This window comes from Pipistrellus kuhlii, unplaced genomic scaffold (genome assembly GCF_014108245.1).
Source record: "Pipistrellus kuhlii isolate mPipKuh1 unplaced genomic scaffold, mPipKuh1.p scaffold_m20_p_15, whole genome shotgun sequence".
NCBI classification, from domain to species: Eukaryota; Metazoa; Chordata; class Mammalia; order Chiroptera; family Vespertilionidae; genus Pipistrellus; species Pipistrellus kuhlii.
The window spans coordinates 15999524-16060471 of NW_023425460.1; the positions used below are offsets into that span (position 1 = coordinate 15999524).

A 60948-nucleotide genomic window follows, 5' to 3' on the forward strand; every position below is an offset into this window, starting at 1 on the left:
CAGAAAATATCAGTGATCTATTTTTCTGTGCTAGATTTGTGGGTACCAAAGCACACATTTCAGTGAAATATTTTCTTGAAATCAGACCAAGATGGAAAAGACTGAAGTTACTTAAACCATAGGGCAATACTGACAAACTATCATCCCTAAGATTGCTTCTCACCTATGCAAGATTCTTAGGGTTGAGGCCAATAGAGTATTTGCTCAAATTATTTGTGGAGCTGATGAGCATGTGTGGGGCCAAATGACATGAAAAATTTTCTCCTAAAACATCTCCTATTTGTTCCTCAGCACCCATCAGCTAATCTCAGCGAAGACTGAACTCCTCTCCATCACAGCCCATTTTCAGAGAGCCATGATATCTAGTTTTGACTAACATCCACTCATGAACAATAGTACTGGAAGCTTTGTTTTTCTGTGACAAACAAATCACAGAAAGCCATTAAAAAAGATAGTGTAAAGATTTTATAACACTTTTTTTTTTTCCAGATAGTAAAGCTGATATCTGAAGGATTGGACAAAGATCACAATGTATGTTGTGACCAAACATAACATTCTTTCCTCTGTATCAAATCTTCTTTTTTTAAAGTGCTATCTTTGTATCTCAAGACCATATTGGAGTCTCTCTGCACTGAGTATTTTTTTTAAACAAAAACAACAAAAAGAACAAGTACTACTTAAGCCTCTCATTAAAATGGCAGAATGGAGAATTTACCATGTAGTTATTTTTAGAAAATCCTCCTTAAGCTGAGACCGGTTTGGCTCAATGGATAGTGTCGGCTTGGGGACTGAAGGGTCCCGGGTTCGAGTCCAGTCAAAGGCATGTATCTTGGTTGCGGGCATATCCCCAGTATGGGGTGTGCAAGAGGCAGCTGATCGATGACTCTCTCTCATCGATGTTTCTAACTATCTCTCTCCCTTCCTCTCTGTACAAAATCAATAAAATATATTTTTAAAAAATAAAACAAAAGAAAATCCTCCTTAAAATATTATCCATTTTCACCTCATTCTTAAATCCAGAAGTTCATTTTCTGTTTGTTTGTTTTTTATCACTGAAATATTATTTTGTTGCACATACCCTTTGACCCAGAATTTTATCGTAGATATACACTCCCCAAAATACACTGGGATCTACATTGTGGTAATGATTAGAGCCATTAAAAAACAAAATATATTCATTAGTTAACTGGTTAAAAAAATATTTAGAGACATACATAGACTATGTTGCTATTTTAAAAAAATGTAAAGTTAAGGGTTTATATACATAATTGTTTCAACATAGAATATTCTGGAAGGATATCCAAGAGCAGTATCATTTTGACTATTCACACTATTACTTGGTAATGATTTCATAAGTAATAACAAAGAGCAAGTAAGGGGAAGGCCATTGTGTGTTTCTAAATCTGGGCCTGTTGGCCAAAATCAATAGATCTGACCTACTTGTGAAAAGGAATTAGTCCTCCCAGGCAGGGCTGCTGGAACTGAAACTAGGGAAACGTGACAGAGACAGATGGTAAAACACTTGACTTTTACCAATTGTTTTGGTTTTCCCCTTTGGCCAAATACATTAGGAGCCATTTAAAAGGGAAACACTATAATTACACCTACATGATAAATTAAAACAGCAGCAATAGGATAGGATTAGACTCTTAATCCTCATTACCACCTCCTGAGAAGAAGGGTGTGACAGCCACTCATTCAGGAATACACCTGAGCCCACACCTTGTTTGTCATATTACATCTTGTTTTTCAGATACCTTGTGCTTGGTGTTACAGCAGAAAGAAAAGTAACCAAAGACATTCCACCCAACAAGCTACCCAGGTTAGCTAAGCCTTTGCATAAGGCTATTTTGACAACTTGAATTCTGGTGATGACCAATGAATGATTCTTTATAAGTTGCCACCAAACTAGCATTTCCTGTTTTCTCTAATTTTGTGGCAAATAAAGCTTAAGGTAAAAACATCACAAGGGTTCATTCCATTCTATTTATATTATATTATTAATCTTAAAATAAAGAGGGCATTCACCCTTCTCTTTTTAGGAATATAGGAATCCAGGGAAATGTAATCTTTTAAAACTTTTCTTGAAAGCAATTTTAGGTCTATAAAACAAGAATCTTAAATTTGTCTTTACTTTTTGATTTAATAATCTTATAATTCTATTCTAACTACATAATTCAAAAGGCAGGCAAGATTTAGGTACAAGGATGTTCTTTAAGTTATTATTATCATAGAGTGATCATGCTTACTTTAAAAAGTAAGAGTTAAATCAGCAACATTACATTCAGATGATAGGTAGTAAGGGTCATTGAGAACATTGATAATAAGATTCATATAAACTATGCATATATAATCCCATCTAATCTTATTATTTGTAATCTTAACTCTCACTCTTTCTGAGATTTGGGATGATCTTATGCTTTTCTATACTTTCTGAGTTTCCTACAATGACCATTTCTTCAATTATCAGAAAAACATAAATGTAAAATGTCACTGATCTTCATGTGTTTGCTTAGTAGCCACCACTTTCCCATTGAGAATTGGTGATTGGCTCCAATCGGCCCTCACCTAAAAGGCAGCCCACACACCATGATAGCAGCATCACCACCATCATTCTAAGCATGCCACCAGCATTGGGATTGAAACTGAATAAGCTTCTATGGTAAGCAATGTTAGAAACGCAGAACTTGAACCTTTCTCCAGTTCCAATCATGACTCCTAATGACAGGCAAATGTATATCTTCAATCCAACTTAGTTTTCGAAAGGCAACAGAGAGATGCCAAGCCCAGCAGTAAGAAAGAAGCTCATTTTTCTCCTGACATTATAAGCCAAGTATTAAAACTTCCTGAGAAGTTAGAAAAATAGCACATTTCATGTTACTATGTCCCAAATAAGTTGAACTGTGGAAAACTGAGACATGGACATCCAGAATTTACCCTGACAAACACACAGAGTTTAAGAGTAATAGTACCAACAATTAGATAAATGTGTTCATCTTCTAGTTTATTTGAAGGATCACGATCTAGTTTTACTTGGAGCTCAGACTATGGCACCAATTAAGCCTTGTGTGAAGGGAGCACCAAAAAGACTCAGCAATTGTTAAGAAAATTTATGGTAAGCAATCTCTTCAAATGGTAAATATTCTTATAACAATTCCGATTTCAATATAACAAAAACTGCTTTGAGTGCCTCAAGACTGGATGCTAAACAGCAATCAGTACTTATTTTGTCAACACTAGCTATATGTGTAACAGGAATTCTCAAATGGGCCAAGGCTGAGATTGGGACTGAACCTGCATTTTAGGTGACAATGACTACTCCTCTTCTCACTCTGTGCATCCACTGGTTTACATGGAGGCTGGAAGCTGTCCTCCAGAAAGACCAAGCAGGAAATTAATCGCCTAGGATCAATCACAGAGCAAGCTAGGTGAGGGATGATCTAAAAATCAGTTCTCTGACTTACCCTGTGGTTGAAGCGATTGAGTTCCAATACCACTCTTGCTTTTCCATCACATTGGCCACTGTGATGTTCCATTAGAGTGAATATGGAATGTCCTGTGTGTTTAACTCTGTCATAGTTATTTCTCAGCAACAGTGAAGACTTTTGTGAGAGGCAGGCAGCTCTGATCTATAACATTGGTGCCTATTGCAGCAACAAAACCAAAGAACCCCAACACAGAGATGCTTCCTGGCATCTGGAAGAGTGTTAGGGAGAGGGACAGGAGCCATCACTCTGCATTTCTTGGATGAGGCATTAGCAAATGCAGGGTGATTAGCAGGGCCAGCATTCCTCTGGGTTAACCCTGTGAAGTATACAAGGACACAAATTACCAAGACGGGATATAAAAGGAAAATTGCAAAGTGTAATGGGAGCACACAAGGAAATAGCATTTCTTGCTGGGAGAAATTGGAAAATTTCCCAGGGGGAACTGATATTTGAACTGAGACTTCAAGGCTAAGTAGGCTTTCAATGATAGATATGGAGGAAGGGGGGTATTTAGCAAAATGTATTGTAGTCATAAAAACACTACAGGCAGCAGCACTGTTTTATTTATATTGTTTTTTCCTTGTGTATTGTGTATGACATTTTGACATCTTAAAAACCTTTCTGGCTGAAGAGAGATACTGGTCCTGGAACTAACCAATTCTTAGAGGTAGCAAAGGGCACAGCAGTGAGCATCCTTTGATATGCAAACGAACCAACCCATGGCTCTTCCTCCTCTACCTTGCTCCCCAGGAGATAATAGTCTCTGCCTTAATCATCTCAGGTGCAGGTGCCAGGCAACTAGGAATCACCCCAAAGACTTAGTGCCCTCTGAAATGATTCACCCTGGCCTATCCCAAACTGTTTACCCTGCCCTACCTTACTTTTCCCAAAGAAACCCCAATGAAGTCTCTAGTCTTGGCTTTCCCTTAGCTCCTGTCATCTGAACCAAAACCTGGCATTCCTTGCATCTAACTAGCATCTCATAAGAGAACACAGAACAACTACAAAGCAAGAAAGTTCTGGATATGTTCGAGAGATTAGGACATGAGATGTGCATGTTTAGGAGAGGAGGCTGAGGGGCAGTTGACCAGTTCATGGAGGATCTGGACTGCAATGATGAGGAATAGACCGCAGAGACTTCTGAATAGGGCAGGAGCAGGTGCAGTTTGTGTGGTGCTGGGTAAAGCTGGAGGTGGGGAACCAAAAGAATTTGTTCAAGTCATCCAGATGAGCTGGCACCAAGACACTGAGAGGGAGAAGGAGGAATTAAGGACTAGAGGATGGTGATATTAATAGAAAAAGCAAACCACATAGTCAGGTTCAAGGACAGAGGTGAGGGGTTTGACTTGGAGTTATAAGAATAACACCTCTGGGATAGGCTTTATTATCAAAGAAGAAATTCATATATTTCAACTGATTATTAACAAGTTACCATTACAGAGCCAAAATGAAGACCTGTTATAACATGGTTGTTTTGACTTGCATTTTTTTAATTATAGCAGATTTGAACATCTTTTCATTCATTTGTTCATTCATTCATTCATTCATTCATTCAACAATTATGTAACAAATTCCTATTATATGCCAAAAAGTATGAGGGATATATCAATAAGCACAAGAGACAAAATTCCCAAACTCATGAATCTTGACTTCTAAGAGAGAGAAATCAACTATAACCAAATAAATAAGAAAATATATATTTGTGGTGATAAAGGCTAAGAAAAAAAGTAAGGGGGAGAAGGGGAATAAGGAATACTGACAGTTGGGGATGCAATTTTAAAAAGAAAAGGCCTATTAAAAAAGTGACGTTTCAGGAAAAGTCATAACAGGTGAAGGTGAGTCAAAAAGAAATCTGGGGAAAGGGCAGTTTAGGCAGAGGGACCATAAGCATCAAAGCACTTCGCTAGACTATATCTGGCTCCCTTTTTAAAAGTATTTATTGAGAATTTGTAGTTAGTACTCTCTGAACTGCCTGTTTATATGCACATTTTTCTCTTACGTTGCCTATTTTTTACTTACCTATATATATAAAAGCCCAGTTAGAATGGTGGAACAACCAGAATGACTGGCTGACCAGTTACTATGACACGTAATGACCACCAGGGGCAGACACTAAATGCACGAGCTGCCCCCTGGTGGTCAGTATGCTCCCACAGTGGGAGTGCCACTTGGCTGACTGGGATGAAGGGAGCTCCAACTGCAGGCGCAGCCTCTCAGAGGGCAGGTCCACAGCCACCCGGCTGACTAGATGAGTGACTGCTCCCACAGTGGGCCGATCTCCACAGGCCATGCCCACCACTAGTGCACAAATCCTATGCACCAGGCCTTTAGTTGAATTATAAAGAGTTCTTTGCATCTTAAAGAAATTAACCTTTGCCTATTATTTCCTCATTTATATTGTGAGTATATATTCACATGTGTCATACCAGGTGTTCCGGTTAATAATGCAGATTTTATAATAAAAGAAAACATAATTTCAAGAGAAATATCAAAAGTGTTTTATTCAGTGTAATGTCCATCTCTAGCTACACATTTCCCTAATCTTTCAGGTAATTTGTGAATACTGTCCCAAAAGAACTTTTCTTGTTTTGAGGCAAACCATTCAGAGACCTAATTTTCCACTTCTTCATATGTTTTGAAGTGCTGCTCAGAAAGTGGTTGTGCCATCAATCAGAACAAGTGGTGATCTGAAGTAGCAAGGTCTGGTGAATACTTCCCAGACAAGATCTTTTAACATGTCTTTAACTGGTTTTAAAGTGTGTGATGGTGCATCATCATGAAGCAAAATTACTTTGCCATGTCTTCCAGCCCATTCTGGTGGTTTTACAATCAAAACGTGGTTCAAATTGATTATTTGTTGTCAGTAGTGATCAGTATTAATGGTTCCACCTGGTTTTAGAAGCTCATAAATATCACACCTTCCTGATCCCACCAAACCTACAGCATTTTCTTCTTTCTGAAGTGATTTGGCTTTGCAGTTGATGTTGATGGTTGACCTAGATCAACCCATGATTTTGTATATATGTGATTCTCAAAATAAATCCACTTTTAATCGCCAGTCACAATTAGATGCAAAAAAGATTTTCTTTCGTGCCAGTGAAGCAACATTGTACTGATGACTTTTCCGTTTTCCATTTGTCTTTTGTTCAGTTGATGTGGCACCCATTTTTCTTCCTTTAGAATATTTCCCATTGCTTGTAAACGATTGGAAATTGCTGAGCAACATTTAATCTTTCTGCAAGTTGTTTTTGAGTTTGACACACATTTTCATCCAATAATACTTATAATTGTTGGTCTTCAAACTTTTTCGGTTAATCTGGACATTCTTTGACTTTCACATAGAAATCATCACTTTTATGCATTTAAACCAGCATTCACAAGTATCTTGAGGTGGAGCAGGTTCACCATAAGCTTCCAGAAGTATATGATAACTTTCAGTAACACTTTTCTTCAAAATAAAGTAATGAATTAAAACTTCTCACAAATACTCTTTTTTGAGGGGGCATGAAATTCAACATTTTTAAGCGTAAAAATATCTATGATGTTAACACCTTCAGAAAACCTGACAAATGAAATTTTGAACCTTGCTGTCAATGCAATAAAATAGCATACATATCAAATTGCCTATATATCAACATAAGTGTAACTCCATCTATTGAAAAAAAAATTAGCATTATTAAACAGTATACTTTGTGTTTAGATATGATAGCTATGTAAAAGTATTAAATATTATGTAACCTAGGTTTTGCACCTTATTTAGGAAGATTATTACAATCCCAAGAATAAAGAACAATGCAATCTTTTATTTTATGGATTAAAAAAAATAGCATTTAGAACTTTGATCCACCTGGAAGCTATTTTGTAGTAAATAAGTTAGGGTTTACTGTTTAAAAAACAAGGCACTCTTGACATTGAAAAGCATCCAAGATCCAAAGGATGGATTTCTAGATGTGATATAGCAGGCAGTTGGGTTTAAATTAGTTGGAAAAATCTTACAAAAATCAACATTCACAGATGCCAACAGCCATTCTCTGGAGTCTCCAGTTCCACAGAGTGACTACAGGTATTCAGCCAAAAAGTTTTCCACATTAAAGTGAGTTTGAAAAACTTGGGATAATTATTTTTAACTACAGGACAATTTAAATTCTTTAATATCATTAAGAGTCTCTAATAAGAGCACTTTTGGCCAATGGTCCATAAGGTATCTCGGGAACCAATGTTTATATCTGGAGCAGTGGTTCCTAGAATTGGTGAAGTCAGAAACACCTGGAGAGATTTTTTTTTTAACACACTGTGGAATCTCATTCCTGTTTAATTGATCCCAAAATCAGTGAGGGTGATTTGCAGGGATTTCTTTAAGCTCTCATTGGCTGGTGTTTTGAGCACCTCTATCAAACAAGTTTCTACTAGAGAATTAGCCCTGCAAATAATTATTTGAATGGCTATTTTCTCAGTTCTCCCAAGAATGAAATATAGTTAGACTGGCATTGCAATTAATGCATAAGAGGGAAGTTAATGCATTGCATACAATGGATTTCTAAAGGCATTATGGCTTATTTCTCTCCCAATACCCAGGTTGAGAAAAGCTAGTCTATAATATTATACAATAGCTGCAATAGAACTGGATATGAAGCTTGCAAAAAAAAAAAAAATCCCCTTATACCTTCCTACCTCTTCATCTCATATCCCTTACAAACAGAACAATAAATGTTGAACTTGGTAACAAGGATATGTAATGGGATCAAAATTAAATTAAGCTCCATTGAACAGGCAAACTCATCACTGGGTGACTGAAATTAATAGAGTCCTTAGAAACTTGGTCTGATGAATTATTATTTTGTTCTTTCTACATATAATATTGTTTGAATGAGCTGTTATAAAAACTCATTAATAACATCAAGTCATTTGTAATTAGATCTGATTTTTTTTTCTTATCCTAACCTCATGCTCTTATCTTGTATACAGTTCTTTCCTCTCACCAGTGTCTCAAAAGAAAGTATAATATATTTCAGAGTCCATAAATTTCAAAGCATTGTGCAAAAGTAGGTGCATTCAATTTTAAAATTGAGAATTTTTAAAAATAATTTGGATAAGCTGATGTGTAATCGTAAGGCCAAGTATTATGCTTATTATTATAATTAATTCTCTTTCAAAATCAATTGGTTTGTAAGCTCAGAGAGGGCATTTCATTATATACTAATTGGATTCACAGAGCTGTGATCTTCTTGTAACCCTAATCCCTATTACAAACTCAAAAATCATCATTAAATTTGATTTACACATTCCTTTTGGGCAGCATTACCTACATTTCCCTAACGGCAAAGATTTTCTATTAAAATCTCTTTCTGAACTAAGAATTCTAGTCATTTAGAATAACCAAGATGAGCACTTCTTACATTCTAGTTAGTTAGTATAAATGTTAACATTTTATTTCTAGCTAACAAAGCTAACACTCTGTCAAAACCTAAGTCATTAAAAACCACAATTCCTAAGGCAGATTCTGAAAAGCACTACTCCTGTGAAATGCTCTGTGAAGAAGGGGCCTTAGGGTCAGATACATTTAGGGAATGCTGAAATTCAAAATATATCTTAGTATCATAGCTTCTTTAGAACTCCTGCAGTTTTTTCTAGGTTTCTAGTCAAAATGTTTCAAACTCATTAGACGAGAAATTATTTTTGATTATCTTATTTAGTGACAACCTGCAGAACACAATTTAAAAATTGCTGAGCCAGCGTAATACTTACAGAACATCTACTATATATGTTAGTCTCACAATCAATTCATTTAAAATGATAGTCTCTTCCTAGCTGGTGCTAACATACTGAGGGAAGAAACCATTCATGAATTAGGTCCAGATATTTCCTCATCAGACACCTAGTCATAGGAACTTCTTAAGAGACCAGAGGTGTGAGTTGAGAGAGAAACAGCAGCATCAGGTATATATAGGTGCCATGGCAGTCTGAGCCAGCTGTTTATGCAATTTAGTTTAGTCTTCAACATTTGCTAAACTTCAATTACAAGACAGTTTTGTTTTGTTTTGTTTTGTTTTGTTTTGTTTTGTTTTGTTTTTTTTTTTTTTGTGTGTGTGTGTGTGTGTGTGTGTGTGTGTGTATGTGTTTTCATGGATTCTTCTATGAATACCCAAGTTTATGGTTTCATGGATGGAGTAGTACTTACCTCAGGATGGACCACTTAGGTTTCATGTTTATTCATGTGGTGATCTCTCTCAGTATTTAATCTGTAATCAGTCCCAGTAGAAAGCTAAGAATTATTTCATAAATGAAGAGTGATTATTTTCAGGAGGGCATGGCTTTGCTTTAAAATCATAGGGATCTGCATTTTGATTCTCCTATTAGGGTGTCTCAAAGCTCTGTACAGCATCACTAGCTACCAAGTCTGCTGCGTTATAAGGCTCAAATAGCAGTAGTCTCAAAGTTCACAGTAGTCTGGACCAGCTGCAGGGCCTCTTTTTCTCGAGGCCCACTTAAAACTGGCAAATTGACACATCGTTGCCTGATAGTGGATCGGAGCAGCACACTCAAATGTGTGTATGTTGTCTTTAAAATTCAAAGAAAGACAAATGTATCTTCCTAGTGATAAGAGTGTAAGGTATAGCCAATTATCATCAATTTCTTAGGGGATATAACATTTACCAGGTCACTGAACAGGAGAAATTTCCCCAAGATGGCATGCCTTGGATGTTTATGCAATGTTTCTCCCACCTCAAGCATGCAAATATTTTACCAAGGCATCTAAAGTACTTGTTAAGTCCTATTCACCTAGTTCAATTAGCATGAGTTGTGTAGAGTGGTAAGACAAGCTTGGTCTCTGTGAACTAGATTATTGCTTAAAAACTAGAATGTTGACATACCACTGAATGAAGATAATTAAGATATGGCTGTTCTAATAGATAAAAGCAATTGCTACTAATGTTTTTTGACTACTCAGAACAGAGGAGAAAATGAATCCTCACCTGTAACATCTGCAGTTGTAATTGCAATAATCCATTGTCATTATTTTAGATTCATCTGTATTCTGCAAGGACAAAACTGATGAGTTAATGTTGATGTGAAATAAATCAATAGCCCTGCAACTTTCAGGGCTATTTTCAAGAGTTGATGGTGGCACTGATTTTTGCAGTCACTAGAGGGATATAGTATTAATTATTATTTACTATTTGGGAGAAGCAGTTTTAAGGATTTCTATTTGGCCTTTCCTTTCATTAAAGCCTTTATTCCAAAGGCATAGATGTTAATTAGGGGATGTTTCCAATAGCTGATTAAATCTTATTTCAATCATGCTTTCACAAATTAGCACAGTATGGTTTTGCAGATCTATTATACCAACTATAATGTGAAATTTAGGTGGGAACTGGTTAAAATTCCATTTTCAACCTACATTCCAAAGCCACTACTCTAACTGATAGAGGCCTTTTGGAGGCATCAGGGATTTATATCAGCTCAGAACAAGAGAGAAGTAACTCCTGAAAATTATGGGATTTTATTTTACCTATTATGGATTAACCCTGGCAGATGGTCACATATTCCTCATTGAAAGACTGAGTAACAGATTTACAGCACATAAGTATGCTAGTGTTGTAGGATCTTCATCAAATTGATATCCCTGCATTCATAAGGCCCTCTGAGCTGACCCAGGTTGGAAATTAGGGATGAGACCAGGATTGTTATGACTCTGTTACCAAACAAACAGCTGCCTAATTATTTCAGTGCAAGGGACCTCATAATCATTAGGTGCTACCAATGACATTAGTAGATATAACCATTCTGATTATTGCTCTGGTCCTACCACTCATTATAGTAACTAAATTTACTTTGTCTCAGAAGTTAAGTCCTACCACTTGACTACCACTTCAGGATCCTATTATCCTCACTAGAATTAAAGGTCCCTTTTCCACGATAATTATTAAAAAATAATGTATTCTTTTAGCACCATCATAATTATGATTTTCAATCATGTCTTAACCCAATAATTTAAAGCTTTAAGCTTATAAATTCAGAATTTTCCAGTCTCTTTATTATTATTCCTACCAGTACAATCAATTGTAGTAGCCACTTGGTTTCCCAAAGACTACCCTCAATAAATATCCTATGCCAGGCAAAAAATAAATGAAAAAAAGTAAGTACATATTTTGCCAGTGTATGTCCTGAACTACCACTATCAGTTATCAATTCCTTTAAAGTAAGTAGGCCAGATTCCCATCTTGGAGAGTTTGTTTCCCAGAACTGCTTCTGGTATAAAATGCTTTATCAGTCAGGGTTGAGTGAGAAAAACAGAAACCCACTCTAGAAAAGATTATTAGGTGCCTACGAAACCTAATTATAGAGCTAGGTTTTCATAAAGCCACTGGAAGGGCTGGAAGAGAGAAAGTCAAGGAAGTTCATAATTTGTTTACAAATTAATGGCCAATTTGTGGAAAATAGGACATTACTTCTGCAGTCCAGGCCAAGAACTAAAAAACCTACCAGTGACAGAAAAGATGATCAGATATTCTCTTTGCTTGCCTTTATTTCTCATCTTCCTTGTAGTTATGTGAGGCCATGGAAATGTGTGAAACTTGTGCATCATTTCTGGATAATGAAGGAGAAACCCCACATGCAATTCTCTAGTCTCTTAATTTTTATACCATGGTTTTCTAGAGAATACAAGTTTTAGTTTGTGCAGTTAGCAAGAGATAGGAGCTCCACCAGCCTAGATCCTTAAATAACTTTGGGAAGCAGAATATTTGATTAACCTGTGGTGGACATCAAATATTTAAAAGAAAAAAAAATCTCTATTGTGTTAAGCCACTTAGATTTCAGGGTTAATTTGTTGCTGAAGACTAACCTAGGTATGCCAACTAATATGGATGCTATGGTCACAGCTACCTATAGCACTAAAGTAACAGATTTCAGGAGATCTGAAGGTTGCTGCAAACCATATCTGCCAAAACTACTGTATCTGCCTGTTGTTAAAAAAAAAAAAAAAGAGGAAGCCACTTGGTTTCCCAAAGCCTTTGTTTCCCTCTGTCTTCCAAATCACACAAGTGCCTCTCTTTGGCAGATCTAAACTGGGACTCAATTTGTAGGAGATTCTGAGAAATATAGTTTTAAGACTTCTAGACCTTGCATATATGAAGATAACAAAGAAGATGGCAAATCTATGTCATGTTGTGGATAAAAAGAAACCCTTGGTGGGACTGTAAACTCATGTAGCCACTGTGGATAAAGTATGGTATGGATATAACTCAAAAAAATTAAAAACACAACTGCCATATGACCCAGCAATTCCACTTCTGGGTATTTATAAAGAGAAATGAAAACATTAATTTTAAGAGATATATGCACTTCTGTTCAATGCAGCACTATTTACAATAGCCAAACTATGGAACAAATTTTTTAAAATTTTTATGTTAAAGCTATCCTTCCTGTACCAGGTAAGTAGAAGGCATCTATTTATTATCAGAGAAAGGAAATTTAGGGCAGCCAAGGCTGTATAAACAAGCCTTGTTACTCTTTATCACTTTACTACTCTAACCCAAATGCCTTTATATTGTCAATTCTTCATAACTTTATTGTCTCTCTGTCTAAAAGGTGTAAAGCTTCCTGTTTTGGTCAGTTCCTTGAGTCTTATGTCTTTATGCGGGCTCCCATATGTACATATTTATCGTACATACCTAAATAAAACTGTTTTAAATCTTGTTAACCTCTCTTTATTTTTTTTTAAATATATTTTATTGATTTTGTACAGAGAGGAAGGGAGAGAGAAAGAGAGTCAGAAACACGGATGAGAGAGAGTCATCGATCAGCTGCCTCCTGCACACCCCCCACTGGGGATATGCCCGCAACCAAGGTACATGCCCTCGACCAGAATCGAACCCTTCAGTCCATTGAGCCAAACCAGTCTAGGCTGTTAACCTCTCTTTAATTGGAGGCAGTCCCTCAGCCAAGAATCTAGAAGGATAGAAGGAAGATTATTTTTTCTCCCTATAATAAGTCTGAGAAATATGAGCAAATGTCCCAAGGTTTTTATTAAGATAAGCACTTTCCCCCCTCACTTTCCATGCCAATCCTTTGGAGGTAAAGTCTGCAAGAAAAAAAAAAAAACTTTAGTTGAATCAAACATAGCATTAGCAAAGAAATGAGAATTGACATTTTTGTTCATGTTTAGAGCAGCTTCTATTTATGAAAGGCTATTGACTGTTTTATCAACCGGAATCATTGCTGGCATTTAAAAAAAATGACAATTGGAGCAACAGAGTACAAAAATCATCTACTCCAGGCACTTCAGACAGGATGCACAGTAACAATCAGCATTAGGCTGATGTAGTAATACACATTGTAATGATGCAAAATAAGGGGGAAAATAGTATATTTACCTAAAGTAGGTTCAAGGAATTGATGACTAATGTTGAAATTTTAAGGAATAATATAAATAGCCATTTGGTAAACAAAGTAAGTACATTTATTAAGGTTGAGTCTCTTGAATAAAAGTACACATTTTAATATTATTTCCAATAATTCTTTTGCTCACAAAATACATCCATTAGAGTTTCAATCTTCTAAAATTCTCTGGGTTACTAAGCTATAGAAGGACACTGCCTTGAAGAGTTCTTATTGATTTCAAGAAGCACATGAAATATAGTAATTACCTCATGCTGTATGATCATATCTCTCTCTCTCTCTCTCTCTCATAATATTCAGTGTGTGAATAGAAAAAGTTTGTTTTGAGCTGCAAGTTGACATCTAATGTTTTAGGATTTACTACCTCTCAAAAATCTTTAATCTTTAATCTATTTTCTATAATCAAGAGATTGAAAATAATAGTTTTGCTCACGAAGATACCAGATTAGTGTTGTTTTAGGTTCAGTATTAGAAAAAATATGGGAATATTTCATATGAAAGTATTCTTTAGAGAATGAATTCTTTAGAGAAAATTCTTACCTTTCTCTTATTAGAAAAAAAACATTACTTGAGTAGAAAATAATCATTATTCCACCAAAAGTAATTTCTTACATTTGGCTTGTTCTATGTTGAGCTTATACTGTTTTAGTTTCATAGTCAGGTCTTTTCTTTCCTGGTAGTCTTTAATCTGATCAGGGGAAGCCTAAAACACTTGACCTGTATTGGGGAACCTGTCCTGGGGGAGGGATTGTGAAATTTCCAGGACTCTGAGCCTAGGATGAGCCAAGAAATAGCACCCAGAGTGAAACCAAAATGAGAAATTGGGTAATCAAAGAACTAGTCCAAAAGGCAAGATAAGAGAATCCAATTTGGAGTGGAATGGAGTAATTTGAGGCTGACCAATTATTCCTTCAAGGACTACAAACACCGGATATGATATAGAATCACCTGTCTAAAGACATCAGACAGCTGTTAAGTCAAAGAGGACAAGAATGCTAAATTTTTCAAGAGGAGAGAACTCAGCTCTCAGACAATCACATCACTTTTACCTTTGAGGCATATGCAGATTCTAGAAGATTGGAAATCTGATATTTTCTCAGACTGCTATGGGAAAGAAAAACCAGCAGAAATGTTAATGGTCTGGTGTGGCTTTAGAGATGTAATTAAAGGCTTGAGAGACGTCTCAACGTATGTGCCAATTTTCTGAAGCTGTGAGGGCAGGTAAGCAGAAACCCTCTGAAACACAAAGTCACATTTTTTTTCATAGATAGATGTTACTAGGGAAACAAAGACTTGCAAGCTATGTCAGAAGCCTCTGAAAATTAGAGAGAAGTTTTCCCCTGTTTTATAATGCTGAAGAGACAAAGATTAGATCCTGCCCGTAGAGGGAGACCAATAAACATACAAGGCATTTAGTTGAAAACCCTGAAGGACAACACTGTAGTCACAGAAAGAAATCAGAGGTAGCCTTCACCTTACCAAAGTAAAAGTCAGCCTCAACTCAGGTCACTCTTTGATTGGTTTAAGATGATCAATCAGTTCCAATTCAATCTGCCTAGTAAAGGAAATGATAAATCCACTATGAAGGGGGGGGAAAGTCATTTGGAGTTGCATGATTTTTATACACCATGACCTGCATTCAATAAAAAAAAAAATTATAGACATACTGTGAGTCACCTCAATGAAAACCTCAAAAAACAAACAAACAAACAAACAAAAACATTCAATAGAAATAGAACCATAGGTGACAGGGATATTGGAGTTAGCAGACAAGGACTTTAAAATAACTGGTAAATATTTTTAAGAGCAGATAAAATAAACTTTTATATGGAGAAATATTTAGAGAATTATGATGAATGTTCCCTAAACATTTCTATTATCATTCTTCCAGTCCAGGATTAATGGACTGGAAGAATGGTCAATAGAAAATATCCAAACTGAAGCACAGAGAAAATAATAATGAAAAATATAAATAAAAGTGCAAGAGAGATACAGGACACAGTGAAAGGTAGAACACATATAATATGAGCCCTAGAAGGACAAGGAGAATGAGACAGAAGTAATATTTGAAGATATAATGGTCAAGGATTTTACAAATTTGAAGAATGGTATCAATGCACAAATTCATGAAACTCTGCCACAGATTTAAGAAATAACCATAAGCAACACAAATAAAAAGAAAGCCAAACGTAGGCACATCATGATGAAACTGCTGAAAGCCAAATGGCAAGTCAAGGGAGAAAGTCAAGATACATACCAAAGGACCAGAAACCAGGGAATGGCTCTGTAAATAGAGAAAAATAGGATGGCTTACCTGGTTGATCCACTGGGTGGTACACTTGGCAGCGTATTTCTGAGTTGGAGGTGAAAGCCCTTAGGAATACAGAAACAGTATAACCTTGAACTTCATTTTTAGTTCACTTGTGTTAAGAAGCCTAAAAAATGATAAAATCCCAAGCATTTTTTTCACTAATTAATTTGAGCCCCAACCAGCTTTTTCTCTATATAGGATAGCCAATAAATTAAATTTTATAATTTGTTATTTACAGTGGTAAGTTTCAGGAAGGGTTTGCTTGTTGCTGGGTATCCTGAATCTGTAAGGACTACTATCCCTGACTTTCTCAGCCAGGAGCTCAGCCTTGGAAAAACTGAATTAAAGAAGAGAAGATCCAGAGAGTATATCAATATTACATAAGGGCACTTTTTCTCCTCACTTTTTATAAGAGTTCATCAGAAATTCAGTTAAGGGATGATGAAAAGAGCACCAGTAATTGTACGTTGAGTGACTTTCCATGTATATTTGTGCTTCTGAATAACAGTCATTCTCTATGTTGGTGCAAATGAATTATGCAGAAATACAAGTAAAATGTAGGCTCCAATTCAATAGCTCTGGGATGGGACCTTGTGTTCTGCATTTCTAACAAACTCCTGAGGGATGCTGGAAACTGCTGGTCCACCGATTCTTTTGAGAAGCAAAAGTTTAGGTTCACCCCAAATCACCTAAAATATTAGCCACTCTGGCTATTACCTGTGAGCTGCTTTACAACAAAGGGTCTTCAATTAACCTAAGAAGAGAGAGAGAGGTGTGCCAAGTGGTAGCACTTTTGAAGTGTTTGCTAAAGTATCTGTTGAGCTCTAAGGACTGTAGCTGCAGAAAATGTTGATGAATGTTCCCTAAAAGAAACAGTTCCATGGCCAAATAAGTTTAAGAAGCATTTGTCTACATTCTTCCTCCCCTGGGAAATTCACAGCTCACATTTGCATTTTAACGATTCTGAAACACCTGCAGTAGGGAAACGTGTTTAACCTGATAATTCATTTATTTAACTATTAACATTCCTAGGAACTGGTGTCCCATGGAGCAAGTTTTGGGAAACGCAACCATACAGAGCAGTAGTTTTCCAGCTTCGGTGTATATTGAATTAGCTGGAGAGCTTCTAGAGAACACAGATGACAGAACTTGTGGGAGTAGGATAGGCCCTAGCCCTTAGTATTTTCACCCAGTTTCCCAAATGATTATGATGGCCATAAAGGTTTGAGAATCACTGCTATTAGGTAATCTCAGATGAGTTTCTGTTACTATCTGGGGAGGCAAGGTTGTCTCTTAGCTCAGCTTCCTTCTTGCAGAAACCTATGTTGTCCTTGAGAGGACCAGCATCAGCTACAGACTGCCTTCATTTAAGAAATAACTTTCAAGCCAAATAAGGCTCCCTAAAATTCCTCTGTATATTCTACATACTGCAGGGATTCCTCCATGTCTTTTCATTGTAACTTCCCTGTCAACAGTGACTATCCCTTAGCTCTGCTCCAAATCAGAATCCACATGAAGGATTTTCTTTCTAGAATCAATTCATTGATTCACTGAACAAATCTTCATCAATCAGGATTTTGGAAGTATTCAGGGATAAGAGGGACAAGACACTCCTGTGAGACAAGAGGAGGGGACAGACAATAAACAAGTCAATGAATAAATAAGATAACTTCAGATAGTAACCAGTGCTGTGAAGAAAATAAACAGTGTCATGGAAAAGAGAATAACTGAGTTAGGGATTCCATTTAGACTCTTTGGTCCTGGAAGACTGCAAAAGCCCTGGTACCATTCAGGGTAGTGTGGACACCATTCCAAAGAGGAAAATACTGATTGGGATTGGCCTGCATGGTTCAGAAAACCTTGCCAGATACCCCAAATATATCTAGTTAGGAGGCAGTCAAAATCCCTTGTGGCTACTACAGTGACTTGCTCATACACGCCCTTGTGAATATTGGTGAATAGTGTTGGATGACTGGATGATGATCGATGGATGGGTGGGTGGAAGGTTGGATGTGTAGTTAATCCTAGTAATTTTGACAAGATCCATTTGGTGAGATCTTAAACGGAACTTGTCTAAGCTATTGTGCTAGACGGAACATCCACTGTGATGAACATTTCTCTCCTTAACTAGAAGGCAAATGGTGAGATACCCTATACCCAATCCGGAAGCACTGAAGGGATAGGCTAAGTAAAAATACACAAAGCCTCTTTATGCTACAGAGTCAATAGCCACTTATTGTTTAGTTCCAAACTTTGGGAAGGGAATTTTATTTACTGGCCCACATATCCCCAACAGATGCTGTTGCTATTTATTTCTGACATTTCCTTTTCTAAACTATCATATTCAACTAACTCTCTCTTAAGTAAAGACATTTATTAGGTACTGACACCATCAGGCATTGTGCTAAAAACTAAATAGATTATTTCATAATCCTAATTACAGAGAGAGACTATGGATATCCAATTGAGAAAATAAATTGCCCAAGATCACAAGATGAGCAAGTGGCAAAGCCCATGTCTGTCTTCAAGTATGTTAATATCTAGCTGTTTTAACGTAACTATTAGCTGTCCTATAATCCAGCCCCTGCTTTGTTTTCATCTACCTGTATGCACCCTTCCTTACTTTCCCTCCTTAATCTCATATCCATACAAAAAATTGTCATTCTCTAGAGCATTTGAGATCTTGCTTCCCAGCATTTGTCATGGGTTTTGAGTTAAATAAACTCATTAAAATCCTCAAAAAGAATTCTTAAAATTCTATAGTTTCAAAATTCAAAGTGGTTTTTCCCTGACTAACATCAAGGTGTCAGCAGGACTGCGTTTCTTTCTGGAAGTTCTAGGGGAATTGTTTTCTTGCCTTTCCCAGCTCCTAGAGGTTGCCTACTCCCCTCAGCTTGTGTTCCCTCCTCCAAAGGCAACAGTGATAGGTCGAGCCTTTCTCATATTGTGCTACTCTGACCCAGATATTCCTGCCTCTCTCTTCCACATTTAAGGACTCTTATGATTACACTGGGCCCACCCCCCCCCAAAAAAAATCCCAGGATAGTTTCTTCTTTTTTTAGATTGTCTGATTAGAAACCTTAACTCCATCTGGAACCTTAATTACCTTCTTGTTATGTAACCTAACATACTCCCAGGTTTGGGAAATTAGGACATAGACATTCTGTTGGGGATATTATTCTGTCAACCATCACTGGTAATGACTATGCTGAAAAGAATTCTGAGGCCATGTTTATATTCATCAGGAAAGAGAATCATGGCCAATTAGCAATATTTCCCATGGATTCAAAGAAGGGAAGGCCATATATATTCCAACCTACTGTAGATGCAGGCTAAAAGAAGGAGAAATTTCAAAATATCTAGTGAGAGGGGTGACTTGCCAGTCTATATGCTCTAGCACTAGCTGCAAGGGCCCATATAGGGGATTGCTCCAATGATCTGTCTTCTCTTCATTGGCTGGAGCTCCTTGTCTCTTCTTGGCAAGCTGAGCTCCTCCCAGGCTCCAGGTATAACCCTGTCCTTCATGATCTGTCCCCAGGGGCAGGATAGCAACAGGTCTGGTGCTAGGTGCTGGATATATAGTTAGGAGAGGACACAATACTATAGGCAGGGTACAGAGTGGAAACGCTTACCCTCAAAATGGGGAGACAGATGCAAACACATGGCCTCACAAGGTGAAATATTCTTACTTTCCCAGCATCACTGGTCCTGTGCTTTCTACCTCTGTGGCTGTGCTGAGACTGCCCAAAATGTTTTTCTCTCTTCTGTTACCCTCAACATTACTCATTCCTCAAACCCCATTCCCTCATTGGTCTGCCCCTGCTGGAAGAAAATCGACTTCTCATTGTTCTTTCCTTTTTTAATGTACCTGAGGCTACTGATGTTTGCATGTTCCACCAATACTTAAGTGAAGACCCACTCTGTGCAAGGCACTGCACCTGACACTGGGGACATCCTGGGGATAAAAGATACCGATATGGCCCCTTTTCATGGAAATGACAGGCTAGTGGGGAGATATGAGTCGAGGAACCACACCACTGTTAGATCTAAAGGGGCACCTGGGATCATTGTGACAGTGAAAAGGTACATGTATTCTAAGAGTTATGAGGCTGCCTTGGGGAAGTGACAGCTGACCTGAAATCTGAAGACTGAGTAGAAATTAACCAGGTGAGGAAGAAAGAGAAGGGCATTCCAGGCAGAATATCTAGCTGTGTTGGGGGAGAGCACGGGCTGTTAGCGATCCTCAGAAAGGAAGCCAGCGGCTGGAGAGGAGGGGGTCAGTGTGAAGTGGGAGGAGGTGGATGAGGTAGGCAAGCTCTGGGCTCTGTTCTGCCTTCCAGTAACTAACTAACTGTGTGCCCACACATTTGCCCTTAACTCCACTGGGAGCACCTTCATTTAGTCTATACCAGCCCTTTGTGTTTAGGATTATATAAGAAATTTTGGCTATGATGTCAAGTTACAGGCCGACTTAAATAGGGATTAACAAAAAGAGTCCTGTACTCCTGAGAATGCGGGAAATGGCCCCTCTGTCTTGAACAAAGTGGAGCTGAGACATAGAATCGGCTTTCTGTTTCTTTATGATAGATCCGACCAAAGTGAATGCAGTGTTTCTCTACCAACTGAAGTGTCCAAAATGTGTGCATTAAACTCTAACACACTTAGATCTAAAATTTGAGAATTCCTTGGCATACTGGGGTGGCACCACTATAAGCTGGGGTGTATGTGTGTATCTAGAGATGATAGACTGGTGACATTTGTAGTCCCAATTGTAGCTTGCATTAAATAGGTACAATAATGGATAATAAATATTAAACTGAATTTTAGGATGAGAGCCATTGTATCATCAATAAATTCATACATTTAGGACTATTTTCTAGGAATCTGGTTAAGAAAGTGGCTCAATGTTGTACAAAAAGCACTGGCTCAGATGCAGGAAGACAATATTCTGGTTCTCGCCCTTGGTCTGCCTGATGAAGAATCTCCTGGGTCCTGGGCAACTCTTCACACCACTGTCAGCCCCACCTTCCTTATAAAGCATGGTGAAGTCACAAAAAAAGGCAAAAGTTTAGCATACTTAGATCTACCTGAAAAAATGCCTGAGAAAGGCTTGTGTTTGCCTCCCATACCGCACACCATCTCTTACTGAGCCCAGTGTTGCCAAGTTCTCCCCCATTGCTGGACAGAATTGCTATTGACTCAACTGAACACCAGATGAAATGGTTGGCTTGCACTTAGGAGCTATGTTGTAACAAAACAACAACAACAACAACAAAAATGGCACTTTCTCTTTAAATATTGAAACCACATTCAGTGAGGTGAGATGCTTCCTGAGAAGCACATGATCCTGTCTGAGGTAAGAGTCAGATATGCATCACCCATTTTCCCAGCTGCTGTTTCTGTACCTGCTAGGAGAAGGAAATGTTACCTCCTCGCCCTGCCTACCTCAGCAGCACCTCTGAAGATAACTGTGGGCGCCTGGTTAAAACACTCCCGATAGCTCAAGTTGGTGAAATAAAATCTCCTAAATCAATTTGTCATGTCAACCCTAAGTTTTATGCAGCCAATATTTACAATAAAGTAGCATCAGTTCCTATGACAGAATCTCAGAGTTATGTGTACTTTGAAGAATCAGTCCAATTCCCCACCCAGACAAGGGTCCCATCTACCACAAAGAAAAGGGCAGTGCAGTGCAGACGCAGGTGCCCTTTTCAAAAAGGTGATCGATTCCTTGTTGAACTTGAGACATTTTTCATTCAATGCCTTGATCTCTGCTTCTTTAGAACTTCCACTCACTGATTTTAGTAATGTCTTCTGCAGCCACCACAAAATAAGTATTCTTGCATGTGACAGCCCCTTAGGTATTTGATGACAGTAATCATGACTCCTCTCAGGGCATGAGTACCAAAGCCCTCTATCACCATCCCAGACACCTGCCTCTACATATACAACATTTACCAGTGTCCCCATTATAGTGTGGGCATGACTATGTGTGTTTACTCTAATGGAAAAAACTCCATTTGTCTTATAACAATGACTGCAAATCCAGAGTAATTGTATCTTAGGGCTATAGGTTGAAGAGTCCTTTCAGATATATCCATTTTATTGATACAGACGATGGACACACACACAAAATAATCACCACATTAATTCCACAAAAAGGAATTCAATTTTTAAAGTTCCCCATCATTTAAATATTTGAAATGATTCCTGGGCTTATGGTTAAGTTCTTGCATGCCTGCTATCTCTAAAGTTTATTTTTCAAGGATCCCAAGCAGAATCAAGATACTGAGATGTTTTATGTTTTCTAATGTTCAGAGATAATCAAGAATGTCTCAAGAATATTATGATCTGGTGAAGCCATTAACTTTGATATGAGTAAGTACTTATTGAGAACAGACTGAGGCCATCTCCCTAATAGTTTTAATAGCTTCTGAACAAATGGAGTCTCCTAAATTTTCCCAATTCCATGGTTCTTAAAAGACCTATGGTTGAGTAATTCTACCAATGACATACTTCTTTCTGTTATCTGTCCTGGTTACTTCCTGGGCCTTGCAATGACTAGGATGTATAACATATATAGGCCAGGATGTATACTGTGAAATCTGTTTGTGATTTTTCGCTAAGAGTTGACAAGTTTAAAAATACAGTGTAGGAAAAGTACTTGTAGTTATGAAGAAAGATGGGAGAAAAGTGCCAAATGAGCTTGTAATGAGGATTTCTCAGTGTAAGCATATGTAAAAAGAATTTTGAGATATAGACACTATAATAAACAAAAAACGACCAAGCTAAGTTCTTAAGAAAGCTTAAAGATACAAGATCCTGCTGATTATATGTACAAATAGCTTATTCCACTTTGTTCCCTGTTAATGGATCAGCATATTTGGCTCCCCAGAAACATTTCAGACAAAAACATAGTAACACATTAGTCAGAAATATAGCTTTTTATTATAATATTTCATAATCTAAAAACTTCCTTTTTAATTCTTGGAAGAGAATATTCCAACTTCCAGACAACTATCCGACCCTGTAAAATTGTGTCTAAGAAATCTGGATTTTGTAGTTAAGAATCTGTAACGTAGTTTGGGGGTAGGGGTGGGGGTGGGGAGGAAGAATGAAAGAACAGTTCAAATACAGATTTTTTTTTTCATTACAAAATAAATTAGATCCATTTTTTCAGTTTAACCTTGAACATGTTTTCCCAGAAACTTTGATTTTTCTTCCAAAGAGAAACTCTAAGATTGGCTTCCCATGTGGACAAGAAAAAAAAATTTTTTTTTTTTTAAATAAGACATGGCACACGGCTCAGGCCATGGCATGAAGTGGGATACCCTTCTGAGTGAGCCAGCTTCCACGTCCAATGGCAAAGTTATGTGTCTAATGCATTTCTTGTGTGAGGGTCAGACTTCAATTGAATTTTTTTTTTAAATTGTAATATAATCTTAAAATCATTTGTCTGTGTAATTACATAGAGTAGATATGACATTATGGCGCTTTCTGGAGATCACTGGGTATCACTGTTAAAAAGAGCTTTTTGTCTTCTAGCATGTTAAATGGACTTTGAAAATGTTGTTTTCACTAAATAAAATTAGAAAAGAAAGTTTGGTTATACCATCTTTAAAAACAAGCTGTGTTACGGGGACAATTAGCATGCAATACAACCAACAAGTCAATTTTTTAGTATGTAAAAGGCTAAAGTGAATCGTGGCATAAATACCAATAAGAAATAATCTTGGGGAAGATCAATTCTCCAAATTAATCATATAACATCACAATTTTTACAATGTTAGCCAGAACAGTGTTATTCACAGCAATGTTTTCTTCCACTTGATAGTTGCCTATACACTACATGAACTGCCCACACCCATGAGTCAAAAGTTAAAGCCAAGATTCAAAATTCAACATTTTCACTGTAACAGGCTAAAAATATTTATATAATGATAAGTTACACTTTTCAACTTACTGTCATTTTAAGTAATTGCTCAATTACCTATTTTTAATGCACTGCTAATCTGATGCTTATTGTAATAACAACCATAATTCTACTAATATTAATTAGGTTACAGTTTTAATTTTTTAAATGAGAGAATTCAATTTACATAAACTAACATACATAGTTTAAAAACCACCCATCACAAACACATACCTTTTCCATGAGTACTTAAAAATAAATTAATATACTTGACATAATATATTTTATATGTTTTATATATATGTATATATTTGTGGGCATAATTATTCTTACTTCTGGAAGGATGTCAGCACTTGTAAACTCTGCAGGAGATCTAATGATAAACACTAAGTTTAAAAAACATGAAAATTCATTCTTGAAGAAAATCATAAAGCAGGAGGTTCTTAACAGATGGGTCTTTTGGAAATAAAGGCCATTTTAGGGCGGGAGAGGAGGACAGTCTCAGATTCCAGATCCCACATGTCCTGTTTATTTCAGAAGCTACTTTAGAAAGCAGTGCACAATGACACTTCAGATAGCCGGCTGAAAGGTAAGATCATAAATTTTGATCCCGAAAGGGCACAAAAGCAGCAGGAGGTGGACAAGGTAGGCCAGCCAGGGAGAAAGCCATGCCTGCAGCTCGCAGAGAGGCCGTGGACATTGCCAGGGGAAGGTCTTGGGAAAGGGCTCGTCTCCAGGATGGTTTGCAATGCACTGCCCGTGCGATCCGCTGACATCCGACCATTCAGGCCCTGAGCCCATGATGGGTTTTATGTCCTCCTGCAATCACAGCAATAGAGACAGCTGTTAAGACAGAGGCCAGAGCACGGTCTTAGGGTGCAGAACACCCAGCCAAAGAAGACAGCAGAGGTGCACCGAAGTCTGAACAAACATGCATCCGGGGAAACAAAACACCTGGGTCAAATACTAGTAAACAAGCTGGAAAACAGTCCATCCAAATGAGAACTGAAGTTGAATAGACGAGTCCTTGTAGCAACCCCAGCGCCAATGTCCTGCTTAACCCGAATACACTGGGAAACGGGAATTCGTATTTTGGAGGCTTTCAAACCAATTGACGGGAAGGTTAAAAACAAACAAAAATACTTTTTTCACTGCTATTAAGAGAATTTATATTCTTGTTCCTCATCTCACAGTTTTGAGAGCAGTGGATACAGATGAATCTTTTTCAGCACTTGGCATCTTGTGTGGCCTTGGGTCCAAGCACTAGCACTGCATAGAATGCCAGATGCAGAAAGAACTGAACTGGGCTAACTATTTTAGAACATGTACCTTTTTGTTACTAAACTTTTGGGAAAGACTGCTTCCTTTTAAAAAATTATTTCTGTAATTTGCCTCTTGCTTTTACAAGAAAACTGTAATAAAATTCTGGTTCCCCAAGATGTCTGTTTATAAAATTCTGACTAATCTACATGATTGCACGAACAGGAAGTAAAGGTGTTAGCCCTTTGCTTTCTCATTGTGTCTTACTTTGGGGTACATCTAAAAGAACATTATTGTTAGCCCCTATGCAGGCGTCCTCAAACTTTTTAAAGTGGGGGCCAGATCACGGTCCCTCAGAGAGCTGGAGGGCCAGACTATATGAACTACTAATTCCTACTGTAACACCTCGGCTGCGCTCACTGCCCAAAAAACCTGGCGGGCCGGATCAGACTCCTCTGCGGGCCGCATGTGGCCCGCGGGCCGCAGTTTGAAGACGCCTGCCCTAGAGCAACATTCCCCAAAGCCCAGGGGGATGGTCCAGGCCACCCACCCTTTTAGATGATGTTCACGAGCGCTGTTGGCTTTTTCTTGGCCATTTTGGGCCTGATATTGCCTTTCCGACTTAATCCCAGAAGCTCCCCTTTCTTCAGCGGTCTGTAGAGTTCTCTTGGAGTGTCAGCCTGGTCGTGAATGGACTTAGCAGGCTGCATGCTGGCCCTCTCCTCCTTGGCTTTTTTCAGGTAGCTCCTTCCCTTTGGATGAAAATGAGCCTTGAGATCAGGGTGGTTACACGCTGAATGTGGGTGTCCTCGGCTTCTACAGATGATCGGGTGGGAGGAGGGAGATGAGCAGAAAGATTAAAAAAAAAAACAAAAAAAAACTTAAAAGAATGAAAGCTACCTATAGCACAATCACTCCTGCATGCTACAGCAGGGATAATGCTGCCAATAAAACAAATGACATATATTGGTATTTTTTTTCCAAAAATTCTGGTGACCTTCATGAAGGGAACTCATGAATTTGCATTCTCAGCGACATATAGAGAGGAACAGAGATTTAAATGACTAGCCAGGATAATATATACAGTTGGTCTACAGAGAAGGTGGGAGCAGAATCCATATCTCATGAATCTTTAAGTAACCACTAGGGGACTCAGACAAATTTGCAAAACAGTTATTATAAAATATGTGATTCATGGTATAAGTGCATATATATAATATAGTACACATATTACATTGATAGTATTATAGAGCTATTATGATTAACTATAGCTTAATAAGAGAAAAATTATACTACATAATACCATATAAATACTCCTATAGTACTATCATACTGCCATAGACTACTAGACAACTGATAGCATAACTAAAAGTCACATGAACCCTGGCTGGTGTGCTCAGTGGTTATAGTGTTGACCCCTGCACCAAAGAGTCTTGGATTTGATTCCTGGGCAAGGAGATGTGCCTGGGTTGCAGGTTTGCTTCCTGGCTATGGTCAGGACATGTGTAGGAGGCAACCAATTAATATGTCTTTCACATTTAATGTTTCTTCCCCCTTTTTCCACTCTCTCTAAAAATCAATAGAAAAAATATCTTTAGGTGAGTAGTACCAAAAAAAATAAAAAATAAAAGTCACACTCACATTTTAGAAAGTTAACTACATAAGCTAGTGAATTTTTACCTGAGACCCTCAAAACCATTTACATTATAGATGCCAAATAAAATGCAACAGGAAAACATGCAAACATTATCATATGGCCAAAGTATAAAAAGGTATACATACAGGCATCTGGGTTTCCTATTTGAAGAGCTATCTGTAAGCTAACGGAAAACAAATAAGAAAAAACATTACTTAACATGAAGATTGAATCTGGTTTATAAAATCTTGCTTAGATTTTAAAGGAACAGTATTCCCACTAAGGAACCAGGAGCTACTGGCAGCATCGCCCATGGTGCCCTCCACCACAGCAGCGAGCAGGCACTTCTCACGCTCTGCCTCCGCTCACTCAGGGAGCCTCTCTGGCTTCCTGTTCTGAGATTTGCAAGAAGCTAACGCCAGTCCCCCAACAGAGCAACATTTGAAGAAATATGTTTTTAAAAATTGGAATGATGTACCATTATTTCTTGATGGATTCAAACTGCATTTGCAGCTAATTTACTACAGCTGTGGTTGGTTACAGTGTATCAACTAAGGGAAAAATTGGCATAAAATGTTTATTGCCTAAAATACGTAATTTCTAAAACCAGAGCATATGAAGACCAACAACTTCATGATTGTCCCTGAGGCCATCTAACATTGAAATTATTTTTCACTCCTATTAAAATATCTTCATGAGCATTCGTGGCCAAGCTAGAAATATCATTTTCAGAATAAATTGATAATTATCATTTTGTGATCCAGATGTCACCATCCATTTTATAGGCCAACCCACTGTATCCCAAACCTTCTGTTGCTGATCTCCGTCACTAAAGAATTGGTAGGAAGACAAGCAGAAGATGAGAAAGACAAAGAAAATGCAGGGCCCAAGGTGGCCAAGTCACGTGCCCCCTGCTGGACTAAACCTGAAAAATGAGGCTCAGCATAGATTCTTCTGTCTGCAGCCTGAGCTGTAGTCAGGAGCAAATCAGAAAGAAGTTTTCTTAACTTTTGAGGGTCATGTCCCCAAGAAGATTGCCTTCTGCTTTCTGACAATCAAAGTCAGCCTTATTGTTGACTCTGTTCACACTGGCTGGCTTTGGCATGAGGTTAGTAAATATGAACAGAAAAAGGCACCTTCCTTACAAGAGGGTTGTGAGAGTATGCAACATACAAAGAAGGTGGGCCAGCTGAAACCGGTTTGGCTCAGTGGCTAGAGCGTCAGCCTGGGGACTGACAGGTCCCAAGTTCGATTCTGGTCAAAGGCATGTACCTTGGTGTGGGCACATCCCCAGTAGGGGGTGTGCAAGAGGCTGCTGATCGATGTCTCTCTCATCGATGTTTCTAACTCTATCCCTCTCTCTTCCTCTCTGTAAAAAATCAATAAAATTAAAAAAAAAAATAAAAAAGAACAAAGAAGGTGGGCCAGATGGCTCCAAAAAATAACAAAAAAATAATTTTTCACTTTACTGTATGGGTGTATACATATAGTTTGTATATGTATTGTTTATGTGTATACACAAGACACTTTGGGATTTTATGAGACAGAGAGATGGGGGGGAGAGTGGGGACAGGGGGGGAGAAAGAAAGAGAGAGAATAAATATGCATGCATATGCCTCCCTTTCTGGGGAAAAGGCCAACAGTGTTTTCAAATGTTCAAAGGAGTCCCTGACTTCCAAAACATTTTAAGAACCACAATCTCAGCACATTTATGGATGTAACTAATGGACCCTGCTGGTACCTCAGGAAACAGGAATAATTTACTGTTCATTACAGAAAAGGAAATGCAGACATAAAGATAGGTAAAGATGAACCATCACCTCACATATGGTATCATAAATTGTGCATGTCTATACATCACACATTGGGTAAAACACTCACCATGCAACAAGCACAATTAACCCTCAAAACAACCCTAAGAGGTAAGCCTTATAATCCCCATTTTTCAGATATGGAAACTAAGGCAGAAAAGTTAAGTAGCTGGTTAAAGCCTCAATGCTTTACCAGTGTTAGGACTGAACTTCAAACCCAAGTCTTCACTCTGCAAGGCCTCCCTAAAAAACATGTGTTTGTATACAAACAAGGAAATGTAGACAGAAAAAGTTAAGTGGAACTCATGGCTGGATCAGAATATCTCCTGTGATCCTACAGATGATGAGGTTTGGGTGAAGGTGGGACCAGTTACCACACCCTGTGGACTTTCACGTGCTCTCCTCCCCGTGAACGCAAGAGGCCACTGTTTCTTTGAGCCCCTAGGGCCTTCGGCAGCCCTGCACACTCAACTGCTCAGACCAAAATCTCATATTCATTCTGGATTCCTCCTATCCTCACCTGATAAATCTAATCCTTCAGCAAGGCCAAGTGATCTTAACCATTCTACTCCCAGGACACATTCCATACCCATCACTTCTCTTTGCCTCCGCTCTATCCAAACTGCCACCTCCTCTCCCCTGCCACACCACAACAGCCTTCCAACACTTCTCTCCTTCTTGCACTCCTCCATTCAACTCCCCAGAGAGCACCAGGCTTTCTGCTAAAACCCAGGCTACCTCCAACATCAAACCCGTCAATGGCTTCCCTCTGTGCTCCAAACTCCTTACGGGACCTACAAGCCCCGGCATGACCTTGATCCTTCCCAACTCTCTGACTTCATCTGCTACCATTCAAGTGTACCAAGTCTGTTCCCTCCTAAGGCAATTCCTATTCCCTTGCCTCGAACATTCCACTTGCGTATTTTCAGGGCTGGCTCGTTGTTATCCAGGCCACAGTGCAAAACTGCCTCCTCAGCAAGGCTTTTCCTGGAAGGGTTTCACTGAAGCAGACATCTTACACGTGTTATCTGACTTCGTTCTTGATCAGTGGTTATCGCTTTCAGAATGATCTCCCTTATTTGCTTACTTGCTCATTGTGAGCCCTTCCTCACTGAGAGCAGGGGCCTCTCCCATCTCCTTCACAGCAGTTCCCTCAGCAAGCAGTAAGCGCTGCGGCAGCCCCAATAAGCAAGTGTTCAATGAATTACTGCTAGTCCTCATTTAGCAGCCTGCAGGAAATAAATGCAACACTTAAAATAAGATTATCCAAGCTGTTTCATGACCTTCTGTGTGAGCAGTTCTGTCCGTGATTTTTTGGCAGATGGGATACTGGGTCACTTTGTGTCTAATTCGACAGCATTTTTCAGAGCATAAAGACAAAATATCTGAGTAAGCAGAGTACACTTTTAGAAACCAACCAGGTGAAAAAGAACAAACATGCTCAAGGGGATTAAGGGAAAGAAACAGATGCCAAAACATTATTTTAGAGAAGGCATTAAATGGGAAGGGGCGGGGGAGGAGGTTTTTCTAGAGCACAAAAGAATCTTAGAGCTAGAAGACACCTTGGAAAGAATTAAATTATACACCGACTTAGAAATGTCACTGCTATCTGGAGGTGGTAATGAGAAATAGAGGAAGGAGTGGAGGAAGAGAACTGGGGTGGATGGAAGAGGAGATAAATCCACACTGTGTTCTATGTGTAACCTTAGCTGAGATGGCGAGAGCCAGGCCAGGCTGGGCATGGTATTCCCAGCTGCTCTGAAAGAAGCGGCTGATGTGTGGGGGGAGTAGGTCAGAATGTTCTGCGGATCCTGGGGTATGCTGGGGCCCAGAGCTCCCCTAGGTAGGTGGGTCTGAGGCTCCAGAAGCCTGGCCTCTTGGTGCTCTGGACCTTCACTAAGCTGGGCCAGAGGATAATAAAGACACGATCCAAAGCTTCTCCTGCTAAAAGCACCCAAGTTCCTCTGTGTCTCTAGAGCCACAGATACCCTGGGAGGCCAGACTCAGTCCTTTAATTACATCAGAGACATGGCTCCTAATGTCATAGGTGAGTGTATATGATGATGATGATGATGCAGTAGACTAAGTAAAAAGGAGACATGTCCCAGGGTCTGCAGATTGTCTCACAATGTGGTACGTTATGATTCAAAGCAGAGTTAGGGGACTACACATGAGCACAGGGGAGCCTACACCTGCTAAATCCTTTTATAAGTCAAACACCTCACTCTTGGTCTTCTCAGAGAGATATACACTCCCTCCACTAGTCAGAGTTTACCGCCCAACAGCCCGATCATGCTCTACTCTCAAGCAGCTCCCACATCCAAATTCCCTGTTCTACTCTGAGCTGCCCTTTATTTGAATTATTCAAGTCTTCCCTTGGTAAATCAAGTCTGATGAAGGCAGATGATGTATGTCACTCATATTTGGGACACAGAGAGCATGGACATAAATATTCATTAATTTTCTATCATGCTTCTTTATATGTATGTATGCATGTGTATACATGTGCATATGTTTATATGTGTGTATACGTTGGGCGTGCATGCAAATATACGCATCTGACTACAAAGCAGAGATGCTGTTCAACTGTTGGTCACATGGTACAGCATGACAAGAAATAATGACTGGCTACTTCTTATAAAAGGTGTTCAATTTTCAAGCAATTGAAAAATAAACTGAGCAGAGGAAGTGGGCACAGAAATATAAATAACAGAGAGAACTAATGGTCTTCCTTGCTTTCTCCTGGCCTTCCACTGTTTTCTTTCTAATATCTTCCTGGCTTGGCCTAGTAGAATTTTAACACTTCTTAGCTCTGGGTTACTTAAAAGCCTGAAGACTGAAAATATTCATGCTACGCTTCAATTTTAGAATTCCAAATCCACCAAAGTCAGGTGATGAGCAGGGGATTTAATTGAATATTACTTAATATAATATTCAAAATATTTTATAGAGCATGCTTCATTTTTACAGAAGATTTAAAAGCCCAGGAAGACAAACTATCTCTTTGGAGGGTCTCTCATTCTACAAGTATAAAAACATTTCTACCAATTCAGCTTGGCATGGAGTTGGAGGGTGAAGAACTGGAGACTGTGCATCAGAATTAAGCTTATTTCCTGATGCCTGGGGTTCACCTGTATCACTTCCATAACACAGGTATGGCTAGACAGGACTATCAAATGATGTCTAGAGAATCCCTATAAGTCACTCCCCAGCTCCCTTTTCCTCTGTCCTTAACTGGATCTCACCAAACCTAGGACCTCACACTCTGGCTGAACCTGCAGGACTTATCACACTTACCACATGCTCGTTGATGTCCCGGCAAAAGCCTGCGGCCTGCTGGCTCTGATAGTACTCCAGCTGCTTTTCTGCCAGTTCTACCCGCTGCAACAAATTCTCAATAAAGTCCTGGAGCCGAGCTTTCCCTTGAACCTCCTTCTCAGCTGCTGCTTCGAGGAAATGGTTGAATGTTACAACTTCTCTGCAAGGAAAAGTAAAAAAAAAACAAAAAACAAAACCACAAAATGGAGAAATGAGACAGGAATTCATTCCTTCGACACATTTTATTGAGTGTCTACACTGTCAGGTACTGCCGTAGGCTGGATGGGCTCAGCAATGACAAAAGAGCTAAGATTCCATTTTAGTGTTCACATGTAGAGATTACAATTTTAGTAGCAGAGAGTCACTATAAAATATACAAAAAAAAAGAAAGAAAAATGCCAGGTGTGGTAAGTTCTAAGGAGAAAGCTGACACTGGATGCCAGAAGGCAGAGAGTGACAGCAGAAGGGAAGGGGTGAGTGATATTTAGAAAGCAAAAGTCAGGGATGACTTTTTGGACAGGATAACATTTGAGCAGACACCTGGGAAGAGTTCAGGGGGAAGTGCAGATGGGTCTATGATGCAGCAAGAAGGCCTAGGAAGTGGGAACAAAGTGGGGCAAGGAGAGGGTGGTGGGAGCAGACAGCCAGGCAGGGCCTCACAGGTCACTGTGATGATTCCCAATTTTATTATAAATGAGGTGGGAATCCACTGGACACTTTTGAGAAAAGATCTGACTTATATTTTAAAAGGGGAGAGAATACTACACAGAGGGAAGGTATGAAAGCAAGAGGCTGTGCTTAATGCAAGTGTCTAAAATGAGTCATCTGGTCCAACAGTAGATGTTTGGGCTAAGAATGAAATAGCCTAAGAAATGCTATCTTGATGTCAATCCAGGGCCCACTAGGAAAGCTACTTTAGTTGATGTAGGAGAAGAATTGTACATGTTGCCTTTCCCTAAAAAGTTGTGCAAAATACCCCAAACAATACTCTTTTATCTTCTTAATTCCTTATGGATTCACAAACCCAGAAAAAAAATTATTTTATTACTATTTTATGTTTTCTTTTTATTGCTAATGCAAGTATGAAAGTAACATTTTGGAAGCCATCTCTGGAGCACCTCTATGCATGTGTGTATGCATAAGCGCCTCTCTCTCTCCCTCTCTCTCTGTGCTTAGCCTGTTTCTCAGGTCATGTTCCAGGTAATCAACATTACCAACAGGTGTGTAGTACCACAGTTCTCCTCAGCCAATTTGCCTCTCTTAATTAGAAATCATGAAGATCCGTCCAGCCATCTCCTCTGTATGTTCTGCCACTCCCACTGGGGATAATGAATTCCATAATGTTAATACCTGTTGGATATAGTAGTTTCCTTTGTGTCTTCAATATCTCTCTCAGCCTTTGAGGCGTGACCCCTCATTTTTCTGGCCATGCTCAACTTATACAGCAGCAAGATATTTTCTTAAATTATATATTTTATTGATTTTTTTTTTTATAGAGAGGAAGGAAGAGGGCTAGAGTTAAAAACATTGATGAGAAAGAAACATTGACCGCAACCAAGGTACATGTCCTTGACCGGAATCGAACTTGGAGCCCTTCAGTCCACAGGCCAATACTTTAACCACTAAGCCAAATCAGTTAGGGCCAGCAGCAAGATTTTAAACAATATCCAGCCTCTTTCATTTTAAATAAATGAATCCTACTGTTAAAATCTAACCTCATACAGTTGTTCTAGAGCAGAGGTGGGGAACTTTTTTGTTCTGCTGAGGACCATTTGGATATTTACAACATAATTTGTGGGCCATACGAAGTTATCAACTTAAAAATTAGACTTTTATATTTGGTTAAACATTTAATTAGCTCGCCACAATGCCTTGGCAGGGCTGGATTTTGAGAGCCTTATATTGCCCGTGGGCCAGACATTCCCCATCCCTGTTCTAGAGAGTCCATTAAATTAATTGCCTACTTTGCATCTTTTCAGCCTCCACTTGATCTTTATGTTCCACTGAGCTCACTAATTTCTTACAAGTAGAAACATCAGGGAAGGCCAGCTCAGGAGTCACAGTTTCACAGAAAGTCTTTGCAGGGAACTGGCTGTAGCTTCCAGCTCTTTTCTGTCTGACTAGTCAAGGAGCTGCTTTTGTAATTAGTCACCATTTTTCTCTCACAAATATATTATGTCACACTTGGCCATACTGAGACTTCCTATAAAGTCAAATGTCTCTGCAAAACCTTGGGAATGGTATATTTATTTTAAAGCGACTGGTTGTCAGAAATGATTCACTGGAAGAATTGCTCAGTATACCAGCCACCATGTTTCTATTTTCCTACCAAGGATCAAACATAAACCCCAATCCCATAATAATTCCATTATCTTTTGGTAGTCAAGAAATAGTCACCCATGAGAAATAAGAGTCCTTTTGGAAAAGAGTTTTCTTTCATCATCAAGTTTCAAGTTTATTTCCAGATGTTTCCGTAAGAGCCCTGAATAGAAGATGTGGGCTTTCCAAGCTGCTCAGGCCATGGACACAAGCCAATTTTCAAGCTCCACTGTCATTCGGCTTTGATCTGCCCCCTAGGTGAGTCATGAACCTTAACTAGCAGCAAGGTTAAGTGGAGGGACCGTCTGAGTGCTACATTCGTGGCTTCAACTTCTGGCTGAGACCCTTTGGAGAGAGTATCTTCACATCTCAAAGGCACCACTGAAAGCACAGCTCCTCCGTCCTCTTCCCAACAGTAAGGTTTTAATTGATTCGGCATCAAACTGTCTGCAGAGATTTCCTAGGTGCAATGTAGGTTGTTAACTGAATCATGAAACAGTCTCCAAATGGTACTACTGGGAAAAACAACCAAAAACCCATAAAGCCTCATTCACCAAAACCTCAGAAAAAAACAGCCACTGTGTTTTTTCAATTCATTTTGGTTTATAATACTGGTCATATTTATCTCATGATAGAAAGATTTCACACTTACTATAGGATGTATGAAAGCTGACCTATTTGAAAGATCTAACTGAGTAAGGGCAGAATCAGCTTCATTCTCTGCTCTAAGCCCCTCACTCAATACAACACATGACACATAATAATCAATAAATGCTCGTTGTAATGAATGTTTAAAAAGGACAAGGAGGAAAACAAACAAACAAAAACACCCACAATCCCATCATCCAGAGGTAACTACTGTCACCATTTTTTCTAGTCGTCTTTTTCTCTCTGCATATTAACTATTCTTGGACTCTCTGTTCTGTTTAAAATATAAGACAGCAATAGTTGACAGCTTAATCCCACAGGATTAACATCTCAAAATCAGGAAAACAAATCTGAACGCGTTACTGTGGCTGTGTTTTTAAATCATGTCATGTCTTGCTGCTTGTTCCCCTATAAAACTTTTACGAATTAACGTTAATGCTCCTAGCTGTTCCGTGGAGGGTTATGTCATGTTGGAGAAGAGAAGCATCTTTTCCTAACTTTCCCCTCATCCAATTATCTTGTGCCCTGAAGCCGAGAAGTTAATACCCTTTGTATTTGTCAACCAGAGTGGCACCAATGCTAACCTAATTTCAGTTTATAGGTGTTTCACATCAACTTTGGAAAAAAAAAAGAGAGAGAGTTAAAACAAGCCTGATGATTTAATTTTAAAAGAGAAGTTCCCCAAGACAGGAGCTGGAGAAATCCATCCTACTGAGGTTGCGTTTGAGTGTCCAGATTAATGAAAACAGCGACAAAGCCCATGACTGACTGGGGAGAGGCATGTGTGCACGACTTTGGATCCCCTTTCACATCCTGCGCAGTCTGGGTGAACAATGTCCAGAAACACCTCCCATTTCCCCAAGGATCTGGGGAATTTCCTGAATGGAAAAGAAAGAATTGAACTACATTGCACTTGTAACCTCTTCGATAATTATAATCCAAAGAGTAAAATACCCACTCACTGGATTTCAAGGCCAGGGAGAACAAACTACTCAGTTGATATGATTTCAGATTCCACGATGCAATTAACTTATAGGAAACTACCAACTGTTGAATTTTGGCATAGTATCAAAGCAGAATACCCACTGTTCTCAGAAAATGGTATTAAAATACCTCTCCATTTTCCTACTTCATATCTGTGTGAGACTGGGTTTCCTTCATCCACTTCAAATTTGCCACAGATTAAATGCTGAAGAACTGAAAAGGTCCAGCTGCCTTCTCTGAGGCCAGGCATTAAAAATATTTGCAAAATGTATGAACAATGCACTTCTTTCACTGAACTGTTTTGGGGGAAATTGTCATTTTTCATAGAAATGTGTATTTATGTTAGCAAGAATAAATCTGTTATCCCTATTTGTACATGAGTTAATACGTGATTTTCAAATTTCTGTTTTAATTTCTAATATAGTAAATGTCAATAGATAAAATTCATGCATGCAAAAGCTTTTTGGGGTCCTCAGATTGTTTTTCAGGAGTGTAAGAGGAAGTGAGGCCACAAATTTGGGAACTGCCTCTTTCTGTGTACCAGAGTGATCCAGAACCTCAGAACTCTGAGGAGGGTGGGCAACATGGGCTCAAACACAAGTAAGGTGAAGCCATAATCCATACACTTAATTATTCCATTACTTAGTCACTCAACAAACATTTATTGAATGCTACAAGGTACTGGGCTTAGTGCTGGGGCATTCATAAACCCATGGTTATATTCATGAAGCTTCATGTCTAACCCAGGGACCAGCCACCTGTTTCTGTAAAGGGCCAGGGAGAAAGTGTTTCAGTAAATGTTTCTGCAGGGCATAGGGGCTCCCTGACACACCTAAACTCTGCCTATGGCAACAGAGCCAGAGGTGACATGAAAACAAAGGAGCATGGCTCTGTAACAATACATGTATTTTTAAAATTACTTTACGAACACTGAAATTGGAATTTCCTATAATTTTCATATATCATGAATAATTATTTTTCTTTTTAATTTTTCAACAATTTAAAAACGAGAAAACCATTCTTAGCTCATGTGCTCCACAAAAACGCGTCGCAGGCCGGATGTGGCCAGTAGTGTAGGGAAGGAGCAGACCTTAAAAGCAACAAGAACTAAAATAAATATGTAATTACAGGGCTGAGCTGACTGTGACTGGAGGAAAAGAATAATATGATGCTATCAGACAGAAGAGTAGAAAGACTTGTGTGGTTCTATGTTTGGTTCTCAACCCTGTGATTCGGAATACAGTGTGAAGGCTGGAAGGCCAGATGAGAAGATCAGGGCGAACCTGGGGGAAACTCAATTAGGGTGTGGGTACAGCCATCTTTAGGGAAATGAACAAATCCCAGGCTACTTTCAGCCCCATCTTTGACTTCTTATTTATATTTTTAAAGATTAAGTATGATTAAATCCAAGGTTTTAAGTTTTAAGCTTCAGTGAGACACATGCTTCTTTAAGGCAATAGTTGACATTAAAGGGGAAAAAATCCCACCAGTATAGAAAAGAAACTGTCCTAAAGTTCATTATTTTGCCAAATGGCTTGCAGACCTCAAAATCTGACAGTATCCTGAGATTCATAGACATTCAGAAACAAACACAGCATACAGAAGCACTGAGTGAAAAAGCCCTTTCAGTGCAATCAAAGCTCTATTTAGAACAAATATTTGTCACTCACGCGTTCATTCATGGATATTATTTTAACCACCTCACTTATTTTTTTCTGAGGCAGGTTAAAGACAGGTTCACTCAGAAAAGTCAAAGGCTATATTATACAAAGTATATACTGTCTTGTCAACAACACATTCTAGAAGCAGACATAAAGATAGAGGGAAACGCACATGAATGAAGGTCTTCATTTCGATTTTACATAGGCAATGCACTACTCATTGTTAATGAGGGTCAACACACCCATCCTATCACATTTTGTAATCTACTATAAATAAACCCCTTATGATGTCCGTTCCCTTATGTTTCCAGCTTTTATGGCCATCCTATAGGCTTATATTCCTTGGGCCTCATTAATGTGCACCAGTGAACTCCATTCAGCCAGAGCCTTACTTTTGCACATGCTGTTCCACCAGCAGGGTCTCTACACCTGCCTTTTCTAAGCGTCCACTATTTTTAAAATATGTTTTTATTGATTTTAGAGAGAGAAAGTGAGATGGAGAGAAACACTGATGTGAGAGAGAAACATTGATTGGTTGCCTCCCATATTTACCCAAACCATGGATCAAAACCACAACTTGGGCATGTGCCCCAACCTTTGGGTGCACAGTAGGATGCTCAGCCAACTGAGCCACACCTGCCGGGCCAAGCTCCCACTCTCAAGGATCTCTCCAGTGTCAGGGCTTTCCTGTAGGGAAGCTTTCCCAGGCACATGGCTCAGTGTGGGTTAGGTTATCTGCTGTGTTCTCAGGAAGAATCTTGCACCCTATCTCAGTACGCACTGCAGAGGACTAGTGCCATTGACCCCATTTCATTGTAAAATTGGTGAGTAAACCAGGGACCCTGCCTGCTCCTTTAACTGTGAGCCAGCACACAGTAGGGTCTCAACAAGATTCTGCTGAATGCATAAAATATGCAGCTACATCTCCAGATGAAAATCTCGAACTGACTAAAAAGATCCTTAAATTTCTTTTTATCTTTTTCCAGACAAGTACTGGAGCATAAAACAAATAAGTGACCTATATTACAAGTACCTCCTACAGGAATGTAGGTGGGATCTAAAACAGATGGAAGCCTTTCTTCTATTCTTAAACAACACTTTAATATCAGCTTCTCCTCCCAAAGGCAAAGCTCTACCAAGTTATTTAAATTTCATTTTACATTTCTGACTTATGCACCTCTTCAGAGGTATATGAAAGGATAAAAAAATACCTCCAGTTAAAAATAGTCTAGCCATTGATCACAGAGCACTTCAGACAGACCGTGATGCCGGTCACAGTACAAATCCCAAAGTCACACTCTACCACCTCCAAGCACCAGGAACCTGGCTGCAAACTCGGGGCTCAGGGTCAGCTCCTATACACCCCAAAGGCTCCATGGGGTGGACTCTACACCTACCACACACCTGGGGCCATAACATCCTTAGCCTTCTCTTTCATTTTGGCTTCTTTGAATAAACGAAGAAGTATAAATTTCTCATTAAGCATTTAAAACTAGTGAGCAAGTCAAATTATTTTTATTCATTCTAAGTAGATCAACACTTACAGTCTAGGTCCCTCAGGCCAAAAATCTGTCAGGTAGGGTTGGGGGAGAGAGGAGGGAGTGTGTGTAAGAGAGAAAGAAAAACAGACAAATCTGTTGAGTCTCTAAATTTTACCATGTGCTACCCCTCACTGCAATCAAAGGCTGATGGCACGTGCTGAGGGCATGTCTGACGTTGTTTTTTTGTACAATAATTTATAAATCTGCATGGAACAGAGCCTGGAAAGAGACAACCCCCCATTTATGTAAACACATTAAAATGTGGAACGAACCGATCCCTCCCTGTCCAACTGAACTCTACATCTGACATGATTTTCCTTGGCCTGCTTCCTGGCTCTGGAGACAAGTTGCTTACTCACTGCTTTGGCTCATCAAAAATGGGAAAGACATAATTAAGTGGCAAGAGGGTTTAGTTGTGCAAAGCAAGTTTCCAAATCAAATTTGCCTTTTAAAGGCCAGTGCTCCCCAGCCAGCTTTGGATAGAAACCCAAGTGGACATGACCTGGGTCAGGCTATTCCTATCCATCTCTCTTATCGTACCCCTGATGACCTGGGAACCGTCTATGTTACCTTCTGGCCTCTACCTGCCATGAAAGCATTGGCTTTACCACTTGCCTTACCAGATCCTAGAACAGTGCCTGGCTCTCAGCACACACTCAATAAAGATTTGTCTTGTGTTGACTCCAGTCTGGGAAACAGGGGAAATGATGTAGGAAGAGGGGGGAAACATTATATTCTAGCTCACAAGGGATCAGGATGGAAATGAAGAGGTGGAATTACAAAGAGACCCCTCACGACAATCAAAGGCTAGTGACATGTGCACCCCCCTGGCTGGGCATGGACATGTAGAGCGTCAAGCTAAGAGCATTTGTTGGGAGTTAGAAGCCCTGACTGGTGTTCCAGAAGCTTCATATCATAACCAGACTTAATGACACGACCATTTCCCAATTTCCCAACACCTATGATGCCAGCTGACATTTGCTTTAATCACATCAGAAAAAATAAATGATGTCACCCTGGCAGCCCTCTCAAAATAGAAAAGGAGCAAATCCATTCCAAAATGGGCCCGGTTCAGTATTACTTAAGTCTTGATGCTTTGGGCAAATAGCACATTTTCAAAAGTCTGGCTGAGACACAGTGAGTTAAAATAAGCACTCAGCAGAGAGACAGGGAGTTTGGGTTCCAGGTTCAGCTTTGATACTAAATGTTTGTCCTTGGATGAGTCATAACACTTCTGTGGGCCTTCCTTTCCCCGTCTGTAAAATGAGGGTGTGATCCTACAAGAGACCGGGGTAACTTCTAGTACTAACGTTACACAGTCCTCTCAGGGGTCATCTCTAACCTCCCTGCTGTTCTCCAATGTCACTGTCCTCTGGTTACCACTGCACATCCTGCCCTTTGTCCTCACTCCTTCAGTGTGAACTCTTAAATAGAAAAATCTGTCCTCTGATTTTTTTTTTTTATCAACTTGAAACCAATACTTGTATTTAAGTACTTGCTCAAAGTCCTAGGTTTGAACATGGGCATGGACATGGATATATTAATGCTTCCTGAGTGTAAGCTCCTTAGGGAAAAATACCAAGAAGTTTATGTTCCCCCCACACATCTAGCATACTGGCACATCCCAGGTGGTCAGGTGGGACTTTCCAACCTTCCCTGCAGAAGAAGGGTTGATGTTATTACACGGATGTTCTCCAAACCCCAGGTGACCAACTGGGCCAGGAACCAGCTACTACCCACAGCCACCCATTCTTGTTAAAGGATACTTTCCTGCAAGGTTGGCCAGGATTGATTTACCTGATTATGGACAGTGCTACCCTGCAGCCCTGAATACTCTTGAATAAGTAAATACCTGTTTCCAAAGGACTTTTAAAATTGCACAGGCTTTGTGAAGACAATGAGAAATTTTTGTTTTTTTTATTTTCTCTCCAGAAATATAGAGACACCTCTCTACAAAGATACAATGAGGCTCACTGGCCCAGAAGTACAAAATATTGCCATTTCAAGCAATCTCCTCTGTTACCAAGCATATACACTGAGTGGCCAGATTACTATGATCTCTAAACACATAATATTCTGACCACTCAGTGTATATCCTATATAATAAAAGGCTAATATGCAAATTGTCCCATGAATCAGGAGTTCGACCAGCCACCCATGTCCCCTTCCCCTGGCCAGGCTGGCCAGACCCCACCCATGCATGAATTCACACACACACACACACACATACATTGAGTGGCCAGATTATTATGTGTTCAAAGATCATAATAATCTCGCCACTCAATGTATATATTTTCTACAATTGAAGTATATTCTGGCTAAAGATGGTCTCAGGGCAAAATCGGCCCTCAGAGTCTTTTATTTCAGTTTAAAGATAGAATTTTAAAGTTGAGGGGAAAATTCATAGTCAAGAAACTCAAGTGAATATTAAATACTAGATGTTTGCTTTAAAAAAAACAAATAAAACAAAAAACACAAATCTATCACCTGTGTCTCATAGGGTCCCTGAAGTGAAAGTTAGTTTTGAGTGGTGCTGTAACAACCCTACCTTCTCCCACAAATGGGCTGTGAGGGCTCATCTGGAGGGGTTTCACAGGGGTGGGCACAGTTCCTGGTAGGTTCCCTGGCCAAGCAGTTCCTATATCTGAAAGGTGACCTCTTTGGTGGAAGGCTCAGCTCTGTGAGGAAGGGTAAGGAGGGAAGGGGCATGGCCCAGCCCAGCCAGGCAGATCTAGTCAAATCCACCTGGTTTCACTGGTGTGGCTGAAGGGCAGCCGCCTCGTGCTGCATCCCATTTCAGAGAGTTGGGGGTGGACGTGGCAGGGGGACTGGACACTGTGGACACTGAGGGCAAGGGCCATCGTCAATCTCTCAAACCAAGGGCTCCACTGTCCTTCCTGGACAAGACTCTTTCTGTCCTTTTTTATGCACAGAAAGAATGATTATTTGAGGTTCGAATACAGAAACTGTTAGGACAGGCCAAATGAAGGCTTAAGAAAACGAAGACTTTGTTATTTTATGTTTACAAGTTTAAGGCAGTTTTCATACTAAAAAAAAAGGAACAAAACCATGCATTCACAATAGCAGACTGATTAAATCAGCCATTATGCATTCATACCATAGAATACCACCCAGAAATCAAGAGGAATGACATAACTGTTTAGTGAATAAGAGATACTTACAATATACTATGTTAAAACAAAAACAAACTCCACACACAAGTAGCAGGATAACATGTGTCATGATTCCATTTGGAAAAACACAGTAGCTCTATGTATAAAGTATATATGGTTATGGGGTAGGTATGCCTGGAGAGGAGGGAGGACTTTTCACACACACAATTCTACATGTTAATTTTCTTACAAGTATGTACTAGTGATAGTTTCACCTGGTCTTCAGGTGACAGCACTGGATTAACCATAACACATTATCATTATTGATCCATGGATGGCCCGCTTTTACTAAAGCTCGTTTACCAGTTCTGTTTAATAATAAAGCATCCTTGAGCCCACCACCAAAACAAAAGTTAGATCCTTGGCTATAACCTAGATCTAACCAGATGATCCTATGCTCAAACTGTCTTCCACCACCCCAAATCTCATATCCATTATTCCTTATAGATTTAATAAAATACAACAAATAAATAAATGCAAACAATTAATTTGCTTACCTCTTTAAATTCACTGCTCTTGAATCAAACAGAAATATCACAACATTTAATTCTAAGCTTTTCTCGGCACACAGGGGGAACCCCATAAGCTATTTCTCCAGTTGTGTAATGTTAGTCACGCAGGTGGCCATAACAGGCCAAGGCACTCACTTCCCACCAGGAAACACCAGAATCCAAGGGAAAATGATTCTTCATTAGCTATCATTTCCCTAAGATCAAAGTAAACTAGTGGCTGATTGAATTCCGCTCTAGATACATATTTGGAAAATGTCTAGTTGAGCAGAGCAGGCTTTCCCTCTAGGTAGCATGTAAGCTTTTAGCGACAGTGAATCTCTTTAATATTCAGGGTTTCTTAGCCTCTCACCGAATGGAGGCAGCTTTAATTACTCCATTTTAAGGGACACCACATAAAGAAGAGTGCCACGGGGCAGAGAAAGTATGAAATGAAGTCAGTCTCTAAAACGGAACTCAATTTAGAAACCTTCCTTCCAGCGTGTTGTAGTTTATCAATTTTTATGTCCTTTCATTCCATAAATGTCAGTACTCCATTTATAACTAAATCCAACATGCTTCTTTAGGGTAATACATGGCATTGTTACATATACTTTTTTTTTTTTTTTTTTTTTTTTTTTTTAGTTTGTATTGCATCCATAACACTGACAAGGAAATGCTTTTCTAAGTACAATGACTTTTAAAGTATTAGCTTATCGGAACACCTACAACTTGTGAAAACCAGGGTCAACTCTTTGCAAGCAGCATGTGTGACTCACTCTAGTGTGACATAGCATTTTACAAAAAGAAGGTTCTCCAACTTAAATCACAGAAGCACAGCAATATCACCAGTTCCTCTGGGTTTCCTAATGTCTGCTTCTTCCAAATAAAAAAATGTAATTGGATGGATTCTCGGCAATCAACCGACATTTAATTACGGTAGGCGGAAAAATCCAAAATGGCAAAGAAGCCAAAAGCATTTTGCGCATACTTTACACTTGAATGAGACAGCATCTCATGTTCTTGACTTTATTACATGGAGACAGTCAAGAAGGAAGGCTCTCCAGCCCAGCTTTCTGCCCGCCCATTCAACTCCCCTGCTCACCAGTGAGTATGGGAAAAGGCACCCACCACAGAAACAAGACTCCTCTCCTTAAAAACATTACCTAGCCGAAACTGGTTTGGCTCAGTGGATAGAGCATTGACCTGTGGACTAAAAGGTCCCAGGTTTGATTCCGGTCAAGGGCATGTACTTTGGTTGCGGGCACATCCCCAGTAGGGAGTGTGCAGGAGGCAGCTAATCGATGATTCTCTTTCATTGATGTTTCTAACTCTCTATCCCTCTCTCTTCCTCTCTGTAAAAAATCAATAAAATATACTTAAAAATAAAAGAAAATAAAAAATAAAAATATTAATTTGGAAAAAAAACATTATCTATTATTATATATTACATATTATCTATATTTTACAGTTTCCAAGGTGAGAAAAAAATAGGTATTTTGACTTTCAGGTTGCTGACCATCCACAGGGAGGGTAAATAATATTAAAAACCTTATTTCCCCCCACACCCCCACATTCCACAACATGGATGAGAAATGCAGCCCAGGTACCACCTGCAAGGAACAGCACCAAACCTTGCCTAACACTGGCTCGTGATCTGGGGGTGGGTGCCCAGCGCAAAAGGGTGAGCATCCTGTTCCAGCGCCACTTACTCTTCTTTCCTGAGCAGCTCCTCCTCCGATTCTGTCAGGCGCTGCCTCAGCCCCGCGATCATCTCCACGGCCACGTCCACCTGTCTGTTCAGGGCCCGCTCTCGCCTCTGCACTTCCTGCTTTTTCTGAGTCAGCTGGACGAAAGCGGCCCGGACTTCCAACAGTTCTGCCGTTTTCTGGGCCAGCTCTTTGGTGAGTTTGTCGATCCTCTTCTCGATGGTCCTGTCCACGGCCTCGACCATCCGATTGAATTTTTCTCGGACGTGGGCCTCGAAAGCAGCTTTGGTGTCGGAGGTGGGGAACCCGGGACTGGCCCTGGGCCCATCCAGCGGGTCGTCACATAGATCCACTGCAGTGTAGGTCTGCACGTAGGACACGGGCCTCTCGGCCACCACCTCGAAGGGCTTCCTGTCCTTGCAGTGTTCGTGGGCAATGCTGTATAGGTTAACATAGCTGGGTTTCTGCTTCACCACGCTGCCGCAGCTCTGCAGTTTCCCCAGTTTCAGGGGCTCCGAGGAAGTGACTAGATCCGTGTCTTTGAGGGATGGAAAGAGGCTGCATTTCGTCAGGAGGGTTCTTTCCTGGTAGCTGTGACTGAATTCCAGATGGGCCTTCAGTGATGACAAGCTTCTAAATCTGGTATGGTCTCCGCACCTCGGGCAGCGGAACGGCAAGCACACAGCAACATTCTCAAAGGACTCCTGCCAGGGGTATCTGCTTTCTTCAAAGGCCTTCTGTTGCATTACTCTAAAAGTCCTGGGCAGAGGAACAGAAAGCAGGGAGTTACCATGTCTGTTTGCAAAATGCTACTGAAATGACTGTTGTCGCTCATCTCCTTAGAGGCAGAGGTTTTGGTAATCCTATATAATAAAAGCCTAATATGCAAAACGGCGGGACAACTGGTTGGCAATGGGGCGGGCAGGGCCAGCAAGTGGGTAGTGCCAGGCCAGCCAAGGCAGGTGCCAGCGGGCAGAGGGGGCGGGACGGCGGTTGGGGGTCAGCAGTGTGACCAGCAGAGGAGCAATGGGCAGAGACAGGGCCAGCCGTTCACCCACCGGAGCTGTACCCTAACCTGCCAGCCAGTCGCCTCCCACAGAGGGAGGCCAGAGTGTGGTTTAGGCCCCTGAATGGCTCCCTGACTGCAAGAGGGCACAGGCTGGGCTGAGGGACCCCCAAGTACACAAATGTTTGTGCATTGGGCCTCTAGTATCTTATAAAATTAAAACCTATAATCCTTGGGCCAACTTCACTCATTGGGCCAAATGAGTCATATCCACTCATTTCTGTATCATCTACCGCTGCTTTTGCACTGTGACCTGCAATGCCAAAAATACGTACTACCTGGACTTGACAGAAAAAGTATGCCAACCCCTGGCTAAAAGGACCAGTAACATCCCCTTTTTACAGATGAGAAAACTGGAGCAAGGAGGTAAAGAAATTCATTCAAGGCCAGCTGGAAAATGGCAGATCCAGAAGTGGATTCAAATTTCCTGAATTTAGTACATTAACTGCAAAATCATGTCCTGCTTTACTAACAGCCTGATAAGCACAAATAGAAAAAAAAAACACGAGGAAAAGTCAGCATGAATTGTCAAAGCTAATCCTTCAAGAATAGGAAAGATGTCACTCAAATGAGGTACTCTGGCACTGAGCACACAATCAGCTAAAAATTGTTCAACTTGCGATGTTTGCCCTTAATTTTGTCCTTTAATTATTGCTGTGATGACATAAAGCAAAGTGTTTCCATAACAACAATGGCCCTCCATACTCGATGTACTAAAATTTGGGAACCCAAAGTGTCAAATACTTTTTGATCTAAGTGGGGCCACGGCCAAGACTTTATTAAAATAGGATGTTCTGGATGGATCTGTCTTGTCTCTGATCCTATTTTGAGGATCTACCTCTAGACATGAAAGACAACCACTAGAGTTGGCCAATGTTTGAACCAAGTGGGCATCTTTTGATAACTGGATGTTCTTAGTTCCTTGTAGGAATTTCTTATCTGAGCCCTAGCAACAGATGACTGCTATAGCAAGCTAATTCTGCAAGCAGCACCATATCTATTTCCTCCAGGAATGATTTCTAGTTAAACACAGGAAGCACTGGGCCCCCCAAAGAGGAAGTTCAGCGAAGGGTCTAGGCTGAAAAGTGTTGTTCCTGGGCCCTCAGCCTCTTCAACAGCAGAGGTGCAGAGTTGCAAATGGTCCCCTGACAGGGGAACCTCTTCCTGTGCTACACTGGCTGTTTCACCACCAGTTTTCTGGAATGGGATGTAAATGCTTGCCCAATAGGCAGGCGAAAGGTGAAGTAAAGGGAAGTCAGAATGCCAGGGGGCAAAGGGAAAAGGGTGGCATTCTGCAGGGGAAATAGGTAATCATGCACTCCGGGTCTATGTACACTTTCCAGGGCCCAGTGGAAATCCCCGTCCACGGGGTTAGCAGAAAAGCCCTCATTTCCCATCTGCCTAAACCTAGCAGGCAAGGACCCAGCCTCCAGGGTCCAAGGCTCTCCCTGTGCCCGCCTCCCAGCATTGCCAGCCCCTGGTGGCAAAGTGGACCCGTGAGCACAGGAGTTCCTGCAGGTAGGGGGGTGAGAAGCCCGGGACCTCCTTCCCAGCCCGGCCAGCCCCCTCACCCCCGAGCCAGGCTGCAGGCGCAGAGGCCCCGCAACCACCACTTACCCGACTTGTTGCTGCAGCTGCAGCCTCCGCTGCCGCTGCTGCTGCTGCTGCTGCCGCTGCGGCAGGGGCTATGCGGGAGGAGCGGTTTTCGGCACAGCCGTAAATCAGCCGCTGGCAGGCTGGCTGCCACCCGCGCGCACCCGGGCGCCGGGCCCCGCGTCCAGGGCGGAGCGTGGCGCGTGGCTGCGGGGACCCCGCGCGGAGGGAGAGCCAGCGCTCCCGGAGCGCCGCCGCGGTGGCCGGTGACACCCTGCTCTGCCCAGCCGCTGGGAGCACCGCCTCCCCCCACCCCCTGGAGCTGGCTCGGACCCAGGTTTCCGTGGGGAGAGATGCCCAGATCGCTCCCCAGGAGAAGGAAGGGGTGGGGGGTGGGGAGAGAGCGTGCAGGCCTCCCAGGCGCCGAGCTTTCTGCAGGCCCTGGCAAGCTTTTTGCATTTGACAGTTCTTGTGGGGCGGGAGAGGGTGGATGAGGGAGAAGCATGGCTGGGCATCCTTTTGGATAGCATGCTGGCAGGAAGGTCTGGGTATTTATTTATGGGTGTTTCTATTAGGACCACTTCATCCTAAGCAACAGGGAGAGGATGTCCCAAAATGACTAACCCAGAGGGTCTATGCTAGCCTTCCTAGCCCCGGGTCCTCGCGCTTAGCCAGCCCGGCAGAACCACATCCAGCCAGGTGTTTGGATTGTGAATAAATAAAGCAACAAAACCCCCCCAGCGTGACTCACCCCTACCCGCAGGACATGCCCCTTCTTCCACAGAAGCTAAGATGTATCCTAAAGAGAGGCTTCTTCCCTCCTGGAGGATCCGAATGACTCAGCTTTTGCTTTTCGTTTTTTTAATTGGGATATTTCTAATCTAACTCTTGAAATAGGAAACCAGTATGAAAGTTATTGTTGGGCTTTCTTGTCAAATTGAGAGATTATTCCTCTGTAGACAGTTACTTAAATGCATCTTCTTGACTCCTTAGGGTGTTTCGGATCTCACTTTACTATTACATTTCAACGCTGATTTTTTTTTTTTAAACAACTTAATCATCACATTAATGTAATTAAGAGGCCAGGCTCTGGAGTCTGCCTTGATTTAAACCCTAATTGGAGGATTCAAATCCTGGCTCTAGACCCGCATCAAATTCCTGGGACTCTTCCTCCATGAAATGGAGATAATTAGGACCAACCTCTTACTAGGGTGCTGGGGTTAAAGCACTCTCTGACCCAGACGTACACTGAGTAAATAAGCTATCGTTTTCATTTCCATTTTTATTATTAACATTATTACCACAAGAAAGTGGTCTACACATCTAAGAAAAAAACAGAAAGGACCAGGGGAGCTAGCGTGCTCATTTCCACAGAAAGCATGATAGACGATTGCTGTGGGGTGTATTGTCTTTGAAAAGATTGTATTTCATTGAATTTATCTCATGACTCTCAAAAATATGTTCATTTGAAAAATCAATGTATTCAGTAAGAAAATTTTGCATGTGCAAGATACATGTAATAGATGGACAGGTCATCTTGCTTATCTAGCCCATGTAGGGAGAATACAGGGAAAGCCACTCTCAGGGGCTGTCTGGCATCTGCCTGCCTTCGGGCAAAGTGGGCCAAAAGTATGTCCTGAAGAGGAGAAACCTTGGGTTCAGGTTTCTCCCATTTCTCAGGTGAAATTGTCACTTTCCCTGATCCTTGAGTTCATCTCTTGTATAAATAAAAGGATGTGGGTTTTCAAAGGCCCTTTCTCCCCCTAAAAGTATAAAGAACATGTATTATCAAATCATTAAGAGGTTATTCTGTACAGGGTCTAGAGCTGAGCATTGTGGGAGTTTCAACTTTGATGGATAGGCATTTGGGACCTTACAATTACACTAATTCTCAAATTCCAAATCTCCCACCCCTTGCCTGTTCCTTCCCTTGCCCTCACCATTCCCCCCACCCATATATTCCAGCAGCATGAACATAACCTGGCAATGTGTTGGCACAGAATTGCAGATTATCTACCTCAAGCCAGATCTACTGAGTCAGAAGCAATCTGTGATTCAGAAAGCCCTCCAGGGGATTCTGGTGGACGCTGAGGTGAGAACCTCTGGCTTACACAGCACTTCTTCATACATCGTCTACAACAAGCCAGAAGGTGTCTTATGTCCGTCATTATTATGCTTCTTTGTGCTGGGCACTGTGCTATAAGCACTTCGCTGTCCTCTTGTCACCTGTGCACTCAGCTATAGCCACATGGGCATCCATGTACTTCTTCAAAAGAGTCCAGCTTCTTCCCATCTCAGGTCCTTCTTTTCTGGGCAGCCCCTCCTCCTCCCTCAGGGCTCAATCTCCCCTCTCTCAGGAGGTTCTTCCCTGACACTCCCAGGCTAGGTTCACTCCGACTGGTTAAATTTACCACAGCTTACTGCAATGGAATTGGTTATTTGTGTAGTTACCCATTTAATATTTGTGTCCACTATTAAACTCTAAGCTACACAAGTCAGGGACCCTGTCTGCCTTACTCTCCAGTGTATTTCTAGTACCTAGTGAACTGTTGGTCACCTAGAAAGTGCTCAGTAAATGTTTATTGAAGGATTGGATGTTGGACAAATGAATGCCCATTTCTATGTAAGAGGAAGCTGAGGCTCAAAAAAGTTAAGTTACTTTCCTGAGATCACACACTTAGAATTCAGAATATGAGAGCTAGAACTCTGATAGTAAAGAATAGGTTGGATTAGATCATGTCTTCTAACATGTATGCTCTTCTCCACCGCATTATGTGCTTTATCCTGCCCTCCAGGAACTTAGAACTAGTGGCATAGGACCAGGCAAACGTATTGGACAAATTAAATTCACAGTAAAATAAATGGAGCAGGACATATGTCCAGAATTTGATACATAGTAGGTGTTCGATAAGTGCTGACCGAAAGAATAATGATCATTGCTCTCACCTTTTGAATATTTATAATAAATTTTTTTCTACTAAGCATTTACAAGCATATGCAGTGTTTCTTGACATCTGCAAACCTTGTTAAAATGCAGATACCTGGAATTTTGATCAAATGGACTGGAGTCTATGGGTATGGGTCTTAAGAATCTGCATTGTCTCTTCTCTCCCTAAGTGACTCTCATGCCAATAAAGTTGGAGAAACTCTCTAAGGTTACCTTATCCAAGACAAACATGGGTAGCCCCTTATGCACAAGAAGAAATGCTGCTAGAGAAAGTTACTGAAAGTCACAGCACAAATAAGCATCAGAGATAGCAAGGATTTAAATATAATTTTGACTCCAAAAAACTGTTGTTTTTTTTCACTGCCACTGGAAGGAAGGACAAAGGGAGAGAGAGAAAAAATGGAAAGCAGAATGGAAGAACAGGCAGGAAGGAAGGAGAGAGGAAGAGGATAAAAAAAGAGAGAAGGCCAAATGATTAATAGAATAGAATTTATTGAGGAGGGAAAGAACTCATCAGACAAGGTTTTCAGAGAATACTTGCTTAAAGTCCTGAGAACCGAAAGGAGATTTGTCAGCTCCTCTGACCCTCTGCTTATCTGATAACATTCACTCCTTGTGGCCAGAGGATGGCCTTTCAAACAGGTTTCTTGAACCGGAGAGGCTGCTTAAATAAATGCACACATTAAATATGGTGATTACAATCGCCAAAAAAGCATCCTTAGAAGGAATGAGCACGGACTCTCTGGGATGTGAGTAAGCTCCCCGCCCTATCAAAGGCCTGCAAAGGGCTACCCCATCAGGATCCCTGCTACCCTTTCCATGTCTGCAACACACAGCTGCGTGCAGGCGGAGCCTCTGGGTTGCTGAGCTCCCAAGTGGCCTGAAGATCAGAGGCAGTCCTTTGGATTCAGACGCATTATTTCACACACAGGGTCAGGTAATTATGAAAATCCAGGGAAGAATATGAGTGAACTTGCTCCAGACTGATTTTAAATATCGACTTTAAGTAGCAGATCAGGTCTCTGCTGCTGCTACACCTTCAACTCCCTAATGCAACTAATTGCATTCATGCATTCATTCTGTTGCTCAGTATTACGGCACACATACTGTATACCAGGACTAATCACTTGCACCATTTAAGCTTCAGAGTTGGAACTGTAATCTCGGCTTTCAAGCCTCCACTAAAATAATCTACTAGAAAACACAATTTCCGTTAAATTTCGTCGGCATGGCAACCACCAAGCTACACGGAGAGTGCCTTAAATCCCACAGCAATCTGTTAGCCCCAGTGAGTCTGCAGGGAGCAGGCCATATACAGAAGCTAAAAATAGACAATTTATAGCCAAGTGCCCCCCATCTCCTACCCCCACCAGTGAGGAGGAGTGTGTTTGAGTTACTCCCCGTGGTTGTGTCAAAGATGAGTCGGATGAGAGAATAGGCCAATCTTCCAGGTTGTAGGTTTTTCCTGCCAGAGGACCAGACTAGGAATATAGAGACCCAAGGTCCAATACCAATGTCAGCCCCTACTTGATTTGTGTGAGATTTAGTTCAAGCTGGGCACAGTCTCTGGCCTTTAGTGACCTCCATTCGTAAAAGGCAGGCTCTGTGATATCTTAAGAGCTTTCCATTGCCACACTCCTCATTGCTAGCAGTTCATGAGTTTGTCATTTCCTTGCTAGCATGGATGGGTGGCTAGGGGAGAGGACACGGCAGGCAGTCCCAGTGCTGGTGAGGTTTGTCAATAGTTGATTTGGCCAATACTGTGTCATCTCCTCTGGAGATAACAGCTGCCATGTACCCTGTGCCAAGGACAGTTCTCAGTGATCTTCACATAACTTGCCATTTATCCTTCCTAACAAGGCTAGGAGAGAGGCAATACTAGTATCCCCATTTCATAGATGAGTAAACTGAGACATAGGGACGTAAAGTAAAAAGACCATTTTCAGAGACGGAGCCAATTATATAGCTAGGATTTTAGAATTCATCTAAATTCAGAATTTATGTGCTTAACCATTATTCCATTGTATCTCTAGTGCCCAGATAATGGTCTGGCTCCCTAAGGGGCCTCAACAACTATTTTCAATGAATGACTGCTATGCTAGAAGGTTCTATATATCTATTATTCACAAGGCTTCAAGCCCCTTCCTTTCTTGATGGTTTCTCATGTGAAGAGAAACCTTTGAGACATCTCCCCTAAGTGAAATGATTGTGGGAGTGCTAGAAAGCATGTTGCTAGGGAATAAAATACACAGAAAAAGATTCAGTGAAATAGGGTGCTTGTTAGATAATGAGTTTGAATTATGTAATTATGTGAAGGATAAATTATGGAACTGATGTTCTGTCAAAACAGGGTCTGTTTTCTTAGACTTAGAATAATACATAGGCAATTTCATTCTACTCTTTTATGTGAAAATTATATTCATTTTTAGAGGCATAGAGGAAAAAGAGAAAACTTATAACTAGGCAACAGAGCATAGAACTTGCAAATAAAATATAGGCTATTGAAATAATTCATTTGATTGGGACATAAAGAAAGATTCCCTACCACCATTCACCCCCCCCCCCATAGCAATATAGGAGTCATTGTCTGGGATATGCTAAGACATGTATTTTATTAGGCAGCTTAAGGCTAAGATCATAAGGTGAGTTAAAAGATAGCTTTGGGGGAACATTGTCATTATAATGTAAAAATAAATGGTGTCTTTAGTCTCTATTTCTAATCTAATTTCATGTCATAAGTGTAAATCGTAGTGAATTATCACATCTAGATACACTCATATGACCAGCATGCAGATCAAGAAACAAAACAGCCTAGCCAGTGTGGCTTGGTGGTTGAGCTTTGTCCTATGCACTAAAGAGGCACCAATTCAATTCCAGTCAGGGCACATGACCAGGTATATCTCCCTCTAAAAAAAATCAATAAAAACAGAATAATTCCATGTTTCCCAGAACACTCATTTATATTCCTATCAACTTGACACCTCATCATCCCAACTTCCAACACCAGGCATTAGGCCGCCTCTTTGTGCTACATGTAAATGAAATCCTATTGTATGTACCCTTTTTAGTTTTGGTAGCTACTGCCTAGTGGTAGTCCAAAGTGATATATCAATTTATTATCCTACAAGCAATTTATAAAAATCCCAAATGCTATCCCTTCTCTCTAACTCTTGGAATTTTTCTGACTTTAATTTAGCCATTCTGGTAGACGGGTAATAGTTTCACCTTGGTTTAATTTAAAAGTCCCTGATGGCTAATGAAGTTGAAGCAGGTTTTCTGGATATTTGCATATCCTCTTGTGAAGTGTTTGTTCAAATATTTCTGCCATTTTTCTCTTGGAATACCTGTCTTATTCTTATTGATTAGTAAAGCTTATACATACTATGCTAGATACGAATCTCTTGTCAGATATACAGATGGGTGTTTGTTTGTTATTTCTGGTTACAGCCTTTTATGTCTTGTTTAAGAAATCTCTACCTACTCCAAGGTTATGAAAATGTCTTCCTACATTCTCTTTTAAAAGCTTTATTGTTTTATTTTCACATTTAGATCAGTGATCCATCTGAATAAATAGATGATTTTTCAATAATGGCCTGTATCTAGCAACACTGCAGATTTAATTGGTTCAAATAGTTTCTAGATACTTTTGGATTTTTCTTGGCATATAATCATGCTGTTTATAGATAATGACATCTTCTTTTCTCCCTTTAAAGTCCTAATACCTTTTTTAAAATTTTGTTTCAATGGCTAGAACCTCCAGTAAAATATTGAATATAAATAGCGGGCATTCTTGTCTCATTTCCAATCTTAGACAAAAAGTTTTAATGTTTCACCATTGGGTATGATGTTTGCTGGGGGATGTGTATTTAATATATTTTTTTAAAAGTTGCCTTTTATTCTCAGTTTGCAAAGTTTTTAAAATATATAATAAATGAGGGAGAGATCAATTTTATCAAATTACTTCTCTGCATCTATCAAGATATTCATATAACCCTTCTCCTTTTTTATGTTAATATGGTTGGGTTAATTTTTAAATGTTAAGCCAATCTTGCATTCCTAGAATAAGCTCAATTTCTTTGTCACTAGATTTATCACTATTTTGTTAAAGATGTTAACATCTATTTTTGTAAGAGATTGGTCTGTAATTTTCTATCCTGTAATGTCCTTGTCAAATATTGGAATTGTGGGTATGCTGGTCTCATAAAAGTTGTATTAGGAAAAGAGTTTTCTTGTCTGTGTTCTGGAAGAGTTTGTGCAAGATTCATGGGTTGTTTTTTCCCCTCATATTTTTGCAAGAACTTACCAGTGAAATAATGTGAGCCTAGAGTTTCCTTTGGGGGAGATTTTACTATAATAAACTGGATTAAATATTTTATTAATTGTCCTCTGTTTCAAATTTTTTGATGAGTCAGATAAAGACTCATTTTTTTTTAAGTTACAAGACAAAAGGACAGTAGGATATTTTTCTTTATGATAATATTATGATATGTTCATTACTATCAGGTAATAAACATCAAACTTCCTTTCAGTCTTGATTCTCCTCCTACTTTACAAATACTAATTAGTATTCAAATCACTAATGGGTGATGAGTAATATCTTCACAGAGATTATTTACACACTTCCTGGTTTCTGGGGATCCAATTTATCCACATAGTAGATTGGCCACACAGGAAGTGACTAATGCATGTGTTAATTTGCATGATGAAATAAACAACGCAAGTAGAATTCGCTGTTGAAATTTTATGTAAGAAAATTCTCCCTTTGGGATTAAGTTCTGATATTATCCAGGGCTTGGTTATCCAGTTTTCATCTGCATACAATATATTTCAAAAGTTTATTTTTTGCTTGTTGTCAACTTGTGGCTATTTACAAAGACAGACAGATGCTGTGCCATCATTTATTCACTCAGGCATCATTCTACCTCATATGACCCTTGTATACTGAGTCCTGGACATGGAAATGAATTTTTTTAACACAGTATACTCAAGAATATCCTATAAATTGTCCATGTAAGAAATATCTAACCCTGTAAGAATTTTTATGAGTTTATGAGCCAAACAAGACAATTGCCAGGAAGAACAAACCTCAACAGATTGAGAAAATGTTCCAGAAAAAGGCAAGTTTGCACCTTATTTTATCCCTTACAAAAAGGAAGCATAGGTGGATTACATGAAATCCATTGGTGGTAGGTTAGGTAGGCAGGAGAAAGCAAAGTTGAGGGGAACCTCTGTGATTGGATAAAAAGTGAAATGATAAAATGATAGACCCTTAGGTGGGTACAGGATAGTTAATAATCAACAATTAACACGATAACAAGAATGAGGGGATTTGTGGTCTCAGCTCTGGTGTGGTGGTTGTGCTTTGAGGGGTCTGGGGGGGGAAAAAGAAATTACTTCGCTATTCCAAAGGCATGCTATAAGGTATGTTATTTTAGATGTAAAAAGGCAATTGACAGGCTCAGTTAAGGTGAAGACTGACCTTCATTAGGAAAAAAAATACTGCTCTAGGACATAACTACCTGCCATGATCTGCTTTTAGATTAAAAGTTTTAATTTCAGACCATCCTATGTGGTCACTTTAGGTTTCTTGAGTTTGTACAGCCATCATGCAGGCCTCCCCTGAGCTTGTCAGATTTAGGATGTGGTTCCTTTTTTCATCCACGAAAAACTTCCCATCACCACCTCTAAATATCCTAAACCTGGGTCCTCCTCATCCTTAGATTAAGAAAACTTCCCCCCATCTGCTATCTTTATTAGGTCACCTGCATTTTTTTTTTCATGATAGAATCCTGTTTGCTTCTTTCTTAGAATTGAGCAAAATCTGTGTTATCTATTCTATTTTTTCTTAATAATCAAGAGGAGTTTAATTTTATTGGTATTTTCCATTTTGATAGCATTATTTATCTTTAGATTTTTTAAGCTTTATTTTCATTAATTTCTCCCCCTGTCTTAAAATTCCATCTTTTTGTTTGGATTGTTGGTCTTTTTCAGTGTTTTTAAGATGTGTATTATGAATCTACTCTTTTTGGGGGTTATATTTCTTTAATAATAAAAGCATTCAAGGCTAACACTTTCACTCCTTGGTATAGCTTTTGCAGCAAGTTCAGGTTTGATGCAAAGTGATCTCCTTGGGTTACATTCTAGAGTTCATAATTTGTTTTGAATTCATCCTTAATCCCCAGTAGTTACCTAGAAGTGTATTTTTCCGTGTTCAAGCAGTATTGGTGGGAAGTCCTCCATGTCCCTACCTGCTGCTGGGTGGAAGTGGACTTCTTGCGATGTCACAGGACAAGAAATTTTTTAGACTTGTACAGGAGAATGAGTGATATTTATTTATACGTTTATGGAATTAAACTCCTGAGTAGTTTCCAAGGTCCCATCTCTCTTTCTGTCCTCCCAAAGAAAAGGTTCCATTTTGTCTTCAGCAGAGCTAGGATTGAAGCTACTGCCTAGAATCTCTGTTCCATGTTTGCATAGTCCAATCCAGCATTAGTCCTGCTTAGCTTGTGTTTTCAGCTGTAGTCCATTGCATGTGGGTCCACATGGTTATGCAGGGAACAGGGGTGAGTGCAAGAAGCAGGAGCAAAGCCAGAGGAACAGAGAGAGTTGCTTTGTCTGCGGATTATGTATTTCAAAATTTTCTCAAGCTTGCATTGGCTCAACCCTTCTAGCCAATGATTTTGGTTTCCAGCTTAGATGGACAGGCAAGTATTTTCCCTACTCACTGCACATCAGCCTTCTTCCCCTTTGCCCAGTCCCTTCCCCCAGTGATCTGCAAGGAATAGACTGGTGTTCCCTGAAGAGTGTGAAATTGCACCATTCTGTTGAAGCTATCCAGATGGCCATGCTTATAATGTCTGGCTTTCCCTTTGCTCCTTTTCTATTATTAATATAAATAATTAGATAATTAAAATGGTAACACAAGTAGTTAGAATGTAAACGTATTTGATTATGTAATTTTTAATATATTCAAGAATATATGTAAAAATTGGTAACCATCAATTAAACTAAGACAGGAAACACTAACTAACATTGATTCGTGCTTTCTCTTCTTTTCTACTGATCAATTTTAATGACCCTAAAACAAAACCACACCATATCACTACCAGGGCTTTATAACAATTTCTAGTCACTGTTATGGCAAGCCCCTATGTTATTCTGTTTCTTCAAAAGAATTTGAGGAATGTCAGGAAACATGTCACAGTAAGGACTCCAAGGGCCTGTCCCTCGACAGGAACAGTGAAAAATTGACAAAAACTGTCAGCATTGACTTTATCAGAATTCTGGAAAATAGTCAATGGTTTACAGCAATTATGCAAACAATCAAGAAAAGCAACTGAAATCTGGCAGGAATTCTTTGTGGCATTTTAACCCACCCTTACCCCATTCCTCCCTCTCCAGCTCAGTGGCATCTGAAAGACAGCAGCCTTTGTGGGGAGCAGAGCTAACCTTGTTCTCAAAGAATTGTCGTTGTCTGTTTTGTCCTGTCTGGTTACTCCAGGACTAATGTAAAGAGTTTGCCTTTAGCCGAAACTGGTTTGGCTCAGTGGATAGAGCGCTGGCCTGCAAACTGAAAGGTCCAGGGTTCCATTCTGGTCAAGGGCATGTACTTTGGTTGCGGGCACATCCCCAGTAGGGAGTGTGCAAGAGGCACTGATCGATGATGCTTATCAGTGTTTCTAGCTCTCTATCCCTCTCTCTTCCTCTCTGTAAAAAAATCAATAAAATATATATTAAAAAATAATAATAATAAACAAAAGAGTTTGCCTTTATTTTGCATAACCAGGAAATCTCTCAGGGTAAAGAAGTTGCTACATTGAGGGATTTTTCAAAAACATGTACAGGCTGATGAATTACTGTCTGCCACCTGGGACTAGGATATCAGTTGGCATAAACAACTGACACTCACTCTAAGAGGTTATTATAGGTTGAATCTTGTCCCCTCAACAAATACGTTGAAATCCTAACCCCCAGTATCTCAGAATGTGATCTTCCTTGGACATAGAATCTTTAGAGGGGTAACCAAGTTAAAGGCCTTAATCCAATGTGAGTGTTGTCCTCAAAAAAGGAGAAAATATGGCCTCAAAGAGACATGCGCAGAAGGAAAATAATGTGAAGACACCCAGAGAGAAGTCAAAGAAGGCCAAGGATTGTCAGCAAACACCTGGAGCTGTGAAAGAAAAGGAAGGATTCCCGCCCCCATCCCCCACGCCCAGGGGGGACAGAGAGATTTTGGCTCTGTTGCCACTTTGGGACTCCCTTCCGGAACCTTGAAACAATAACATTTCTATTGTTTTAAGTTGCCCAGTTTTGGTCCATTGGTTGTGGCATCCCTGGGAATCTAGTTAAGGTCCTTCATAATCTATGATTCGGCAATGGTTTCTCAGCAACAAAGGAAAAAGAATAAATTAGGCTTTATCAAAATTAAAACCTTTTGTGCATCAAAGGACTCTGTCTAAAGAATGAAAATCTCATTTACAGAATAAAAGAAAATATTTGAAAATCCTATCTCCAATAAGGATCTATCATCTAGAATGCATAAAAAGCTCTTATAGTTCAACAATAAAAAGTTAAAACCCAATTAAAAATGAACAAAGGACTTAAAAAGACATTTCCCCAGACAATATACAGTACACAAACTGTTAGCAAGCACATGAAAAGATGCTTGATATCACTAGTCATTAGGGAAATGTAAATCAAAGTCACAATGAGACAACACTTCATACCTACTAGGATTGCTACAATTTAAAAACAAAACAAAAAATAAGTATTGGTGAGGATGTATAGACATTGCAGCTCTCATGCATTCCCAGTGGAAGTGTAAAATGGTACAGCCATGGTGGAAAATAGTTTGGTGGTTTTTTTATACATTAAACTTAGAATTACCATATGACTCAGCAATTACCATCTGACTCCACTCTTAGGTATATATCCAAAAGAATTGAAAACAGGTGTTCAAATGAAAATTTGTACAAAATGTGCATAGCAGCACTATTGACAATAGCCAAAAGTGGAAGCAACCTAGCAACTGATTAACAAACAAAGTTGTGATACATGCTGCAACATGAGTGAACCAACGTTATGCTAACTGAAATAACCCAGACATACAATGCAACATCTGTATGATTCCATTTATATGACATATCCAGAATCTCCAAATTCATAGAAACAAAAAGCAGATGACTACTTTCCGGGATCTGGGGAAAAAAAAACCTGAGGATTAATTGCTCAGTAGGTTTGGGATTTCTTTTTGGGGTGACAAAAATGTTCTGGAATAGATGGTGATGGTTATTGCTGAGCACTGTGAATAAACTCAATGCCACTGAACTGTACACTTTAAAATGGTTAAATGGTAAGTTTTATGTGACCTGTATTTTTCCACAATAAAACAAAAATGACAAAAATAGTGTCTGGGCTCATTTTAGGTCATTGCTTCTCCATATAAAATTTTAGATGAGCCTACCAATCTATTAACAGAGTGCAGGTCTCCAGGTCTTCTTTATATCTTTTATTTTATTTTATTTTATTTTTGTTATATTTATGTACAGATACCATATTTTCAACACCTTTTTAAAAAAAATAAAATTATATATGCATCCAGAAAAGAATACAAAACATAAATGTATGGCTTGCTGAATTAACAGAAAGTGAATAAACTCATGCTAGTAACCAAATCAAGAAATAGGACGTGACCAGCCCTCCACTAAAAGTTTCCTTTGTATTCCTTTCAAGTCACTAATTCTGCCATCCTCCCAAAAGAAACTACTCTTTTTACTTCTAATTGTATGTAGTCCACTTTTTCAGCGCTTCCATTGTAATTAGTGTTTTTTTTGTCTCCGGTTCAGGAAATCTCCCTGCCAAGTTTATTAAAGTATTGCCCCATGTTATTATATTTCAGATGCTTCCCATATGAGTTCTTCTTTAAATCATAAGTTATGTAAATGCATTTGCTTAATTTCCCCCCAAATTGGGAGTATTTTCTAGTTTTCTTTTTATGTTTGATTTCTTATTTAATCCCACTAAAGAGTATATTCAGTATGTTTTCAATCCTGTCAAATTTGTAGAGATTGCTTTGTGGCCTAACATGTGATCAATTAAGATTTGTCCCAAGAACACCTGAAAATATGGGAATTCTATCACTGCTGGGTGGAGTGTTCTGCATATGTCATTTAGATCAAGTCTGTTAATTCTATTATTCCAATATTCTTTACCCTTAAAAAGTTTTTTTTCTTACTTGCTTAGCAAATTTCAAGCATACAGTATAGGATTGTTAATTATCATCACCATGGTATGCATTAGATCCTCAGAACTTATTTATCTTATAACTGAAAGTTTGTTTCCTTTGACCAACATTTCCCTATTTCCCCTACTCCGGCTCCTGGCAACCACCATTCTACTCTCTGTTTCTATGAGTTTGACTTTTTTGAGGTTTCATATATATAAGTGATATTATACAGTATTTATCTTTCTCTATTTGGCTTATTTTATTTAATATAATAACTCCAGGTTTAATCCATGTTGTCACAAATAGTAGGATTTCCTTCTTTACTGGCCAAATAATATTCCATTGTATATACACACCCCATTTTATTTATCCATTGACAGACACTGAGGTTTTTTTCCATATCTTGTCATTGTGAATAAAGCTGCAATGAACATGGGAATACAGATATCTTTTCTAG

The 60948-nt window shown here is 39.7% G+C and overlaps 1 protein-coding gene across 2 annotated transcripts; it reads right to left on the reverse strand.

Annotated features, from left to right (window-relative positions):
* Positions 1–23129: 23129 nt before the first annotated feature.
* ZNF365 (zinc finger protein 365) lies at positions 23130–47638 on the reverse strand. Of its 2 annotated transcripts, XM_036438376.2 has the most exons (6): positions 47344–47634; positions 44664–45419; positions 32117–32297; positions 27155–27192; positions 25923–26188; positions 23130–24931 (listed from the first exon to the last, which is right to left on the reverse strand). In XM_036438376.2, exons 2-5 carry the CDS (start codon positions 45404–45406, stop codon positions 25927–25929), a joined length of 1224 nt encoding a protein of 407 aa, XP_036294269.1. In that variant the 5' UTR covers positions 45407–45419; positions 47344–47634; the 3' UTR covers positions 23130–24931; positions 25923–25926. The 2 variants fall into 2 exon arrangements, with proteins under 2 accessions (XP_036294269.1, XP_036294270.1); XM_036438377.2 differs by lacking the exons at positions 23130–24931; positions 27155–27192 and having other exon boundaries at positions 25968–26188; positions 47344–47638.
* Between the last annotated feature and the right edge of the window lie 13310 nt (positions 47639–60948).

Coding starts and splice junctions, on each gene's coding strand:
- ZNF365 (XM_036438376.2), bottom strand. CDS start 45,406: ATGCAACAGAAGGCCTTTGAAGAAAGCAGATACCCCTGGCAGGAGTCC. Junction 32,298..44,663: donor GAGCTGCTCAGGAAAGAAGA/GTAAGTGGCGCT, acceptor TTTTCCTTGCAG/AGAAGTTGTAACATTCAACC. Junction 26,189..27,154: donor AATAGGAAACCCAGATGCCT/GTATGTATACCT, acceptor GATCATCTGTAG/AAGCCGAGGACACCCACATT.